The 71,824-nt window shown below is 37.8% G+C and overlaps 5 protein-coding genes across 11 annotated transcripts; all 5 read left to right on the top strand.

Annotated features, from left to right (window-relative positions):
- The first annotated feature begins 7,072 nt into the window (after positions 1 to 7,072).
- LOC126801796 (U-box domain-containing protein 24-like) lies at positions 7,073 to 11,062 on the top strand. Its single transcript, XM_050529258.1, has 3 exons — positions 7,073 to 8,555; positions 8,644 to 8,944; positions 9,441 to 11,062. Exons 1-3 carry the CDS (start codon positions 7,818 to 7,820, stop codon positions 10,892 to 10,894), a joined length of 2,493 nt encoding a protein of 830 aa, XP_050385215.1. The 5' UTR covers positions 7,073 to 7,817; the 3' UTR covers positions 10,895 to 11,062.
- A 24,136-nt stretch (positions 11,063 to 35,198) lies between these two features.
- LOC126803892 (uncharacterized) lies at positions 35,199 to 39,723 on the top strand. Its single transcript, XM_050531615.1, has 9 exons — positions 35,199 to 35,455; positions 35,552 to 35,635; positions 36,347 to 36,456; positions 36,587 to 36,637; positions 37,456 to 37,599; positions 38,265 to 38,354; positions 38,785 to 38,891; positions 39,038 to 39,122; positions 39,510 to 39,723. The coding sequence occupies exons 1-9, from the start codon at positions 35,344 to 35,346 to the stop codon at positions 39,606 to 39,608; spliced, it is 882 nt and encodes a 293-aa protein (XP_050387572.1). The 5' UTR covers positions 35,199 to 35,343; the 3' UTR covers positions 39,609 to 39,723.
- Positions 39,724 to 40,150: 427 nt separating this feature from the next.
- Positions 40,151 to 59,288, top strand: LOC126803890 (uncharacterized). Of its 7 annotated transcripts, none has more exons than XM_050531610.1 (21): positions 40,151 to 40,585; positions 50,150 to 50,282; positions 51,036 to 51,367; positions 51,565 to 51,646; positions 51,727 to 52,045; positions 52,497 to 52,555; positions 53,391 to 53,480; positions 54,106 to 54,197; positions 54,298 to 54,396; positions 54,503 to 54,580; positions 54,799 to 54,883; positions 54,969 to 55,027; positions 55,180 to 55,249; positions 55,431 to 55,522; positions 56,032 to 56,094; positions 56,271 to 56,337; positions 56,627 to 56,857; positions 57,650 to 57,766; positions 58,069 to 58,221; positions 58,360 to 58,505; positions 58,681 to 59,288. In XM_050531610.1, exons 1-20 carry the CDS (start codon positions 40,182 to 40,184, stop codon positions 58,453 to 58,455), a joined length of 2,721 nt encoding a protein of 906 aa, XP_050387567.1. In that variant the 5' UTR covers positions 40,151 to 40,181; the 3' UTR covers positions 58,456 to 58,505; positions 58,681 to 59,288. The 7 variants fall into 7 exon arrangements, with proteins under 7 accessions (XP_050387567.1, XP_050387566.1, XP_050387568.1 ...); XM_050531609.1 differs by lacking the exon at positions 50,150 to 50,282 and adding an exon at positions 40,673 to 40,805; XM_050531611.1 differs by lacking the exons at positions 50,150 to 50,282; positions 51,036 to 51,367 and adding exons at positions 40,673 to 40,805; positions 41,559 to 41,890.
- On the top strand, positions 44,708 to 49,200 carry LOC126803891 (uncharacterized). The gene is made up of 9 exons (XM_050531614.1): positions 44,708 to 44,932; positions 45,029 to 45,112; positions 45,824 to 45,933; positions 46,064 to 46,114; positions 46,933 to 47,076; positions 47,742 to 47,831; positions 48,262 to 48,368; positions 48,515 to 48,599; positions 48,987 to 49,200. The coding sequence occupies exons 1-9, from the start codon at positions 44,821 to 44,823 to the stop codon at positions 49,083 to 49,085; spliced, it is 882 nt and encodes a 293-aa protein (XP_050387571.1). The 5' UTR covers positions 44,708 to 44,820; the 3' UTR covers positions 49,086 to 49,200.
- Positions 59,289 to 60,460: 1,172 nt separating the features above from the next.
- On the top strand, positions 60,461 to 66,200 carry LOC126803059 (putative disease resistance RPP13-like protein 1). Its single transcript, XM_050530807.1, is given in 5 exon segments — positions 60,461 to 61,863; positions 61,866 to 64,612; positions 64,960 to 65,076; positions 65,338 to 65,395; positions 65,541 to 66,200. Coding segments are annotated over 2 exon segments (4,002 nt in total). The 5' UTR covers positions 60,461 to 60,563; the 3' UTR covers positions 64,568 to 64,612; positions 64,960 to 65,076; positions 65,338 to 65,395; positions 65,541 to 66,200.
- Positions 66,201 to 71,824: the final 5,624 nt, after the last annotated feature.

The raw sequence follows: 71,824 nt of genomic DNA, 5'->3' as shown, positions 1-71,824 counted from the left end.
TATCAAACGTTGTCTCAGTTCCTCATCCAAATGTTTACTTATTCCAACCTCCATGGGCTCTTCTGTAGTCCCAAGATTAATCTTTTCCACTGGATCTTTCACTTTAGGTGGAGTGTCATCCAAAGCTGCAGGTACTGGTTGAATGAACTCGTCCTCTCCTTGAATCTTAGTTAAATCATCCTCAATGCATTCTACTAGCGCCACTGCCCCCAAACCTCATGTTCCTCTCTGTAAATAGATAAGCGTTGGAGAAAGGACACATAGGCTTGTTCTTGCTCTTTGGCAAGTAATGTACTCATGGATGATTATTTTTTGTTTTTACGATGAAGCCAGGTCTGTTTATATCTGCTTTACCTGCACTAAACCCCATTGCGTTAATTCTGTAGAAGTCACCCCAACTGGACGACCCTTGGTATCGATTCCAACAACTCCTAAAGGCCTCATGTCACCATAATAGTACTCCGCATCCAAAATGCAGGAAGCGACTGAGTATGGTCGATCATCTTCTTTCACTAGCTCTGCCTTATCAGTTGCGGGATCCCACATCAGCATTTCTTGGTGTAGAGTAGAAGGGGTGCAGTAAGCTCTATGTATCCAATCCCTGCCAAGTATGATGCTATATGGAGTGGTGCAGTCTGTAACGAAGAATGTGTGGAACAGCTCAAAAGGTCCTATCTTGATTTTGAGGATCAACACTCCCAAAGTCTTAGTTAAGTTGCCAGTAAAACTCCTGACCTTAAGATTGCTACTGAGAACCTTCTCCTTTGCAATACTAAGTGCTTCGACTGTCTTTACTGTAATAATGCTAACTCCTGCACCGCCATCGACGAGGATTTTGTTCACTTGCTTACCTTCCATCTGAGCTGATATGTATAAGGGTTTGATGTGCTGAGTCATGGTAGTTGTAGGCTTTGTGAACATCATAAAGAATCTTTGGAGCTCTGTCATCGTGTGAGATTTAGCAGCTCCCTCTTTCCTCGTGTCTTTATCAACAGTTGGCACCTCTGTAGATGACAACTCTGCGACCGTACCCACCTCCTCAGCATGTGTCTCACCTCCGATGAATAGATGAGATGGCATCGGCCTTGGAAAAGCATACTTCAAGGACAAAGTGAACACCATGTTGCAACTAGGAACAGTATTTAGCCCCGGTATTCCTTCCTCGACGTTATCTTCATGACAAAGGTTAAATATGTTCCAGTCTGGGGTAGCTGTTATTTCTTCATCATAACCTTCCTCAAGCTCGTCCTCTGGATCAGAAAGTTCTAACCCCTGCTCATTACAACCTGGTTCTTCCATATTGTCGTCCGAAATTGACCCAGTTGGTGTTCGCGAGGGAAACTTGCTTCTGAGATACTCCGTTAGCGATTGCTCCCGATGGGCCTTTGGAGGAATAACCCCTGCCGCAGCTCACTACCTCTGGAACCACAAGTGTTAGTTCTTTTACTGTTGGAACCACTGGTACTGGCTCTTTGATCTTTAGCTTCCATTCAAACTGTGGCTTGATTTTCTCTAGAACTGGTTCCTGGTGGCCTGGCTTACTTACAGACCTCTTTGGCACCCATTTAGATTACGCAGGTTGTGCAACATTACTTTGCTATTGTTTCTGCTGAATAGAAACACCCTGTACGTGTTGTCAGTTTGTTGCCCTGCCGTCAGTAGATGCGTAAGACAACCTATCATGGATTGAAACTCTTCGTTTAGGAGCAGTTTACATTGGTCGTTCAATTCAATTATGAACGCTTTCCCTGGGGTATGGCTCCTTCTTGTGATTATTATTCCGACGAATGTGCACGTATGGCCTTAGACTAAGTTTTTCAACTGTCTCTCGCAACAGTTAAGGTGGTTGTTCTAGCTGGTTGCGAGAGAGTACTCCTCTGTTATACGCCTCTAACATTCGCTTGGCCCTTTCCCATCTTTTCTGTACGTTCCTCTTCTGAGTTTTTGAAGCTTCCATAGCTCTTCCATGCTCCCGAACATACCAGACATCCAATTTTAATGACCTCGGTGCAGGCGGTATGTATGGCCGTTGTAGCGTCTCGCGCGAAGCTTGAGTTTCCGGCACATTCGCCCCAACTCGCTGCCCTCCAAGAACGTTCACGACCCCACCAAGACCTGAGTGTGGCCTCTTCAACACTTGAGCATAAGTGTCTGTCTGAACTCTAGCTTTCTTGGGGTTCTCCCTCTTGGATAGATTTGTCGGTGAGCGAGGCCTCCGATGTCTTCGCGATTCCTCGTGTCTACCAGCATTGTCACAATTTATGGAACACTCTTTCTTGCATCGATTGCAAAGGACATAAGTTTTTGCCTTTTCCACATTCTGTTCCTTGTTCTGGACAACGCTTTTTTCTTTACCCTGATCAGATTGATTGGCTCTTGCAACCTCTTTCGCCACGGGCATTCCTTTCGCTGCTGTCTTCATACCCGACTCGGGATCTGAAGTAAAAGACAACACTCCCTCATCTAACCACTGTTGTACCTGGTCCTTGAGCTGTATACAAATACGAGTATCATGAGTCCAAACATTATGAAATTTACAATACCGTTTACCTTTAACTTCTTCCACAGTCAGGAACTCAGTCCATGGCACAATGGTTTCACCCTCAGCAATAAGCTTGTCCAAGATCTCATGAGCCAAAGAAGCATCATAAGTATACTCACCAAATTTGAAAGGGCGACGAGTCTTCAAAGGTGTTGTCAATGGTGAAACCTCCGCCACTGACACTGTAGGGAAGGGATCAATATCAACCCAAGCTGCAGTTCTTTCAGTGTCTACCCCAAGCATGCCTTTGTTAATCCAAGTCTGCAATTGATCCTTGAGCTTAACACAATCAGCTGTGTGGTGATTGAACAAGTTGTGGAACTTGCAGTACTTCTTCCCTTCTATCTGCACTGCGGTAGGTATTGCAGTATCATGCTTCACTCTTCCACTCGTGAACAATTCATCCAGAATTTCTGGAGCCTTGTGAGCGTTGTAGGTATACGAGTCGTACTCGGGCTTGGTGAATGCTGCTGTAGAAATCTTGATAGGGTCCCTGGACATCTTCAAAGCTTTACACTTCAATGCTTGTCTTCCGGCTATCTCTACCACAGCCACTTCATCATCTACCTCTTCGACCCACTGCTCTTCGTATGGATACGGTGTGTAGAAAGGATCTACATGCGAGTAGATAGTGGAAACCCTCTTAGTTCCGGATGCAACTGCATAACATGGTTTCAAAGTACAAGGGTGATAGGATACAGGTGGACCTTTTGGAACTGAGGCACTGTCCTCCATCTCCCTGAGGAACACTTGGTAGGAGCCTACCTTGTTCATTAAGTCCGCCATGCTAGAAAAGTACGCATCATGATGTTTGGCGCTCTGACGGGTCTCCAAACCCTTTATAGCAATGCGAATGGCATACTGTTCTGCGGGCGGTGTTCTGCACTTTGCTTGCTGAACCTTGAACCTCTTCATGAACTCCACTGCCGACTCCATTGGTTGTTGATAACTTGGACCAAGCTGTTGATAACATCCACTTCAAGCTCAACACTCCCAAAAGTCGTTTTAAACGTTGTCTCGAGCATGGACCAATCTGAAATGGACCTTGGCGCTAACTTGGAGAACCAAGATAGCGCCGGTCCTGACAGAGATGAACCAAAATCCCTCATCTTGAAGACTAGATCAGATGCATATGGCCCGCAATCGCTATGAAAATGCGAGATGTGCTCTGCTGCATTCTCGAAACCTTCTCCTAAGAATGTCTGGAACTTGATTGGTCGATAACCCGAAGGCCAAGGACATGTTGTCACCCATTCTGGGAATGGACTTGTATAAGATATGTTCGCGGTAGCATGACCATGAATGGTCCTCACACTCTCTTGGATCATCTTCTAAACCTGCTCTTTGGTAAGGGTCTGACCCTCTTCTACCTCTTGCTCAGGCTCTTCTCGATGCTCCTCTCGCCGCTCACAACGGAACTGGTGTTGACGCTCTTGTCTTCCGCCTGGTTGAAGAAGTGCCAATGCCCTTTGAAGTGCCTCAACCTCGGGTGTGTTCGGCCGTCTTGAACTTCCAAACGTGAACTTTCCCTTTTTGGCCTTCGTTTTCTTCTTCCTTGCGAATTTGATAGGCTCTTCATCTGATTTGTCAACCTCATCACCTCTAGCCTCGTCCTCTTCACCGCCGTCGTCGTTACCGGCACTATTTTTCTTGTTGGACCAAGCCTTTTTGGTGGCCTTAGGTTTGTCATGGTTCTGTTTCTCGTAAAGCCCAGCGACAGTCCGTTGGATTCCCAATGCTTCCTCGATCTGCTTGAACCGCTCATCCTGGCCTTCAAACTCTAAGCGAGCATTGTTCGCGTACTCGTTAGCACCCAGAACCAGCTTCTTCAATCTGTCATTGGTCTCAGCCAGACGTTGACCATGTGTCGACTCTAGTTGCGACACATTATCTAACGTTCTCTCGACCGCAGTCATTCGCTCGCCAAATGACTCCTCCAATGACTTGACTACCTTTGTCAACTCCTTGAAAGCTAGTTGCATATCTTCCGGTGTCGCCATCACTCCAAATTTCAGTAATGCCTCAACCGCCGTTAAACCTCTGCAAGTCGCTGTGTTGTGAGGAACACAATGCGACTGCTCTGGTTTCGAGCAAGGGGGATATCCTCGCGAGTAAGGATTCTGGCTTGCTATCTTGAAACAGTCCCACTGGGCGTGCCAAATGTTCGAGCTGGGAAAAAGATCTCCTCATAGAACAATCAGCAAGCCCTGGTGTTGAACCCTAGATGGTTCTAACCTTCGTTCTCTGTTGTTGCTGGCGTGCCAATAATTTTGAGTTAGGTACAACTCTTGCTTTGTTGACGATGATTGCGCTCACATACTGTCTTTTTCTCAAATGATTGCTCCACAGTTGATGATAAACCGCTGAAGTTAGAATGACTTATACACAACCGGAGTTGCTAGGTACCTTTCACTCCACCTCAAGTAGATGGCTGATCTTACTTTAGACCGCTTGGGGAAACGCAGAGCTTATAATGTATCGTTGATAGCGAGACTCTCTCGATGTAGGAAATTGCTGCCTAGTGCATACTTTTGTGTTTGCTAGAAGCTAGGCTAGCGACTCGAGGACTTGACTCTAGTTGCCGAGGTTAATCGGACTTGTTTGCTACATGCAGCGCGAGGCGTACATCTGGGTAGCTCCGCTCCGATGGGAGACTTGGTTGCCAAAGCTAATCGGACTTTTACTCCGTGGGGAGATTTGACTATGCGGTTGCGCGATAGTTTGTTTGACGTTGTGTGTTTTATTCTGCATATTCGACCTCTTTATATTGAGAACACAAATTGTTCTTTCTTGCAGATCAAGTCTTGAGAACCTCCTAGTTGATTTGGATTCACCTTCCTTATTCAACTCAGATTCTATGCAGCATTAGTCCCCGAAATCTATTCCAATACGGCACGTAATCTTGCTCTATGATAGATTTTCCCCAAATAAACGGTCCACGAGCCTAAAGAGTCTAGATAATACCGGAGTATTATTTTAGGCCCAAACAATCTCAGTAGCTTAATATTGTTGAAAATGGTTTACAAGCTTTATTGTTGCCTTGGAATCCAAAGCTTGGTGTTTTATATTCTCCTTGTAATTCTACATTTTGAGAGATTTGGTTAGTATCGGAAACATGAATCTTAATTTTGCTACATTTAATTCTCCTTGTAAGTCTAAATTTTGAGAGAATACAATTATTAACTTTATCTAGTACCAAAATGAGGCTCTAGGTGCTTCAAAAGATGCACGTTGGTCAACAAAACTACAATACTCTGCCCAAGACATATGAGTCATATAGTTCGAATTGTAATGGTTAACATGATAATCATATATCATTTTCGAGTTGTCGATAGTTTCTTTGAAAAAAAGATAGTAAGGAGGAATCTAACTCGATGATTGATCATATACTTCTTCACACTGACCATAATCGTAAATAGAATAACCAGATTGATGTTTGACTTCATATGTTTTGTTTGAGGTCTCACTGTGCTTTGTGCCTAAACTGATAGAATCAAAACTTAAGAAGACTTCAAGGAGACCAGGACTATAATATGATTCATTTTTTCTTACTTTTCCCAATAGTACTCGAGGAGAACACTCCTTTATCTAGATATCATTTGAGGGACATCAAGGAGACAAAGACTGCTACTAATTCTATATCCCTTGAGGAGAACACTTGAAACTGAAATTACTCGAAAGCTCACTCTTCATCTGATTCTGAATATCCATTCATGTGACTACTTTGTTACTCTTTATTTTGGATTCCCTCAACGTCAATAGGAGCACTTGTTATTAATATGGCTTGACTCTTAAGAGTTAAGACTTGAATCTTCAATCCTCATACGAATATCTTTTACGAAAAGTTAAAAATTAGCCGATTGAGGGACTACTCTTCTAGTCTTCTTTTTGATATCCCTCAAGGATCGAGATAATTAATTAATCAAAAACTTCTCTCCGAGAGTCGGAGACATTCTCAAGTTGAGATAAAAAAATTAAGTAAAAATTTTCATATATTTCTCCAAAATATCGAAGATATATCAGATATGTCGTAAATATCGGATAAATATTAGAGATATTTTATATTATCGGAGAAATATCACAGATGCAGGAAAAAATAAGATATTTATTCCTAAGATATATCGATTTTTTGAAAAAATAATAAAAGATATCAGAAGATATATCGGAAATATCGGTAAATTTTTAAACTTTGGTAGTAGCAGTGTTAACCAAGTTCGAGCGTAGTAGGAACCTAGCAGTAGCAGTAGTAGGAACCTAGCAGTAGCAGTAGTAGACGAAACAAATGCATTTATATTTTTTCAATAAAATGAATCTTTTATAAATAAATAAATAATAATCATGAGAACAAGATTAATTTAGTAAAATAACTTGAGGACACAAGACAGATACTAGATATGGAATAGAATGTCCTCATAAGTGGTAAAAATTGTCCTTATTAGCATGGAATCAATTTAGATTGGTGTATTTATAATAAGGATCTGTTTATGTGATTTGCTATAAAAAAGATGCATATTGCAAGATTAGAAAATACAACAAAGATTGTTTATGGAAAAGGCAATGAGAAATGTTTCCCGCAGCTCACCTTCTAGAATGAATGAAAGACACTAAACACCTTTAACTCGCTTGTAGTCCCCAAAATTCTTCAACAACTTGATTTTTGGATCAGCGATCCATTTCCCATTGAAAGAGCTACCAACGCAAACATGTGGAGTTGACCCAGGAAACCCAACTCAAAGTTCCACTTAAGATAATCATCTCCGGCAGATTGAAAATCCATTAAAATAACAATGTTGCAAAGCAAGCAAATGGAAAGCAGACCCAGAATGAAGCCAAAAGCTTGTAGACACAGAGAATCAGTATCCATTCTTTGACTGCTTCAATGGAAGACGAAGACGAAGAAGGAGAAGCAGATATTATTCTTGTGAAAAATGGTAAATTATGACCAAGTCAAAGCAGACTGACACTGACCCTTTTGGTACCTCTTCACAACTATCCAAACGGCAAACTCCCAAGTACAATCCAACCCTTCTTTTTCCTTTCCCTTTTCCTTTCACTTGTTTCATTCTTTTCTCTTCAAGACGGCTAAGAATGATTATCAGTCTAAAGTCGTTTGCTTTCTCTTTGGGTTTGGCCTTCCAATTTCATACGATGCCCAACAGTTTCCGTTAGTTTCTTATTCTTTTCCTTGTTTGTTCCTATCCTCTGTTTCTTGCATATATAAATACACCATATACTTCTCTCTTCTTGGTTTCTTAAGCTTGTGTCTTTGTTTACAATGAAACACATGGAGAAGTTGGCGTTTACAGAGCTGGTGTCTGAGCTAAAAGAGCTGGTTCATGAGGTCGCTTCTCTAGCTCAAAGTTCTGAAACCCAAAGAGAAGTGCTTGATGAAGTTGAAGTCCTAGTTGGGAAGTTTGATCCAATTCTTGATGATTTAAGGGACAACGTTAAGTTCAAGGACCACCCACCATTGAAGAAAGCTGTGGAGTCTCTTGGATTGGAGCTTAAGCGAGCAAAGGCCTTGGTGAACAGCCCTGGGACCAAATCTTTTACTAGACAAATTGAGGAAGTGGTTCATGATCTTGGGAGGTCATTGGGCCTAGTGCTGTTGGCTAGTCTAGAAGTGTCCACAGACTTGAAGGACAAGATTGGTGTGTTGCATAAGGATTTGATGAGTACCAGGTTTGATCTGAGTTCATTTCCAAGTACTAGTTATGATTCTGGGGGTGTGAGTGAGTTGGAAATTGAGGAGGAAATACAAGAGGTGAAAAGGGTTTGTTTTGGTGTTGAGGATGTTGCCTTGCAGCTGAAGTATGGTGATGATGAACAACTTAGATATGCTCTTCTGGAATTGAATGAGTTAATTGGTGATAAAAGCATTAGCAGTGAATGGATTAATGATGAGGGCGTTATTCCGATTCTGTTTAATCGGTTATGTACAAGTAATTCAGACAATCGGTTGAGCATAATTCAGTTATTGAGAACCATTGGTTCAGATAATGCTGATAACAAGGTAATCTTTCTTCTGTTCACATGAATCTTGGTTTTAAAGTTTGGGATTTTAATGTGAATTGGCTCTTACTTTGTAAAGTAGTGTGCAGGAGAAGATGGCAGATGTTGGGCATTTGTCTGTGCTTGTAAAGGCTTTGGTACGAGATGAAGAAGAAAGGAAAGAAGCTGTGGGGCTGTTGCTGGATCTTTCAAGCCTTCAGTCAGTGAGGCGCCGTCTTGGCCGCATTCAAGGGTGTATTGTTATGTTGGTTGCCTTGCTAAATGGGGATGATGCTGTTGCTTCACATCATGCAGGGAAGTTGTTGAAAGCATTGTCTAGTAACAGCCAAAACGCACTTCATATGGCAGAAGCCGGCTACTTCAAGCCACTAGTGCAGTACCTTAAAGAAGGTAAGTCACAGCTTCCTAACTCTCACTTCTGCATTTCTTTGGGTTTGCAAACTTTCATGATTGTTTATGATCTTTCTGATATCTTTTAATACCAAACTTCTGTAATGGCAGCTATTTATCAAACTATTGGAAAATGAGCAATCTTTCTGCAAATGAATTGATTTGCAGCTTATTATAGGGAAAGGAAACATATTATTTTTTTTACGCATTACATCAGTCATGTCAATCATCATGATTCCCCACCAGTTTACATTATAACTTGCAATTGGGTTTATATTTTTAGCATTGAATAAATATGGACAGTTGAACCTGAACTGATGGATTCAATACGGTAGGCTATCATACAGTTAAGCTATTTAGCACATGATATAACCAAGGGTCTTAGCAGATATAGATCAGTTGGTTTTTGGACAATAATGCATTCAAATATTTGAGTATGTGTATCAGAATTTCCAGAACAGGTGATAAACTATACATAACATGCCTTTGCATGCAGGTTCTGATATGAGTAAGATCCTGATGGCGACGGCCCTCTCAAGGATGGAGCTCACAGATCAAAGTAGAGCTTCCCTTGGAGAAGGTGGTGCAATCGAACCCCTTGTCAGCATGTTTAGCACGGGGAAGCTTGAAGCCAAGTTATCTGCTTTAAGTGCCTTACAGAATCTGTCTAACCTGACAGAAAACATCCAACGATTGATCAGTTCAGGTATTGTAGCATCTCTACTGCAGTTACTATTCTCCGTAACGTCTGTGCTTATGACGCTTCGTGAGCCTGCGTCAGCAATTCTTGCAAGGATTGCTCAATCAGAATCTATTCTGGTTAACCAAGATGTGGCTCAGCAGATGCTTTCGCTCTTAAATCTTTCCAGTCCGGTAATACAAAATCACCTCTTGCAAGCCCTAAACAGCATTGCCTCCCATGCTAGAGCATCCAAAGTAAGAAGAAAAATGAAGGAAAACGGTGCTTTTCAGCTTCTCCTGCCTTTCGTGATGGAAACTAACATTAAAATCCGCAGCAGTGCCTTGAATCTACTCTACACTCTCTCTAAAGATCTACCAGAAGAGTTGGCAGACCAACTAGGAGAGACCTATATCAAAATTCTTATCAATATTATATTGTCCTCAACATTGGACAGTGAAAAAGCTGCTGCAGTTGGCATACTTGGCCATCTTCCCATTAGTGATAAAAATGTCACAGATATGTTAAAGAGAGCGAATTTGTTGCCCATTTTGGTATCCATTATGACTTCAAGATCCGAAATTTCAACAGGACCAACTTGCTCGTTGGTAGAAAACATCACAGGGGTATATATCCGGTTCACAAATCCCTCTGATAAGAAATTACAGTTGTATTCAGCAGAACAAGGGGTGATTCCCTTGCTTGTGAAGTCACTCTGCACTGGATCACTGGTTGCCAAGTCCAGGGCTGCAACTTCACTAGCTCAGTTATCGCAAAATTCATCATCTCTAAAGAAGTCGAGGGCATTACGTTGGTCATGTGTTCCTCCTTCAGCAGATGCATTTTGTGAAGTTCATGGAGGCCGCTGCTTGGTGAAAAGCACATTCTGTTTAGTTAAGGCAGGTGCCATCCCTCATATGGTCCAAATATTGGAAGGTAAGGAGAGGGAAGCAGATGAAGCTGTACTCGGTGCTCTTGCAACTCTCATGCAAGATGAAATATGGGAAAATGGAAGCAATTACATTGCCAAAAAGTCGGGCATTCCGGCAATCATAAAAGTCCTGGAATCAGGGAGCATTAAGGCTCAAGAGAAAGCACTGTGGATATTGGAGAAGATATTTGGAGTTGAGGAACACAGGGACAAGTATGGAGAATCAGCTCAGGTGGTGCTCATTGATCTAGCACAGCAGGGTGACTCCAGATTGAAATCAGCAACGGCAAAACTACTGGCACAATTAGAGCTGTTGCAAGTCCAATCTAGTTACTTCTAAGACTAGTGTATGTGCCTTAAAACATTTGTTAAATCCTCGTGACAGTAATATTAAAAATTAATGTCCCAAATCTTATATATATATATATATATATATATATGTGTGTGTGTGTAGATGTAGCCCTCTATATCTTTTCTAAACGCTTTCCATCTACTGCGAATCTAAATTGGCTATCTTCTATAGAGCATCTCAGACTTCTGGACAATCTTTTTTTTGGTATTTAGTTTTATACCCATTTTTGTTACATGCTTTTAGAATAAACCCACATATCATTTAATTATAATTTTTACTAGATTGTCTTTCATTTTAATAAAAATTAAATATAGCCACTATTTAATTATGATTAGCCAATTTTAGTATTAAATTATATTTACCTTAATTATATATTATGGAATCTATGTGATTTTGCAAGTTTCCTTTTAATTCATAATTATTGTTAATATATTAAATTCAAAGTAAGGTAGATAGTGAATGTAAAACTTATATTTTCGTGATTTAAAATTTCTAGCTTGAAGGTAATATTTGTGAACCTTGAAAAATTTTAGGTTGTTATATCATAATCTTTTGCACTAATTCTTTTAAGTTTCATTCATCTTTTTATAACCTAAATTAAAGGTACATAGGAGGTTAAGTGTTTAACTTAGTTAATATGTATATCTCTTTAATTACAACCTAAGGATTAGAAGCATCTATTTACAAGCTTAACTTAGAATTCCTAGTATATATATCTATGATTCTCGTTTATAGAATCTTCCTTTTATTGAGGAAGACATGTATATAAGGGAATTATAATATACCTCTTTATTAGATTTTATAGCGTACGTGTATACCTATGACTTTTTATTAAAACTGTTTTTTAATGAAAATAATACTAATATTATTACAAAAATAAAGATAAGCGCAAAGTGCGATTACATAATGTAGCTTGAATACAAGCTTTCTGAAACACATCTGGATAGTTTGAATGATGTGTTGACAGAGTATGCATAATATTTGCTAGCCTAAGGCCAGAGTGGTTTTCACAAACCCTTCCACGGCCATGTACAAACAGAACAAGAAGTTGTGGTGTAATAACCCGATTTTCCGGAACGATGTTTGGTATGATTTAAATTCTATAAAGTTGTGAAATTCATTTAAAATGAATTTGGTTGTTTGCGACATTACGAAACAAGAACGGAAACGTTCTCGGAACGTTTATTTAGAAAAACGTTACGTTTCCGCGACGTGAATATCGACTTTTATTCCGTCGCGCGTTTGCGAAAACTTCCTTCATGGAAGTTGTAGAGCTTGTCGATACGAGTTTGAGGACATGTCACGCGTTCGAATCGGACGTCGGATGTGAAAGTTATTAACGTCGGGATTTAGTTTCCGATTTTGGAAACGAGTATAAAATTGCATTTTTGAGACTAGGGTTTCCATAATTGGAAAACCCACTCTCTCTCTTTTCTCTCCGCCTCCCTCTCTTCTCTCTCCCCGAAACTCCTCTCTCTCCCTCTCGGCTTCACCGCCGATCTCCCTCCTCCGAGGGACGTGCTCCTCACCGCCGGCACCAGCAGCCACGCAAGCTCGACGCGACTCACCTCCGAGCAAGACGCGACCCACCTCGCCGCCATGAAGCTCCACCAACGACGCCAAGATTCTGCGATTTCTCCGACGGCATCCCAAGCTCTCCGGCGATGATCCGACGGTCCAAAAGCTCGTTTGAGGTGAGGGTTAGCCTAGGTTGGTTGTTGTGATGCTTTGATGTGATTTTTTTGGTTGTTTGATTCGAATTGGGGGAGATACCGCCGCCTTAGGCGGCGCGTGTGGGTGCGTGTGTTAGCTTAGGGGTGGTCTGAGACTGTAGGAGGGTGGAGGAGGAGGAGAGGAAGGTTTTGTGAGCGCCACGCGCGGTCGCCGGCGAGTGGTGTGTGTACCCCACGCGCCGCCACGTGCGGCGGTGCGTGAAAAATGCTTTTGAAACAGTAAATTTGTAAAAATTTATTTTTACGACGGTGAATGTAAAAAGGGATTTACGTACTGTAAATGTAAATTTATTTTAGGTATGGTAAATATAAATCTAAATTACTTTTCAGTAAATGTAAAAAGTAAATTCGGAATGGTAAATCAGTAATTATTATTTACTGAGACAGTATTTACATTTGAATAGTATGTATACGTACAGAAATACGTAAACAGTAGGGCTGGACTTTTTGACGCTGAAAAAACCGAAACCGGCCATAACCGAACCGCACCGAAACTAAGAAACCGGAACCGAACGGAATCATCGCGTCGGTGTCGGAAACCAAACCGAACCGAGTAATTGGTGCCGGTTATCGGTTTCATACTTTCAAAAAACCGGTGGAAACCGAACCGAACCGAGAATTGACATTTAAGGTTATAACTTGTATTTGATGAACATATGTAATCGATTAGGTGCTTATGCAAAACATAGATTTGGTAATAAATATATACATGTATAGATATGTGATTTTGTACAAGGTAATATATGATTTTGATTTTTGTATGTGTACAATTATGCATGCAGAGATCTAATGTAATGTTTTTGGGTTTTGTCAACTAGCCCTCATGTTAAGACAAGTCTGAACATCCGGTGATGAAACTCATGGGGTTTAATGTTTATTTTGGTTAACTTGTTGTGTTTCAGCAAAACACTATTTTTGTTTACTTAATATTTGAGTTCTTGATATTTGGTGAATATAACTTAATTAAAGTATTGAACTTGTAGCTTACTCCTTCACTTTTAATCTTTTTATTTTCACTAGTCAAGTACGAAATGTCAATAAGGATATTAGGTTTTGTAACCGAAACAAAACCGAAACCGAACCGAATTATAGGTTAACCGAAACCGCGGTTTCTATGTATATTTTTCGATTTCGGTTTTGGAAAACATGAAACTGAAAATTCGGTGTCGGTTTTCGGTTAGTGCTCATAAACCGAACCGTTGGCACCGAGTCCAGCCCTAGTAAATAGTATGTACACGTACAGGAATACGTAATTGATGTGTATGTGTACAGAAATACGTGATTAGTAAATAGTGAATAGTAACTTTGTGAACAGTAATTTCATAAAACCAGAAATTGTTAAACAATAACTTATTATTAATGTTTCGGCATTTAAGGTTTACGTAACTATTTTAAATTCTTTTCTTATCCTTTTCAAGGTGATCGATAATTTAATAAAATGAATTACATTTGGAATTGTGCAATTACGCTCGAGATTATAAGGTGAGTAAAATCTCATTTATTTACGAATCTACCCTTGCAGAGATTCAAGATTATGCAGAATTTTAAAGAATGAAATATGACATGTATATGATATAGTGGAGTATACATATATTTGTATAAATGGTAAATAGGTACATATATATATATATATGGTTTGCTATATTATATACGGTTATGATTTCTTTGTGAATGTGTCATTTTGATGACGAGAGTTTATATCGAGCATGTGATTTGATTTGTACAATATGACATGATGATTATTGTATGTGGTTTTAACATGGAGATTGTTAAAACGTTTTTGTCTTCAGACGAGATTTGTCTTCGGACGTGATTTTGTCTACGGACGTGTGATGTCTTCGGACGTGTTTTGTCTTCGGACGCGTTTTGTCTTCGGACGAGTTTATGTCTTCGGACCAGTCTTCAAACGTGTTTTGCATGTCGGAACCTAGCCTTTGGCCGGGCGAAAGTTACGATACAGTTAGAGCTCTAGTCTGTCTGTCGGGGTACTGCATATGAGGTAATAGATGGGTTATCGGCTTATGAGTACCCATATATATTTTTGATATTGGATGACAGATGGTTGTCCAATGTCGGCGGTGTACTAAATGAGGGGTAATAGAGGTGTATCAGCGCTCATGAGTACCCGTATTATAAATGCATTTGGGTAAACAGAGGGAATGAGGGATTGCCCAATTCTCATGAGTTCATATATTTTCACATTATTAGACAACCAGATGGGCCGTCTAATTTGACATGAGTGCATTTTTATTTGTTGATTTGTGGATTTTCGTATATATTGATATGTGATTGATATTTGTTATTTTACTCATACAAGCTCTAAAGCTTATCGGGTTTGTGTTTACAATCCCAGTGCACCTATTTGATGGTGTAGTGAATAATTCCGCAGGTGTCGATTAGTGGAAATCGAATGACAACTCTGAGGATTCGAAGTCGTTCAATTTCCATCTTGTGGTGAGGATTTGTGTGGATTTGTGTGAGAATTTGTGAGGATTATTACATTTCCATTTGATGTAATGTTGATTTATAAATTTGGTTTGTAATAAATGGTTTGTCTGAGTTGTACTGTGAACTCAGTGATGATCCACTGTGACATTAAAACGATTTCGATTTATTGAGATTGTTTTAGAGTTTTTCATGACGTCGAAATTAGAGTTTCACACTCGAAATTTTAGGGTCGTGACATGTGGTAATACCCATGAGAATGGTATGCATTAGTAAAACCACTCATCAGAGGTTTCACAATTCGCTATATAATAACTTGAATCCTCCTTCGGTATTATTTCAGACAATTCAATGGTCCTCTGCATGTGAAGGACATGTGTGAAATCAAAATCCCATGGATCCCAAATGCGAAATCTGAGCAACAGAGTTTGCATCAGATTGGCCCAAAGAAAGGCCCAATTCCATTGCGGAAGCCCAATATGCGGCAAAACTTCTTTTGGGCACTCGTGTTGACGGCAAAAAAAAAAATTCATATCTCATTGGTCTATGTTTGACTTGCCTTGTGATCAACTTTTATGATGAGTATGAGTCCTTGTAGTTTGACGTCTTTACTGGAAGAATGATCAATTAGGGCTCTTATCTACATCCAAGTTTTAATCATCAATTATGGAAGATTATGGAACGTGGAACATGCATGCACGATTTGAATTTCGAAAAATCATTGAAGTTGGTTGCAAACAAGGTCTGGAAGTAAACTTGGTTAAAACATTCAAATTTGAAATCAAGAGACTTGGATACTTATCACGTCCAATTCAAAGGAAGACGAAGTCTAAAATCAAATTCTCAGAAGCTTTCAACGTGGGAGATAGAACCAGTTGGTTGCAACTATAACCTTTTCAAGTCAAATTGATAAAGATCAGAATCTCAATCAGTTCAAATTCAAATGGGAGATATACTCGACTCCACCCCATCCTTACTCCACTATATATACAAGCCACTCGATCAAACAACAGAAAAAGGAGAGAAGTGAGGACACGGTGAAAAAAGGGAAGAAGGTAGATTCATTTTTTATACATTGAAGGAGTGAAAGATTAGAGGGAAGAGTTTTATTCTTACCTAGAAGAATACCAGAGGTTCCAATTTCAGCATCTCGTCTCTCCATGGTATCACGTCGTCATCTCTATTTATCTTTGCTAACTTCTCCATGAGTGCAGTTTATATCAAAATACGGCTCTGCATCCTCTCAAGTTGTATCCCCTCAAGCACTAAGCACCATAAACATATCCTCACCAAATCCCCTCAAGCACAAAAATCCCCTAAAGCCCAAAAATACCACCAACATATCACTAAAGTTCTACCTTTTTCCCACAAAAAATAGAGGAAGCAACCACCACATTTCCCACAATATCATGACAAAAATGATGCAGAGGTGATAAAGATGTGTGTTCAAATTGGTGTATCGGCAAAATTCGGCACAAACAAACTCACCACCATCTATTTGTGTTTCCGAGCAAGATATCGGGTTTCCTAGTTTACTTCACCTACAGTAGAAATATTCACAAAGGGTGGTTCAGCCTGGTGTTCGTAGAAGTAAAGTCAAGGGAAACGGGGTTTATGTCATGTCAAATACCTGAGTGAAGGAAGCTACTCCAAGTTCTAAATGCAAATGTGCCAAGTCCTAAACCAATCAGAGACTACACTTAAAAAAAGTTGGAGCGGTGAAGACAAAGCTGCATGCAAGACCAAGTCAAAGAATCCATGAGTTTAGTTGACGATCAAATCGAGTGCAAGCGGTGGCATGCTCAGGCAAATAGGCAATTGACAGTTAAACTAAGTGGTGGAAGCACAAATATAATCAATGTTTAGCTGCATATCAAGACAAGTGAGAGGACCATAAGATTAATTTGGTGTGTGTATGTCAACAAAGACCAAACGGTGGGATGCTCAGACAAAACAAATATGCTAAATGGTGTGAATCTAAAAGCTAAAGCTTGATTGGGAGTTGAAAGTTTCAAGCGGTGAGGTGGTGGTCAAGATAAGATGAGGATAACATATACCTATTGGGAAGACACGATTCAAATTGATGCTTCTACACACAAAAGGCAGAAGAGTGAATCAAGCGATGGCCATGAGACATCAAGTTCCACAGTGACAGTTGCGATGTTCGCCAAAAGCCACCTCCCCCCCCCCCCCCCCCACAATAGCACAAAGTCTAATTCTCAGCAAAATGGGTAAAAGGCTTGAGTCGGCAAAATTTGATAAATGAAACAACAGAGAATTAGTGAGACAAGCAATTATCAAATTGGAATCAAATGTACTCAGTTGAAGCTTCAGTGCCCAGAAATCAAATGATTTGGAAACAATTGGGAATACGCCTCCATTTATATGGGCGATGAGCTTGAGGACTCCATTTTCTAATCAAAGTCATGCACTGAGTCTCCATCTGCAAAGCTTGATCCTATCCGGGTTCGAACTTATCAAATCAAGAGATCACGTTTTCGGAAATTGTGGAAGAGGAGGTGAAGAAGAAGACGCGACTCAAAATAATTAATGGGCTTTGGGCTCCATCAAGACTATACCTGGTCCACTACTAACTTGGGTGCCCAAATTAATTCAACAGGATACTCTATGATATCGGGGTGTTCACAAAAAAAAACATTATTTGATGAGTTCATGATTTACCCATGTCGGATAAAAGTTGGTACAAAACCAAAATGTATAATGAACTACGGTCAGTTTGATCCCGCAAGGGTGCATAGGTAATCTAGCGACCCACTAGATGCAACCACATGTCCAAACAGAATCATTGACTCCATCAGTCAAATTCGCCTATATGTTCAAGCAGAATCCCTGACCACCAGTCAAATTCAGCCAGTCCCAAATGAATCACTAACTCCAGTCACATTCTCACAAACACCAAAAAATCATTTCCATTCCCAAGCTATAATTAAATTCAAATCAAATCCTGGGCTTTAAACCCACATCCCAAACACAAAAATCCAATCCCTGGTTCACTTACACCAAATTGGTCCCAAACACAAATCTCATTCCAAAATCATAGTCTTTCAATGTGTCATTCACGCATTGGGAATTCTTGAACTACGAGTGGCTTGATCCCTCTCCCAGGGTACGTAGGCAACCCATTCAAATTTCCGAGTGCAGCCGTAAAAACAAATAAACACATATCCCATATATTTAGTTTCTTCATAAATGGAATCAAAGGGTATTTTCCTACAAACAAGGGATTGTAATTAAGAGACACATTTTGTCTTGAATAGGTTGAACCCAAAATAATTAAAAGTTTAAAACTCTATTCACTATATGAATATGAGTGAAATTATGTTGGGTGACATTTTGGTTTACTACATGCACAATTTTACTCAACACCTAGCAAGACTCAACAAGAGAGTTACCGCCGTCACAGAAGAACTCATCTCTTCCGCAAAGCTAGGTTCAACCGCGTACTAGCGCTTTCCATCTCCACCTGTATTATATCTCTTACAATAGATTAATGTCATACTTAACAAGAAGAAAAGAAAAGAAAATTCAACAAGAACAAGATGTATATACCTCACGATAAGAAACACTTACTGAATCAAGATCTTTTAGTACCTTATATACCTTCATATGAATTTCTCATATAATCTTCATATAACTAGCTCCTATTGCTTTAAAATATGAATTGTGTAAAATTTTGCAAATTGAATCAATAGAAGAAGAACAAGAGCTACAAAAAACTTTACAAAATGTGATGAATATATATATATACACATTGATGTTAGCAATATGAATTTAATACAATGAAATAATTTTGGATGGTATTGATTTATTTCACATTAAAAATGGATGCAAAAACCTAAAATTAGGAAAATGATTTAATATAGCTTTTTATATGTTAGAAAGGTAGATTTCTATTATACAAAAATGAGGAAAAATAACAATAAACGATTTGGGTGTAGAATGAAAGAAAAAAATGAGTGTGAGCTTAGATTCAAAAAATGGCTCCTTTATTGGGTTTAAATCTAATTTTCTCTTCTTCTTTTTTAAGCTAATGAAATTTATTGAAAGCAAAAATGATACAAAGAAGAACGAAGAAGGACAAACACAATTATCCATCAACCAATTAAGAAACAATTAACGAAAATGAAAATTAGAAAAACCTAAATGGTCTCTATTACAATGACTCATCAGAATATCTGGAACAGAATCCCACCAGGTAAAACCGTTTGAAGAAGCACCAAAATTAGGAAGAGCATCAGCAACTTGATTATTGGTGAACCTAACCAATTTATGTGGTTATATTGGTGAACCATACATAGTTTTAACTTACGTAGTTCTAACTCGATTTCCACCTCATTTACAACTAAAGACTTGGCTTCATGGCCAAATTATTTTTCACTTAAAGTTTACGCATGTAGGTTTTCAACTTTTTACCGGAGAGGCAAAATATGTGATGTATTTAGAAACAACATTGTTCACTATTGCTCTTTCTCATTAAACCCTGAAGCCGATCAACATAGAGCTAGGTCCCGATTGTAATCCCGAAATAGAATCAGAATAGAGTCAAGCCCCAAGTTTAATCCAAAATATTTTAATATGCACACCCCTAAGTTAGTAAAATGCAAATGTCCACTATTGTGAAATTTTAATTAAAACTCGCAAACACACGAATCGTCGTTAATTAATCTAGGGATTGACAATCAATTTAATCCTAACTTAATTAATCTAAACTAAGAAGACAAAAGCAATTAGAATATGGTTTTTAGATTTTCAAATATCAAGTGAGATAAGATAATAAATAAACAAGATAAAACGTAGGGTATCAAAATCAACCACCAACAATCTTACTTATGTGTCAATGTAACTAATGAATTTTTTCGTCTCTTTAGATGACAATTCTCGTATCTATGTCTTTCTCAGGTACTCTAGACCATATTTTTCCTTAAGTGTATGGTGCTCTTCCTCTCGAGTAAAGGTCGTATATCATAGCTATGCATTCTATCATTCTCAGGTATAAATTTAACATGCAAGACTCATTACGTTCTAGAAAACAAGGAAATCAAGCAAACCATCATTCTCTTTTGAGTAACAATGTAATTCACCACACTTAATCACAAAAAGCTTCATAAATTATATTGCATCTCTGCTTCAAATTTATCTTTAAATTACTATATGCAAAGCCCTAAGGTAATCAATCAGAGAATTTAAACATAAAACATCAATTCAAATAGTGATTAAGCATTCATCATAAAAAAAAACTATAAATCCATCACTAAAACATCAAACTACATAAACAATCATGATATGACATCATCATAATCCTAGAAAAAGGTTTGACAAACTACGACTAAGGAAAACATAACAAAAACAATAAAAGAATGGAATGGGGAAGATGGATGGATGATCTTTGCTTCTTAGGTGTCTACATTGTGCTCTGAAGACATCTTCTCATATGAAATTCATGATCTCTTATTAATAGGAGCACTTTGTGCGACGTTCTTAACATGTTTTTACCTCCAGTTGTACTTTGCTTAGCTCTTATTGTTGTAGTATTGAGTCATTTAGTCGAGTTAGGAGTCTATGGTGGCGTTGGTTGCATTTTTGGTGATAAAATATGTTGAAAACACAAAAATTGTCGAGAGTCCTATTTAGAGTAGGATTCCTTGTGTAACTAGGAAACCTAGTTAAATTAGTAGTCTACATTAATCAGCATTTCTATAACATTTGTGATAATTTAATAATTTTATTTGTATTAGGAGTACTTTTTAGACTAGGAAACGTACTATTTAGAAAAGTCATACTTGAACTGAAACGCTTATTCCGTAACTTTCCTAATCTTATTCTTCTATTCTAGTAACTTATTTGATCTTTTTATATGAATTATCTTGTCTTTATTCTTGTCTTTTATTATTTTCAGATTTTAAAAGATGAGATTGTGTAGCTACAATGAAGGGAAATAAATATAGGAAAATAAAGAAAGAATGAGACACCTAAAGAGGAGAAAAAGAAAGAATTTATCGAAGAAGATTGCACCAACCAATGACAAAAATAAGTGAAAAAAAATAGAAAAAGAAAACGGAAGAAATTAAGAAGAGATAATGCAAGAGAGAAAGAAGTAGACACCTAAAAAGGAGAAAAAAAAGGAATTTATCAAAGGAGATTGCACCCACTAATGACAAAAATAGTGAAAGAAAAAGAGAGAAAGAAAAATAAATAGAATAAAAAGAGATAATACAAGAAAGAAAGAATGAGACACCTAAAAAGGAGAAAAAGAAAGGATTTATCAAAGGAGATTACACCCACATTGACAAAAATAAGTTAAAGAAATTGAGGAGAAAAAGTCCAAGCTATAATATTCAAGGAGCTAAAACTCTTCTATAAATTGCACATTATTCACAAAGAAAAATCTTCACTTCTCATTAGCATTCAAGAGCCAATACTCTACCAAAACACCACCATAAACTTCCCTCACAAATCAGCCAAGCCGTCCATCCCAAAACCATCATCATCTCCACCGAGTTTCACCTATTGCAACTGTACCTCTAAGGTTTCTACAACGTGTCATTCTCGCAACTCATCTCCATGGTTTCGTTTATTTGTGTTGATCTACAATTCTTTGTCTATGAAGATTGTAAGTTGTTGTTTATGTGGAAGTATTGGTTTTATATTTGTTATAAAATTTTCAGATTGTATTTGATATGTTTTTTAGACTATGCTGAATCTATGTTCTTATAATTATTGAAGTTTGTATTTCTATTGTTGTGTTCTACTCTTCTTTTAATTGCTTTTAGATAATTTTCAGATATGTGCATACGAATTTAGTGCTTGAATGCAGTCCTAAGATTGTATTTGAGTGCTATCTTCATCATCCATATTGACACAAATCGAATCATGCCTTAAGTAGGTACGGTTTGTGTTAATTAAAGTGAGAAATTTTGAAAATGTACATGTACCACATGGTGAGTGACGCCACCGTGAAGCATGTCTCAAACAAAAATTTGGTGCTTAAATGTAATCTTGTTTGATTTATACCCTAAGTGTTGTTAAACTTGATTGCATGCAATTTAGGTGAGGCCATAAGTCAACCTAAACGTTAATAGAAATCTTGCATGATTAGATGTTCCCCTAAGGCTCTAATTGTATTGGTGTCTAAAAGTATGTAATCGTATGAATTAGAATGCATGATAGAACCAAACTTGTAATTATGTGGTGCATTGGTGAATTTAGTTTAGTTTGGTAAAGAGAAGTCGATCATGTAAATAGTAATTTAAGTTTTATTTTAGTAGTTAATAATCAATATCAAACCCCCTATTATTTGTTAATACCAAAAGTTTAAGAGTTCCCTTCAATTCACCGGACTTAACGATCTCTGCTTATTCTATACTAACGATGACATTTTACATGGTTAATTGTGAGACACTCACGCATCCCATCACTTATATAGGGAAGATTATTGCTCATCTTTGACTTCAGTTTTCATATAAGGCTTGGTTTAAGACTCCTAACTTGATATGGAATAGGAAAACCTTAAAATATCTTTTGTAAAAGTAGGAATTCTTGTACTCTTTGCATCTTCATCTGAATCATTAACCTTGATGTATTGGAATTGAATGAACTTGGCAACACAACTTGAGTTCTCCATAAATGAAAGCAAACCCGGGCAGGTTTCAGCTCTGACCTCTCGTCACTCAAACAATCATAACTTCCTCTCAGAGTATCGAAATTAAGATCCGTAAAATCCTACAGAAAGTAGACTTCTGTATCTTTCCAATGGTATAAGGCTCAGTAGCTCGGCAAAGTTGGATGTTCTGGCCAGGAAGATTCTGACAATGAAGAATATGATTACCATTTAATATTTGTTAGCTCATTTTAGTTTTTTTTCTTCTCTTTTTGACACAAATCTATAAATACACTAAAATAACATAAATGTAACGACCCCAAAATTTCAAGCTTAAAAACTCAAAATTTTAAAGTCGTTAAACACAAAATAATCTCAATGAAATCGAAATCATTTAAAATGTCACAGCGGATCAATTCTGAGTTCTCAATACAACTCAGACAAACCAATTATTACAAACCAAATTTATAATCCATACATAAAATGGAAATGTAATAATCCTCACAATCACTCACAAATCTCACCAATAAAACCACACCAATTCTCACACACAAATCCTCGCTAGAAACCTCACCACAAGCAGGATACGAACAACTTCGAGCCTCCGAAGTCGTCACTCAATCTCCACTAATCAACACCTGCGGAATTATCCCCTACACCATCGGATTGGTGCACCGGGATTGTAAACACAAACCCGGTAAGCTTATAGCTCGTATGAGTAAAATGAAAATACAATCGCATATCAATATATACGAAAAGTCACAAATCATCAAATATAAATGCTCTCATGAGTCAATGGACGGCCCATCTGGTCGTCCCAAAGAAATATAAAATAAAACGCTCATGAGAAATTAAGTAACCCTTCTGGTTACCCAAATGCATTTATATCACGGGTACCAAGAACGCTGGTACACATCTGTTACCCCTCTCGTAATACACCGCCGATATTGGATAGCCACCCGCTACCCAACATCCAAAACAATCTGCGTACCCATGAGCAGATAACCATCCGTTACCTCATATGCAGTACTACGGTAGACAGACTAGAGCTCTAACTGTATCGTAACTTTCGCCCGGCCAAAGGCTAGGTTCCGACTTGCCAAACACGTACAATAATCTCACATCATATTGTACCAAAAATCAAGTCCGAAGACAAATCACATTTTAACAATCTCCATGTTAAAATCATGACAATAATCACACATCATATTGTACCAAAAATCACATACTCGATAAAATCTTGTCATCAAAATGACATCATCACAATAAAATCATAACAGTATATTATATAGCAAACTATATATATATATGTATTTATTTACCATTTATACAATACATATATATAATCCACTATATCATATACATGTCATAATTTATAAACTCGTCCGAAGACAAAACGTTTAACAAAACTCTATATTAAAATCACATGCTCGTCATCGAAATGACCTATTTCAAATGAATTCATAACAATATATATTATAACAAACTATATATATATGTACTTATTACCATTTATACAATATATATATATATATAATCCACTATATTGTATACATGTCGTATTTCAATATTTAAAACTCTTGCAAAAATCTTAGAATCACCACAAGGGTAGATAAGTAAATATGTGAGATTTTACTCACCTTATCGACTCGAGCGAAACTCCACAATTTCCGATGATAATTCATTTTCTTGATTTATTGATCCCCTTGAAAAGACAAGAAAGAATTTAGAAACGTTTCGAAAACCTTTAAATGCCAAAACAGTAATAAACTGTTACTGTTCAACAATTTTTGGTTTTTACGAAGTTACTGTTAACGGTTACTATTAACGGTTATTGTTCATGTATTACTGTACAAATGCATAAATAATACATATTTCTGTACGTATAATACTGTTTACGTATTTCTGTACGTATACATACTATTTAAATGTAAATACAATCTCAGTAAATAAAATTTACTAAATTACCTTTTACAAATTACTTTTTTACAATTACTAAAAGTAATTTAAATTTACATTTACCGTATGTAAAATTTAATTTACATTTACCGTACGTAAATAAAATTTAAATTTACATTTACCGTACGTAAGTAAATTACCAAAATACCCTTCTGGAATACTGTTCACGCGCTGCCACACGTGGCGGCGCGTGGGGTGCACGCGCCACCTCCGCCAGGCCGCGCGTGGGGCTCACGCGCCACTCACTGTGGCAGCGCGTGGGGCACACGCGCCGAGCCTAGGGACGGCGCGTAGCACGCCACCGCCGCCCCATTTCTCTCCCTTTTTCCCCCCTCTTCTCCGCCACGGCCTCACGCCACCTCCTACTCTCTCCACGCACTCCCACGCCCCGCCTAGAGCGGCGGTATCCCCTCTTCTCCGTTCCACCTCCGATCTCCAACATCTCAACTCCAAATCATCCAAAAATTCACACAAACAACACAACAATCAAGCTATACTAATCTCTCACCTCAATCAAAGCTTGAACTGTCGGATTCGTTGCCGATCGTGTCAATTCCTTGCGGAGGTGTCGTCGTGTCCCCCCCCCTCTCTTCCGTTTGTAGGCGGTGCAGGGCTTGAGGGGTGATGGAGGCGCGCCTGTGTTGCACCCTAGCTTCGTCGAAGGAGAGATTGAACGATGGCAGTGTGTTTTGCAGGAGATGCAGGAGCTCGGTGTGGCTTCTCGGCGACGGTGGCGGTCGCGTCCTGGCCAGGAGGGAGAGAAGTCGAGCTTGCGGTGGTGTTGGTGCCGGCGGTGAGGGACACGTCGCCCGGGAGGCGGCGGATCGAAGGGGGCGATTTCTGAGGAGGGGAGGGTGAGTCGGGGGAGAGAGAGAGAACCGAGAGAGAGAGAGAGAGAGAAGGAGGGAGGCAGATGTTTGGAGAGAGAGAGAGAGAGAGAGGGTTTTCCAATTATGGAAACCCTAATCTCATAAATACTCTATTTATACTAGTTTCCCAATCGGAAACTAACTTCCGACGTTAATAACTTTTACATAAATCGTCCGATTAGAAAGCGTCACATACCCACGAACTCGTATCGACGAGCTCTATAACTTTCGTGAAGGAAGTTTTGACAAACGAGCGACGGAATAAAAGTCGACATATTCGTTCGGAAACGAAACGTTTTTCGAATTAAACGTTCTGAGAACGTTCCCGTTTCTCGTTTCATAACGCCGCAACCACTCACACTCATTCTAATTAAATTTCACAATTTTAAAGAATTCAAATCAAACTAATATCGTTTGAAAATTTAGGGTTATTACAATAAATCAATCATAAATTAGAGAACTAAACATATAAACCAAGGATATGATGCATAGAAAAATAGGATAATATGAGCACATCATCCACCATGTCCATATATGGATAATTTGAAGAGAAACAAAATAGGGACATTTAGGTGAATTGTTAAAATGAATGACGTCATAGTCTAGCAAAAAATCAAATCAATTGAATGTCCAAAAAACAAAAGAAAAAAAAGATTCCAAAAAACTGGTTTTCACCTGCAAGGTATTAGGACTCTCCTCTCATCATCTGCAATTACTCTCTACACCCACGTGTTCTCTCAGCTCATCCATCAAGACTATGCATTAATCCATTTACTCTTCAGCCTAGTTCTCTTATATCTAAGAGTGAAGGCCTAGCTTATGTGGTACTCTGGCAGTTGTCTTTACATGCTTTTGTCCAATACTGTAACCATGAGTATATATGTTGTAGAATCAGGAGTCTTATCTTGAATATGAATGAAGTTTAGTTATTTCCAGTTTTCTCTACTTTCCTTGTTTTCATAATCTGAGCTCCCAACAATTGGTATCATTGTCGGTTTCGATGAGGGGAAACCAAACCCAATTACCCTCCCACCCTCCCAACACTGGCCATGTGCCTTTAGTCTCTGATGGCCAGCGTCGTGTGGCTCTCACTCCGCCGCAACAACCAGCTCTTCCACCAACGCAACCTTCCACCTCCTCTGCCTATACACCATCTCCACCGACCACCTCACCACCTTTCAAGTTGCCATTAACAGCTTGCCAGACAAAAAACGAAGACATTTGTTCCCAAATTGACGACATCCAGTTCGTTTTAGGCTCTCTATCTCACAGCCAAACCCATCTCAACCACCAATTTGCTGTGTTTCAGAACATTGTGGTTAACTGTTGGGGCACTGTTGTCACCGCTGACACTCCCCCGCCACAACATACCCCGGAGCTCACCCCCTCGGCCCAGAATGCGATGCTGTGTCCACCGTAGCATTGACCCATGCTCGACGGTTCTGCCACTCCTACTACCCCCAACACCCAAATCTCTTTTAGGTCGTTCACTCCTCTCACCGCTTCGCATCCCACCTCCACCTGGTTCACACCGCCACCGCCCCAACCCCAGCACTAGATGACATCCCACCCTCACATGAATTCTTACACACCTAATTACTCCACCATCACTTCTACTTTGCTTCAAACCATAGTGTCGTCGCACTCACCCACTTCCACTCCACCGTTTTACATGCCTCCCTACAACACCCTCCCACTTCCAACCATTTCCCAACCACCATATGGAACTTACAACCATTACCAACCAGTTGTTCCCAACTATGACCATCAAGACCACCAGTTTTACCAACCATTCAAAATAAAATTGCTCATATTCTAGGGAGATGATGTCGTGGGCTGGCTTGCCATGTCGGAATGCTACTTGCGCAACCAGGGTATCCCTCACCATGAAAAGGTCTCGACTCTGGCCTCTCACTTTGGTCTTGACGCATCGATTTGGATGTCGTCGATTAAGCAACGCCACCCATACATCACCTGGGAGCAATTTGTATTGGCCTACTTGGTGATAAGAGCACTTTGTGCGACATTTTAAACATGTTTTTACCTCAATTTGTACTTTGTTTAGCCCTTATTGTTGTACTATTGAGTCATTTAGTCGTAGTAAGAGTCTTGGGCGGTATTTGATGCAGTTTTTTGCTTACATGAGTTTAAAACGCATAATTGGTCCAGAGTCCTAGTTTGACTAGGAATCCTTGTTAGGTTTCGAAACTAATTATCTCTTACTTATGATTTTATTTTCTTATTTTCAGATTGGATTGAAGAGATAATTAAAGAAAAAGAGATGGAGTGAAGTCATGCAACAATTAAATAGAAGATGATCATTAAAGGCATAAAACATGGATTGATTTAGAGAATAAAACATGACATGATTTATGGAATAAAACATGTCATGATTTAGAGAATAAAGTATGACATTGATTATAGGAACTTGCTCTCTCTTTCCTCTCAAATAAAATCACTTCTCATTAGCATTCAAGAGCCAAAACTCTACCAAAACACCATCATAAACTTCCCTCACAAATTAGCCAAGCCGTCCACCCCAAAACCATCATCATCTCCACCGAGTTTCACCATTGAAGACACACCTCCAAGGTTCTTACAACGTGTGATTCTCGCAGCTCATCTCCATGGCTTTGTCTATTTGTGTTAATCTACAATTCTTTGTCTATGAAGATTGTAAATTTTTGTTTATGTGGAAATATTGGTTTTGTATTTGTTATAGAATTTTCAGATTGTATTTGATATTTTTTTGAGACTATGCCGAATCTATGTTCTTATAATTTTTGAGTTTGTATTTCTATTGTTGTGTTTTAATCATCTTTCTCATATTTTGAGATAATTTTCAGATATGTGCATATGAATTTAGTGTTTGGATGAAATCCCTAAGATTGTGTTTGAGTTCTAGATTCATCAACCATATTGACACAAATTGAATCATGCCCTAAGTAGGTTCAGTTTGTGTTGATTAAAAGTGGTAAAAATTCTGGAAATTTGCATGTGAAACCATGGTGGGTGACGCCATACATGAAACATATCTCCAACAAAGATTTGATGCTTAAATGTAATCTTGTTTGATTTCTACTCTATGTGTTATTGAATTCGATTGTATGCAAATTTAGATTAGGCCCTAAGTCAATCTAAATGTTAATTGAAATAAGGCTCTAGTTGTATTGGTGTCTAAATAGTATGTAATTGGTCGAATTAGAATGCATGATAGGTTCGAACTTGTAATTATGTGGTGTAATGGTAAATTTGGTTTAAATTTGTTAAAGAGAAGTCGATCATGTAAATAGTAATTTAGGTTTTATTTTAGTAGTTAATAATTAATCTCAAACCCCCCATTATTTGTTAACACTAAAAGTTTAGAGTTCTCTTCAATCCCCGGAAAGAACGATCCCTGCTTATTCTATACTAACGATGATGTTTTACAGGGTTTATTATAAACGTTTAATTAACGCTCTATCACTTGGCTCATTTTGGATTCGAGTCTATTTTCGGACTACAATGTCTAGGTTTCTCACCTCCAACAAACCACCATGGTGGAGGCCTTCATCACTCTCTTCACCAATCTTTCATGCCATGTTCTCAACTGGCATATGATTCATGTATTTCTCAGCGGATTAAAGATGGAAATTTGGCACGATGTTCGGGCATTCAACCCATAAACTCTAGTGGAGACATAACATTTGTCCAGGTTTTATGACGCCAAGTTATCTCATCTCAACTCAACTCTAGAGCAACGCTCCAACAGATTCCCCCACTCCATAATTGGACCACCACCTATAGAGCCCCCAATGGTCCCTAATCCTCTCCCACTACCCCTAACCCACCAAATCCCACTCACACTACCAGTAGATGTCCCTCCTATGACATATCACCAAGGGTGAGGTGGCCCAGAGACTAGCATGAGAGAAGGGCCGAGGGCCTTTGTTTTACTTGTGATGAGCGATACAGCCCCAACCACGTGTGCAAAAATCCATTCATAGCCATCATCGACCATCATATTCCACCAGAAGTGGTACAGGAGGAATTATCGGAATTCCATGATTGCCCAGAAAATTTACCTGAGCCTTTGCCAATTACAGAGGAAGTCCTACCTCTCCTGACCATCAACAATCCCCAGTTGGGTCGGGTCATGCAAATGGAAGGGTCTATAAAGGACCAACCCATCCAAGTCTTTATTGACTACGGCTTTGCATCCAATTTCCTTAATTGGCGATAGTTATCTGCTTGGGTCTTGACATCGACACTTCCCCTACACATACCTTCATCGCCGGCGATGGCCACCATTTGATTCCAATTGGCCTTGCGAAGGACATAGTTCATATTCAGGGCTATACGCTCACTAATGATTTCTTGCTCTTGGCAGTAGCAGATTGCGATTTAGTATTGGGTGCACCATGGTAAGATACCTTGGGCTTTATGGGCTAGCACTTTACTGAGAAAGTGATGGTGTTTTTTATTGAAGGGAAATGCCATTTACTTTGTGGTATCAATCCACCCTCTAGCTTGTTGGACACTTAATCTATATTAGCCTTGCTTTCCCCAGAACAATCTAATGACCCTTCACTCCTACCCAATTTACCCACCTTTGACCACCACCCATCTGTGACCCGATTACTCTCCCGTTTTTCTGACCTTTTTGACCCACCAGTGGGCTTACCACCAAAGAGAAATATTGACCATAAAATACCCCTCAAACCCAACACCGAGCCCATTAATGTGAGGCCTTACCGGTATGCCCACTCACAAAAGAACGAGCTAGAGGCCCAAGTGCGGGGCATGTTACATAAGGGGATCATTTGGCCTAGGCGTAGCACTTATTCATCACATGTTCTATTGGTCAAAAAGAAAGAGGGAACTTGACATTTTTGTGCTGATTACCGTTCTCTCAATGAGGCTACAGTTAAAGACCGTTACCCAAGATCCGTGGTGGATGAGTTACTAGCTTGATGAGTTGCATGGTGCTAGCTATTTCACTAAGCTAAACCTGTGCTCCGAATACCACCAAGTCTGTATGCATGAGGCCGATATTCCCAAAACCGTCTTTCGTACTCATGAAGGGCATTTTGAATTTTTGGTTATGTCATTCGCTGTCTCTAATGCTCCTTCAACATTCCAAGCACTTGTGAATGATCTTTTGTGGCCATTACTTCGCAAATGTGTGCTTGTGTTCTTCAACGATATCCTCATTTATAGTGCCTCATTTGATGCACACTTTAAACACCTTGAGCAAGTGTTTGATATCCCACAAGCTAATGCATTGAAAGTAAAATTAACCAAATGTTCCTTTGCGCAAGCTGAAACAAACTATTTGGGCCATATCAAGTTGTTTGTTAAACATTGTGATCAATGCCAACGGCAGAATTATGAGGCAATTCACCCTCCTGATCTGTTACAACCGATCCCGGTGCCAAAAAGATGTGTGGTCTGATAATTCGATGGACTTTGTGGAAGGCCTTCCCAATTCCAATGGTTTCAATGCTATTATGGTCGTAGTTGATCGCTTGTCCAAATCAGCTCACTTCATACCAGTTTCCTACCCCTTCACTGCAACTCATATTGCAGATACCTTCATGAAACAAGTATTCAAACTACATGGACAACCTCGCTCGATTGTTACGTGATCTGATCTTTGTGAGCAACGTTTGGTCTGCATTTTTCAAGCTCCAAGGCTTCCAACTCTGTTGTAGTTAGAGGTGGCAAACAGGCCGTGCCGGCCCGACCCATTAAGTGCACAAAAACCATGCACGTGCCGTGCTCGGGCCGACCTATTTATTTTTCGTACAGGGTTCGGGCCGGGACATTTGCTTAAATAGTAAGCCATGCCTGGCCCACGGATCCAAGCCCATGTCGAGCCCAGCTTGGGCCCGTGCCGGGCTAAGAAGCGGGCCGACCAGACCCATTAGCATTATAAGACACAATTAACATAAAAAATCGTGTAATTAAAATATTTGTTTTCTATCACTATTTACAATAGTAAAATTAATAAAATACTACAACACATTTGATAATCTTATTTATAAAACGTTACATATGTCCAAATTATGACTTTTTAATCACTATTTTGATGATATTTTTGTGATATAATGTAATTAAAATAATGAAATAATGAAGAGATTTATATGTAGAAGGTCCAATATTCAATTCTCATTATTATAATTATTTAAATATTTATATAAATAATATAAAATTATGTGTTTAACGGCCTGCCTGTGAATTTATCGTGTCCGGCACAATGGACAACGGGCCCGACACAAAATTATGTGTTTAACGGACCGAGGTGGTGAATCGCACTCTTGAGCACTACCTCCGCTATTTCATCTCGGATCAACCGACATAATGGAGCAAACTGTTGCATTGGGCGGAGTATTGGTACAATACCACTTACCATGTTTCTATCAAGATATCTCCATATGAAGCACTTTATGGCAAACCTCCCCCATCCATCTCTAAGTACATCTGAGGCACTACAAAGGTGCATTATGTGGACATTGAGCTTCAACGCCGTGACCAGTGTTTGAAATATCGGATATATCGAACGATATATCACCGATATTTCGAATCCGATACGATAAGGGCATATCGGTCAAATTTATCGGTCAACGTAGAAATGATGGTCAACGGTCAAATATCGGTCAAATTTTAATTTTTTTTTTCAATTTTTGTTTAATTTTTTAATATTTATTTCCTATTTTTTTGAAAATCTTATATATATTTTTTTTATTTTTTCATATATATTTTTAATTTATATATATTTTAAATATATATGATGAATTTCAAGTCTAAATAATCATTCTTAAATACCTATTTTTATTATTAGATGTCGTTCGTGTACTTTAATTGTCCCAAAATCAAGTATTTATTTTCTTTAATTTACTTAGTACCGTTTTTTAGTTTATTTGGTACATATTGAAGTATAATTTTATAAATTTTATTGAAAATAAGCAAATCTGATAAAACCAATATATATCGATATATCCCCGATATATCGTTTTACCCCTCGACCGATACGATACTGATAAGCGATATTTGGACCATTGGCCGTGACACTCTCTTGGCTGCTCTCAAGTCTCATATGATTTTGGATCAGAACACCATGAGGCAACAATCTAACAAAGGTCGCACTGAGCGTGTATTTAAAGTGGGTGATTGGGTATTGGTAAAGCTACACCCTTACCGCAAGAAGTCCTTGATCAAACAGTCCTCTCACAAGATCTCTCCAAGGTACTGCGACCCTTTCCATATCGCAGCCAAGATTGGTTCGGTTGTCTATCGCTTGAAGTTGCCTCCCTCATGCGAGTTGCACCTAGTTTTTCATGTATCCCTCCTTAAGAAACGCCTTAGTGATGGCACTCATGTTTCTTCATCCCTACCTCTATTTGATGCTCAAGTGGAGATTGTGCACAAACCTTTAAGATTACTAGACATGGGGATGCGCCGCAAGAAGAAGTGCTCTATCACTACCTGGCTGATTTAGTGGGTTGGAATGTTGTCTGAGGATGCTACTTGGGAAGACGCTCACTCCATTTGCAGCTAACTTCCCTGAGTTATGTGCCCGAGGACATGCACAATCTTAAAGGGGGGGGGGCACTTGTTAGGACTCTTCTCTCATCATCTGCAATTACTCTCAACACCCACCTGTTCTCTCAGCTCACCCATCAAGACTACAGTGCAATCCATTTACTCTTCAGCCTAGTTCTCTTATATCTAAGAATGAAGGCCCAGCTTATGTGGTCCTCTGGCAGTTGTCTTTAGGTGCTTTTGTCTAATTTTATAACTATGAGCATATATGTTGTAGAATCAAACATTGAGTTTTATCTTGAATATGAATGAAGTTTAGTTATTTCCTAAGTAGCATGCACGGACACGAGTGTCCGTATTAGACACTGACACGATTCGATACGTTGACACGGTATATCAAAATGTTTTTGAACACTGACACGTGATGGACACGTTAATTAAATATTATTTTTAATATATATAGATATTAAAAAAATAAAATATAAGTTATATAGTTTCTTAATTTAAAACATTTAAACAAAGATTCAAACGAAATATTAACTTTTGAGGAAAATCCAACTTTCTAAAAATAGATTTTGATAAACTTTCAAGAAAAAAATTGATTAATATAAATTTTAAACTATTTAGATTGCTATATGTATTAAAATGTGCATTAGTATACACAAAACATTTTCATGAGGAATGATTAAGGAGTTCATATCTCCTTGACCTAACCAAGGTTCGAATCACAACATGTGCAAGCATACATGTGTCTGGCGTAATTGAGCATATTTGGGGTGTATCATGTCCGTGTCGGGCACGCGATACGTGTGGTGTTGCACGTGTTCGTGCTACATAGGTTATTTCTAGTTTTCTCTGCTTTTCTTGTTTTCATAATCTGAGCTCCCAACACAAGGCTACTGGCTACAAATGAATGAGATCTAAGGGACTCTTGTAATCTAGATGAATTTTTATAGAATGGATCACAACATACATCATGAAATTATGAAGCTAAAAAAAAGTATTAATCACAAACTAGCTAAAGACTACTGTTGGCTTCATGAAAAAAAGATTACTGTTTTACCCAAAAGCTAACACGGTAGGTTTTCAACTTTTTACCGGCAAAAATACCGATTTGCACCCTAAATTTGGCTGAAATTGTCAATTTGCATCCTGAATTTGTATTTGAGTCAATTTACCTCCTAAACTTGGTAAAAATTGCCGATTTGCACCCCATCTGTTAAATTTAACTGTTTCTATCTAATTTTGCGTCACATGTCATGCACATGAGGGGTAATGTTGTCATTTTCTATATATATTTTTCTTAAAAACAAATAACAATATTCTTTAAAATGAGGATTATTTTGTTAATCAAATTATTTATTTACATCTTTTTTCTACATACTTAACCCTATTTTGAATTATATATTCAACATATCCACCCATTCAAATATAGTGTGTTGGGTATAAATATATTTTTATATGTACACATTGTTGTAGGAGGAACAAAATGAGAATAATAACGACGTAATAGAACAGAACGTAACCGTTTATTGATTGATAATGAGGCCAATATATAGACATTACATAACCACAATCCCGTAGGATTCGGAGTCCTAATCTATTACAGAGATGCGAATCTATCTCTAACAGGAAACCTAATAAGATTAAGACATAAACAATGGTAGAATAGTAATTCTCTCGGAACACACTTTTATTTTTAATTTTCAATGTATTTATTTATTTATATTTTTCTAATATCTTTTCATACCATATCACATAAAATAATAAATATATAAATCAATAACATGTTTCGAAAAAAAACATTGGAACAAGTGTTCATCTTAAGTAATTTTATTAATTTATTTCATTATTAAATATGAATAAATATATAATGACAATACTGCCCCTTAAATGCATGACATGCGACTTAAAATTGGATTGAAAACATTAAATTTAACTGATAGGGTGCAAATCAGCAATTTTTTACCAAGTTTAGGTGGTAAATTGACTCAAATGTAAGTTCGGGGTGTAAATCGACAATTTTTACCAAGTTTAGGAGATAAATTGACTTAATACAATTTTATGGTGCAAATTGACAATTTCAACCAAATTTGAGTTGCAAATCAGCATTTTTGCCCTTTTTACCCGAGGCCAACGTGTGTAAATGGTAGCTAGGAACGGCGTCGTTCGCCTTTGCTCTTGTCCTAAAACCCTGACGCTGAATCAGAAGAGGAGCCGAAAATCCCTAGGAACCCTAAACCCCAAAACCAGCGAGAGCATCCAAATCGCTGTAATTCCCTTGCAAAAATGTTGAGGAGAAACACGAGGTTAGAGAAGGAGTACTTGTTCCGGAAGAGTAAAGAGACCGTAGAACGCACCCAGTACGAGAAGAAGCGCAAGATTCGAGAAGCCCTACAAGGTAAATTTAGGGTTTCTTCATTTTTTTTTCAGCTCAAAGATTTGATTTTTATTTTGGGGTCGGTCGATTTCTGATTGTTTTGTTCAAATTTTGCAGAGGGAAAACCGATTCCGACTGAGCTTCGAAATGAGGAGGCCAAGCTTCGTCAAGAAATCGATCTCGAAGATGAGAACACTGCTGGTAGTCTAACTGAATGCAATTACTGTTTGAAGCTTGAACCTTTTTTGTTTTTCAGATGGCAGTTAATTGAAATTGTAGTGATTTTAGTTTTTGTTGTTAAATAGAAGCGGTAAATTGCAGTAGTTTTTCAGGTTTTGTTGGTAATATACTAGAGAGATGATCATTTGGGAATTGAATCCGGTACTGGAGATACCTGGGCTGATGTTTTGATGATCTAGTACGAGTTCGATTAATGAGGAAGGAAAATGTTGTGTTTGATGCCTCTGTTCTTCTAGAGAAGTAAATATATAAACAAAGAAAGCTCCAAGGTTGAACCGCAAGGTTTTGATGATTTTGGATGCGTGTTGTAAAATTTAAAGTTGCAGAAAGTAAAGGTTTTAGCTGCTGAGGTTTTAAAGAAATTAAGGAGTAGATTTTAGGGTAGAGAAGACAGAGAATAGGGTAGAAGAGATGCAACTCTCCAAGCCTTCAAGAAAACTCAATTTTATCTCATTCCAAACTGATGGGGATTACAGTTAATATGTAGTTCTGGACTCTGGTTTAACAGAAAGTAGATGGGTTTTCACTCTAGTGTACTTGAAATCTTTTAAGTTGCTCCTTAACATGCAGTTGATAAATATATGATATATAATTTTACGTGTGATTGTTATTTGATTTTTCTTTGTACGATTTATCTCGCTGTTGATTCATCATGCATTTTCTAAACTCTAGTCCCAAGGACACATATTGATGATGAGTATGCCAAAGCATCAGAAAGAGATCCCAAAATTTTGCTAACTACTTCCCGAGATCCGAGTGCTCCACTAATACAGTTCACAAAGGTTGGCCTGGCCTCTTTTTTCTTTGCAGATCATATTAATTAGTCATTTAGATGCACTTTCGGCATCCTTTTCATGTTGAATCATGCATTGTAGTTTTATTAACATTTTTTTATTATAAATGTCGCTGCAGGAACTGAAACTTGTATTTCCTAATGCACAAGTAGTGAATCGTGGTGGTCAGGTTAGCGTGCTGTTTTGCAGATTATCTTTAAAAAAAATTATTTTCCTGATTGTCTTTTAATGTATTGCGGTTTCTTAATATTGCATTTGGACGACAATTTCGAAGTTTACTTGTGTAGCTCTTATGTGGAGATTTAAAATATGAACATGGATTTGAAATATACCAATACACATATTACACCTTGGAATTCTCTTCTTATTCTGTGAAAATATTGGCCTATATTGTTTCTGGTCTTCACTTCCATAATTCTTTTATTTACAACCATAGGACTTGCTAGCTGTCTGCTAGTCATGTCCTTTATGTCCATATGAATTCATCCTTAAGTACTGAAGCTAATTGTCTCAGTGTGATTTGTTTGGAACATCATAATTTTTTTTCTTCCCTGCCTTATTCATAAACGATATTCTACACTTGTATTTCATCTTAGCAAGGTAACTTTGGTAATTACATCACGGACAGTTTTGACTCTTCAATTATGTTGAAATTTGTGGATCATTGAGCTATATTGTTTACTTCTTATCCTGAATTCTTCTTTTAAAACAATAACTGCTCTTTCATAACTTATAAAATCCTCTTAAGAGGTCTCCTTGGGGCATTACTTGAGTCCGCAAGAAGTATAGACAAAATGAAAGATAAGATAAAATAAAGTAAAAAATTGATAACACTGGAGAAATGCAGAGGATAAAATTTGTCCTAGTGTTATCTGAGATAAAAGTTGGGTAGTGTTACCTGGTATGTGGACTATAGGTTATAGAAATACTGTTGGCCATCTTCTATTGTTGAGAACTATAACTTTTTTTTAAATCCAAACTATGCAGGTTATTTCTGAAATTGTTGAAAGTTGTCGTGCACATGACTACTCAGATCTTGTGTTGGTACATGAACATCGTGGTAAACCTGATGGTTTGATTGTATGCCACCTTCCTTTTGGACCAACGGCTTATTTTCAACTATGCAATGTGGTAAGTAGTGTCATTAATCTTCGTGTCATTGCAGGAAATATATTGATATTTTAACTGATGTAAGACAGCTGAAAAATCCAGATGACATCAGGTTTATTGGGACTTAAGCAGTAGATATAGGAAAAAGTAACTCACTGATATAGATTTCAAAGCAATAGGCAGACCGTGTTTCAAAATGGTGATTGACAATTTTTCAGTTATAGCGGGTTTAATTTTGCCACAAGATTTACGGTTTTTGGTCACTGTAAACAGCACATATGGAAGAGATATGTTAGTTATATCAAGGGTTAGTTATACTGGAAAGGTAAATTGTTTATTTGAACCCACCAAAAACGTCAAAGCTTTACAACTACTGGAAGCTGTAGTTTACTGAGTGCAATAATCAAATGACTTGGATCCCAGATTGGAAATCAAGCAAAAAATTTGACCAACCCAAATAAAATCCATGGACCACTATTTTCTGCCCAGTTAATCCAGGAAAATCCATTAATGTAGCAGCTCCTGATGCAAATAACATTTAAAAATATCATAGGGAGAGGTAGTTGTTGATACAGATCAACATTAATGGTGCACCATGCTATTTTGATTGTTTATGTTTAATCTTGCCCTTCTTTTTCTTCATTTGTTTTTTAGCGGGCAGTTTGATACTAATTTTCTACTTATAGGTGTCAAGACATGACATCAAGGACAAGAAAGCCATGGGAACGGTGCCGCAGGCTTATCCACATTTGATAATTAATAATTTCACAACTAAGGTATCATATATCATGTCTTTATGAACAATGAAAATCAAGTTTAGCTGTTAGAAGCACCATTTTTCCTACTTAATTTCATTTTGGTGCTTCAGTCACATATATCATCTAAAGATTTCTACTCTATCTTTATTATTCTCTGCACACTTTACTATACCAAGTATACTGGCAACATAATTGTTTAAAGATAGTAATATGTCTTTAAGAACAATGAAATTCAAGTTTACCTGCTAGAAGTACCATTTTTCCTACTTAATTTCATTTTGGTGCTTCAGTCACATATTTTGATGGTAATATACTGGGACACAGCTTCTCTCTCTCTCTCTCTCTCACACACACACACACACACACAAACACAGTCACATCAATTTTGGCATGCTATTAACTTTTTTGTTATATATTTATCTTTTCTTGATTGTTGATTGTTTGATAGTTGGGAGAGCGGACATCAAATATTCTAAAGCATCTTTTTCCGGTGCCAAAGCCAGATACAAAACGCATAATCACTTTCACAAATGACCAGGACTACATTTCATTCAGGTTTGTTGTCTGATTCACTTTTTAGTATTGATTTAGTAAGTAGTTGTACCTTTGTATCCAGCATATAACTTAGTGATATTTTCTGATCTATTAATCTGCTCTGCCTCAAGTGTGCACACACGTTTTAACAATTTGAGAACTTACAGGCATCATATTTATGACAAGCCTGGAGGTCCTAAATCCATTGAGCTGAAAGAGATTGGTCCCCGGTTTGAATTGAAACTTTTCAAGGTTAGTATTTTACATCCACACCACACGGGGCATCTAATAGACATTGTTTCAACAACAGCTCTCTCTCTCTCTCATCTTTGCTCAACCCAAACACCGCCTAAGACCGGAAATGCGCATGTACCATACCAAGCAATCATTTTCAATGGTTGGAATAATGTTTCACTTTTAAAGTTAAAATCAAAATGAGTACAACCCAAAAAGTCACCTCAGGATCGAAGTGGTGTGTGTAAACAGCTGGCCAGTTTCATCTATTGATGGAGAACGACAGTTTTCTTTGCTTATGAGCCATATTATATCTAGTACCCATATGAGATTTCATTTTTGTGGATGTTCTTCTGGGAAGTTTCATTGATATAACCTTGTTAACTTTCTGGCTTTCTGTTGCAGATTAAGTTGGGGACAGTAGATCAGAATGAAGCGCAGAATGAATGGGTTCTCAAACCTTACATGAACACTGCCAAGAAACAGAAGTTTTTAGGGAACTGATACTTCAAAGTTTTTTACAATTTTGGAAACTAGCCTTTGTTAATCTCCTTTTTGATTTGTTGATACAATCATGTGCTCATTACAATCTATCGGTATAATTTATGCTCTGAAACTAGATTTCATCTTATTTCCATGATCGCAGGTTATTTTTTTTCAACCAACTTGCCCTCATTTTGATGAAAAATAAAAAATAAAAAAAGTAGAGAATGAGAATGAGCTTAGAGCGGTTGATTTCAAAGTACATTTACGAATTGTCACACCAAGTTGTGCTGCAATTTCTAATTTTCCCAACACCATATACTAAGCTCATGAGTTCATATGCCCTAAACCCTGCACTCTGAACTCAAATGCATAGTCTCAACTACCATTTGTAAATGTAGAAACCTCAAACGCTAGACTGCTCTTAACGTTTAGGCGAGATTATACATTACTGAACTGCTTACTGAACCGTGTCAAAAGCAGCCGGCCCGGTCCGGTTCATTTCGGAACACTCTCAATAAATAAAACCCTTTCTTTTTCTAAAACCCTAACCCTCCAAATTCCCTTCCCCCTCTAGTATTAGTTCCTGACAACATGTCTGAATCCTCGCCGGACCTCTCTCTCCTCCGCCGCTACGAGCTTCGCCTCCTCCGCTGCACCCTCCTTTCCCCTCCTCCGCCACCCAATCCCTCACCCTCCGATCAATCCTCACCCCCTCACCCCCTCTCCCCTCTCATTGCCTCCCTCCTCACTTCCATCGAGTCCGGCCGGTACCTCGACGCCCTCACCTCCGCCGATGCCAACCGACTCCTCTTCAAGCTCGCCGACTCCGACTCGCTCTACGGCCCCGACCGAGTCTACTCCGAGTTGCTCCGCCGCGTCGAGTCGTTCATATCCGAAGAAGACGATAATGACAAGGACAAGGCCTATAGAGTCGTCGTCGTCCTCTGCGTCGCCGTCGCCGCCTTGCTCGCTTTCACTCAGTCCAACTTGACCGGGTGAGTGACTCCGAGTTCGATTCAAATTTTGAATGAATTGTTTTTATTTTAATTTCTAATATTAATTGGGGAAATTGGAAACCCTAGACCGTCGGAGGGGTTTCCGAGGTGTCCTTTGCCGGTGGAAGTGGCCTTGTGTGATGATGAGTGGGACAATTGGGCGCGTAATCAGCTCATGGCTGCTGGCTCTGACTTGCTTGGCAAGGTCTATAATGTTCAGGTATTCTCTTCTTTTCATTTTTATTTGTTTATGTATTTATTCATTTAACCTTGCTCTGGTTTCGGAATATGTACATATATCGCCAAATTCGAAATTTCTGAAGCAAATTTTGGAATTGCATTTTAAAGTGGTTTGTTATAAATTAGCCTTAATAGGTAGGAAATGCTATTTCTTTTGTGTTATTTGGAAGCCGTGAAGCTTTAGTTGTTTGCCAGAGAAAAAGTTGTACTTTTTGTGAAGATCAGGGAGTCTTTACTCGTGGAGATGCTGCTCCAAATCTTACCTACCATGTATAACCTACTAGAAAGACCAATTAACCACTGAAGCAGTGGTGAATGTGCTTTTGCATTGCTCTTGGGAAATGGGGGTTCGGTTTGGTTTTCCTATGAGTCATTGTGTAAATGTGTTCAGATCACTACATTTGAACCTGGATGGGATACGCCTAGTGAGTTGGTTTCAGAAAAAGGTGTTTCTAGGTATATTCCGTGTTGGGTAGCTTTTTCTCTGTCAACCAACCATCTGGAAATATATATGGGAGTTTGTGAGCATATGTAGATGAGAATTGGGACATGATAGGGTTGATGTAGGGTTTTTGTTATTTGGCTGTTTCCTGGGAAATTCTTTATCTATGTGTTTTAAATCTCTTCTCAAAGTAAACACCTCGTCTAAACAAATCGTTAGGTTTAGTGCCAAGTATTGTACATTACATGTTTGGCGGTTATTTGACATGTGGACCATTATTCTGTTTTGTAGTATATAATTTATGCAAAGATATTGGTCATGAAGATGAAAGATTTGTTATTTGAAGGAAGTGGGTCTTGTGCATATGGAATTAGGAGCCTTTCATGGTGGCTCGCCAGGGTCACCTTTCTCCATCAGCGCATTCTCGACGATCGGTCTTCATCTCTGTTCGACCTTTTGCATGTCTACACAAGTGAATCTTTGAATCATTTTGGCACCTTGGAGAAAGTAACAAGTTATTGGGGTAGCGATTTGTGTAATGGCGAGGGTGCAACACTTGTCTCAGTGATTCACCTGGAAGCTGGAATGGTAGAGTACATTTATGCACGAGTTGATTCCTGCAGGTGAGATACTGAGTTTTAATGGAGATCTTGCTGGTGATTTTTTGGTTCAAGTGCATGTACTTTCTTGTAACCTACTATGAAAACAGGGCCATCTATTAAAATAATGAGAGGATGATTGTGTTTTTCTTATACTTTCTTGATTCATTTTTTTCTTTAATAATTTTTCCTTTTTTCGGGGGTCAACTGTTCGGTATCAGGTTGCTTTTTGACTCAGCTGAAGCAGCAGCAGGATTAAAGCTTTCAGTTACCGGGGTTCTTGGGTTCCGTACCATACATCAGGTAATGTTGAATGTGTGTAAAACGTTGTATTTACATCTTCAGATTTGCTGCTTACCTTTGCACATCATTTCATTGTAAAGGTTGAACCAAAAGCACAAATGGTTCTTTTAGCGGACACAACTTTGTCCAAGACTGGGCCGCTCTGTCCCTCTGTAAGCCCTAGCTCCCATATATACGATTCTATCAGCAGCAATGATACATCTGATCAGCCATCCCATGAGGCATCTGATATATTATTGACTCCAAGGTTGGTAGAGAATGAGAGCAATTCTGGAATTATATCAGAGGGCATTCAAGTTGGTGGTACTACTACTGACGCTTTGAGTGCGATCCATCAGGCAGTAATCCTGGCTAAATGCCTTTTAATTGAAAAGAGCACGCGACATGATGAGATGCAGAGTAAGTATCCTTTATTAATTGTTATTTATTTCTTTTTAGGGATTTGTATGGTTGAGTCTGTTCATGTAGTAGAAGAGTTCTTAATGGTACATATTCGAGTTTCTACTTCTGATAGAAAATTGAATTTACTTAAAAACCCGAGTCTTAGCCCTTGTTGGTGAAGGGAACCATAGACATTTACAATTGAGAAGGTGACCTTGTATCTTAATATAAGTGAATTTATGATCTTATTGATGTTCATATTTTGAGGACTCTTTCTTTAGAAATTCCATGTATAGCTGGTAATAGTAATCAAAATATGTTGGCCATATTGTTATGACATTCTACATTGAACTTATTCATCATTCAAACTAGTTTTAATGTTTTATTCTTCATGAACATTAGTTTTTCATACTAATATATTTATGTTCCGACTTCTGATTATTCACCAACCCAAACTTTTATTTTTCAGGATGGGAAATGGCTCCATACATTGAGGCAATTGATTCTCAGCTATCATCTAATTTTATTGTAAGTATCGATTTTTTTTTTGTACTAATGACATTTAAATTTCACTATATTTTGTCACTTTTAGGCCATCATTCTTTTGGGCGACGAGTATAAATGTTGTTCCATATTGTGAAAGTTTGATATGGTGTGTAAGACAATGGAACTGAAAGTATCTTTTCTGAGTTGTTTTTAGGTTAGTTTCAGTATGATTTATCTTGCTGTTTAAACTTGATATATCTGGTAGTAATATTACTACTTGGAATGTCATCAAAGCGGTTGTATTGGTTGTAAGAGAGTTCCTGACAATGAAACTCCACTCTAATTCGCTTGACATAAATTTAGGTGTTGACTCACTATAAGGTATAGATCATGTAAGTTTAGTGTTCTACAATTACAAGGCCCAGAAACATGGATAATCTGAAATGAGCATATATCCTATGTAGACTTGATATATCTTGCTGTTTAAACTTGATATATCTGGTAGTAGTATTAGTAGCTATGAAAATACTACTTGGAATGCCATCAAAGCGGTTGTATTGGTTGTAAGAGAGTTCCTGACAATGAAACTCCACTCTAATTCGCTTGACATAAATTTAGGTGTTGACTCACTATAAGGTATAGATCATGTAAGTTTAGTGTTCTACAATTACAAGGCCCAGAAACATGGATAATCTGAAATGAGCATATATCCTATGTAGATCTGCATACTTTTAATGACTGATACTGAAATAAGGTTGCTTCATGAAATCTTTAGTCCTGAACTGCAATGGTGTGTTCCTAGAACTTACCCTTAATTGGTTTATTGTTGATCTTAAATTTTTCTCTTTAAATTATGTAATTCTTTACCTTTCATCAGATACGACGGTGCTTGGGTATAAATTTTTCTCTTTTCCACCCATTCAAATATAGTGTGTTGGGTATAAATATATTTTTATATGTACACATTGTTGTAGGAGGAACAAAATGAGAATAATAACGACGTAATAGAACAGAACGTAACCGTTTATTGATTGATAATGAGGCCAATATATAGACATTACATAACCACAATCCCGTAGGATTCGGAGTCCTAATCTATTACAGAGATGCGAATCTATCTCTAACAGGAAACCTAATAAGATTAAGACATAAACAATGGTAGAATAGTAATTCTCTCGGAACACACTTTTATTTTTAATTTTCAATGTATTTATTTATTTATATTTTTCTAATATCTTTTCATACCATATCACATAAAATAATAAATATATAAATCAATAACATGTTTCGAAAAAAAACATTGGAACAAGTGTTCATCTTAAGTAATTTTATTAATTTATTTCATTATTAAATATGAATAAATATATAATGACAATACTGCCCCTTAAATGCATGACATGCGACTTAAAATTGGATTGAAAACATTAAATTTAACTGATAGGGTGCAAATCAGCAATTTTTTACCAAGTTTAGGTGGTAAATTGACTCAAATGTAAGTTCGGGGTGTAAATCGACAATTTTTACCAAGTTTAGGAGATAAATTGACTTAATACAATTTTATGGTGCAAATTGACAATTTCAACCAAATTTGAGTTGCAAATCAGCATTTTTGCCCTTTTTACCCGAGGCCAACGTGTGTAAATGGTAGCTAGGAACGGCGTCGTTCGCCTTTGCTCTTGTCCTAAAACCCTGACGCTGAATCAGAAGAGGAGCCGAAAATCCCTAGGAACCCTAAACCCCAAAACCAGCGAGAGCATCCAAATCGCTGTAATTCCCTTGCAAAAATGTTGAGGAGAAACACGAGGTTAGAGAAGGAGTACTTGTTCCGGAAGAGTAAAGAGACCGTAGAACGCACCCAGTACGAGAAGAAGCGCAAGATTCGAGAAGCCCTACAAGGTAAATTTAGGGTTTCTTCATTTTTTTTTCAGCTCAAAGATTTGATTTTTATTTTGGGGTCGGTCGATTTCTGATTGTTTTGTTCAAATTTTGCAGAGGGAAAACCGATTCCGACTGAGCTTCGAAATGAGGAGGCCAAGCTTCGTCAAGAAATCGATCTCGAAGATGAGAACACTGCTGGTAGTCTAACTGAATGCAATTACTGTTTGAAGCTTGAACCTTTTTTGTTTTTCAGATGGCAGTTAATTGAAATTGTAGTGATTTTAGTTTTTGTTGTTAAATAGAAGCGGTAAATTGCAGTAGTTTTTCAGGTTTTGTTGGTAATATACTAGAGAGATGATCATTTGGGAATTGAATCCGGTACTGGAGATACCTGGGCTGATGTTTTGATGATCTAGTACGAGTTCGATTAATGAGGAAGGAAAATGTTGTGTTTGATGCCTCTGTTCTTCTAGAGAAGTAAATATATAAACAAAGAAAGCTCCAAGGTTGAACCGCAAGGTTTTGATGATTTTGGATGCGTGTTGTAAAATTTAAAGTTGCAGAAAGTAAAGGTTTTAGCTGCTGAGGTTTTAAAGAAATTAAGGAGTAGATTTTAGGGTAGAGAAGACAGAGAATAGGGTAGAAGAGATGCAACTCTCCAAGCCTTCAAGAAAACTCAATTTTATCTCATTCCAAACTGATGGGGATTACAGTTAATATGTAGTTCTGGACTCTGGTTTAACAGAAAGTAGATGGGTTTTCACTCTAGTGTACTTGAAATCTTTTAAGTTGCTCCTTAACATGCAGTTGATAAATATATGATATATAATTTTACGTGTGATTGTTATTTGATTTTTCTTTGTACGATTTATCTCGCTGTTGATTCATCATGCATTTTCTAAACTCTAGTCCCAAGGACACATATTGATGATGAGTATGCCAAAGCATCAGAAAGAGATCCCAAAATTTTGCTAACTACTTCCCGAGATCCGAGTGCTCCACTAATACAGTTCACAAAGGTTGGCCTGGCCTCTTTTTTCTTTGCAGATCATATTAATTAGTCATTTAGATGCACTTTCGGCATCCTTTTCATGTTGAATCATGCATTGTAGTTTTATTAACATTTTTTTATTATAAATGTCGCTGCAGGAACTGAAACTTGTATTTCCTAATGCACAAGTAGTGAATCGTGGTGGTCAGGTTAGCGTGCTGTTTTGCAGATTATCTTTAAAAAAAATTATTTTCCTGATTGTCTTTTAATGTATTGCGGTTTCTTAATATTGCATTTGGACGACAATTTCGAAGTTTACTTGTGTAGCTCTTATGTGGAGATTTAAAATATGAACATGGATTTGAAATATACCAATACACATATTACACCTTGGAATTCTCTTCTTATTCTGTGAAAATATTGGCCTATATTGTTTCTGGTCTTCACTTCCATAATTCTTTTATTTACAACCATAGGACTTGCTAGCTGTCTGCTAGTCATGTCCTTTATGTCCATATGAATTCATCCTTAAGTACTGAAGCTAATTGTCTCAGTGTGATTTGTTTGGAACATCATAATTTTTTTTCTTCCCTGCCTTATTCATAAACGATATTCTACACTTGTATTTCATCTTAGCAAGGTAACTTTGGTAATTACATCACGGACAGTTTTGACTCTTCAATTATGTTGAAATTTGTGGATCATTGAGCTATATTGTTTACTTCTTATCCTGAATTCTTCTTTTAAAACAATAACTGCTCTTTCATAACTTATAAAATCCTCTTAAGAGGTCTCCTTGGGGCATTACTTGAGTCCGCAAGAAGTATAGACAAAATGAAAGATAAGATAAAATAAAGTAAAAAATTGATAACACTGGAGAAATGCAGAGGATAAAATTTGTCCTAGTGTTATCTGAGATAAAAGTTGGGTAGTGTTACCTGGTATGTGGACTATAGGTTATAGAAATACTGTTGGCCATCTTCTATTGTTGAGAACTATAACTTTTTTTTAAATCCAAACTATGCAGGTTATTTCTGAAATTGTTGAAAGTTGTCGTGCACATGACTACTCAGATCTTGTGTTGGTACATGAACATCGTGGTAAACCTGATGGTTTGATTGTATGCCACCTTCCTTTTGGACCAACGGCTTATTTTCAACTATGCAATGTGGTAAGTAGTGTCATTAATCTTCGTGTCATTGCAGGAAATATATTGATATTTTAACTGATGTAAGACAGCTGAAAAATCCAGATGACATCAGGTTTATTGGGACTTAAGCAGTAGATATAGGAAAAAGTAACTCACTGATATAGATTTCAAAGCAATAGGCAGACCGTGTTTCAAAATGGTGATTGACAATTTTTCAGTTATAGCGGGTTTAATTTTGCCACAAGATTTACGGTTTTTGGTCACTGTAAACAGCACATATGGAAGAGATATGTTAGTTATATCAAGGGTTAGTTATACTGGAAAGGTAAATTGTTTATTTGAACCCACCAAAAACGTCAAAGCTTTACAACTACTGGAAGCTGTAGTTTACTGAGTGCAATAATCAAATGACTTGGATCCCAGATTGGAAATCAAGCAAAAAATTTGACCAACCCAAATAAAATCCATGGACCACTATTTTCTGCCCAGTTAATCCAGGAAAATCCATTAATGTAGCAGCTCCTGATGCAAATAACATTTAAAAATATCATAGGGAGAGGTAGTTGTTGATACAGATCAACATTAATGGTGCACCATGCTATTTTGATTGTTTATGTTTAATCTTGCCCTTCTTTTTCTTCATTTGTTTTTTAGCGGGCAGTTTGATACTAATTTTCTACTTATAGGTGTCAAGACATGACATCAAGGACAAGAAAGCCATGGGAACGGTGCCGCAGGCTTATCCACATTTGATAATTAATAATTTCACAACTAAGGTATCATATATCATGTCTTTATGAACAATGAAAATCAAGTTTAGCTGTTAGAAGCACCATTTTTCCTACTTAATTTCATTTTGGTGCTTCAGTCACATATATCATCTAAAGATTTCTACTCTATCTTTATTATTCTCTGCACACTTTACTATACCAAGTATACTGGCAACATAATTGTTTAAAGATAGTAATATGTCTTTAAGAACAATGAAATTCAAGTTTACCTGCTAGAAGTACCATTTTTCCTACTTAATTTCATTTTGGTGCTTCAGTCACATATTTTGATGGTAATATACTGGGACACAGCTTCTCTCTCTCTCTCTCTCTCACACACACACACACACACACAAACACAGTCACATCAATTTTGGCATGCTATTAACTTTTTTGTTATATATTTATCTTTTCTTGATTGTTGATTGTTTGATAGTTGGGAGAGCGGACATCAAATATTCTAAAGCATCTTTTTCCGGTGCCAAAGCCAGATACAAAACGCATAATCACTTTCACAAATGACCAGGACTACATTTCATTCAGGTTTGTTGTCTGATTCACTTTTTAGTATTGATTTAGTAAGTAGTTGTACCTTTGTATCCAGCATATAACTTAGTGATATTTTCTGATCTATTAATCTGCTCTGCCTCAAGTGTGCACACACGTTTTAACAATTTGAGAACTTACAGGCATCATATTTATGACAAGCCTGGAGGTCCTAAATCCATTGAGCTGAAAGAGATTGGTCCCCGGTTTGAATTGAAACTTTTCAAGGTTAGTATTTTACATCCACACCACACGGGGCATCTAATAGACATTGTTTCAACAACAGCTCTCTCTCTCTCTCATCTTTGCTCAACCCAAACACCGCCTAAGACCGGAAATGCGCATGTACCATACCAAGCAATCATTTTCAATGGTTGGAATAATGTTTCACTTTTAAAGTTAAAATCAAAATGAGTACAACCCAAAAAGTCACCTCAGGATCGAAGTGGTGTGTGTAAACAGCTGGCCAGTTTCATCTATTGATGGAGAACGACAGTTTTCTTTGCTTATGAGCCATATTATATCTAGTACCCATATGAGATTTCATTTTTGTGGATGTTCTTCTGGGAAGTTTCATTGATATAACCTTGTTAACTTTCTGGCTTTCTGTTGCAGATTAAGTTGGGGACAGTAGATCAGAATGAAGCGCAGAATGAATGGGTTCTCAAACCTTACATGAACACTGCCAAGAAACAGAAGTTTTTAGGGAACTGATACTTCAAAGTTTTTTACAATTTTGGAAACTAGCCTTTGTTAATCTCCTTTTTGATTTGTTGATACAATCATGTGCTCATTACAATCTATCGGTATAATTTATGCTCTGAAACTAGATTTCATCTTATTTCCATGATCGCAGGTTATTTTTTTTCAACCAACTTGCCCTCATTTTGATGAAAAATAAAAAATAAAAAAAGTAGAGAATGAGAATGAGCTTAGAGCGGTTGATTTCAAAGTACATTTACGAATTGTCACACCAAGTTGTGCTGCAATTTCTAATTTTCCCAACACCATATACTAAGCTCATGAGTTCATATGCCCTAAACCCTGCACTCTGAACTCAAATGCATAGTCTCAACTACCATTTGTAAATGTAGAAACCTCAAACGCTAGACTGCTCTTAACGTTTAGGCGAGATTATACATTACTGAACTGCTTACTGAACCGTGTCAAAAGCAGCCGGCCCGGTCCGGTTCATTTCGGAACACTCTCAATAAATAAAACCCTTTCTTTTTCTAAAACCCTAACCCTCCAAATTCCCTTCCCCCTCTAGTATTAGTTCCTGACAACATGTCTGAATCCTCGCCGGACCTCTCTCTCCTCCGCCGCTACGAGCTTCGCCTCCTCCGCTGCACCCTCCTTTCCCCTCCTCCGCCACCCAATCCCTCACCCTCCGATCAATCCTCACCCCCTCACCCCCTCTCCCCTCTCATTGCCTCCCTCCTCACTTCCATCGAGTCCGGCCGGTACCTCGACGCCCTCACCTCCGCCGATGCCAACCGACTCCTCTTCAAGCTCGCCGACTCCGACTCGCTCTACGGCCCCGACCGAGTCTACTCCGAGTTGCTCCGCCGCGTCGAGTCGTTCATATCCGAAGAAGACGATAATGACAAGGACAAGGCCTATAGAGTCGTCGTCGTCCTCTGCGTCGCCGTCGCCGCCTTGCTCGCTTTCACTCAGTCCAACTTGACCGGGTGAGTGACTCCGAGTTCGATTCAAATTTTGAATGAATTGTTTTTATTTTAATTTCTAATATTAATTGGGGAAATTGGAAACCCTAGACCGTCGGAGGGGTTTCCGAGGTGTCCTTTGCCGGTGGAAGTGGCCTTGTGTGATGATGAGTGGGACAATTGGGCGCGTAATCAGCTCATGGCTGCTGGCTCTGACTTGCTTGGCAAGGTCTATAATGTTCAGGTATTCTCTTCTTTTCATTTTTATTTGTTTATGTATTTATTCATTTAACCTTGCTCTGGTTTCGGAATATGTACATATATCGCCAAATTCGAAATTTCTGAAGCAAATTTTGGAATTGCATTTTAAAGTGGTTTGTTATAAATTAGCCTTAATAGGTAGGAAATGCTATTTCTTTTGTGTTATTTGGAAGCCGTGAAGCTTTAGTTGTTTGCCAGAGAAAAAGTTGTACTTTTTGTGAAGATCAGGGAGTCTTTACTCGTGGAGATGCTGCTCCAAATCTTACCTACCATGTATAACCTACTAGAAAGACCAATTAACCACTGAAGCAGTGGTGAATGTGCTTTTGCATTGCTCTTGGGAAATGGGGGTTCGGTTTGGTTTTCCTATGAGTCATTGTGTAAATGTGTTCAGATCACTACATTTGAACCTGGATGGGATACGCCTAGTGAGTTGGTTTCAGAAAAAGGTGTTTCTAGGTATATTCCGTGTTGGGTAGCTTTTTCTCTGTCAACCAACCATCTGGAAATATATATGGGAGTTTGTGAGCATATGTAGATGAGAATTGGGACATGATAGGGTTGATGTAGGGTTTTTGTTATTTGGCTGTTTCCTGGGAAATTCTTTATCTATGTGTTTTAAATCTCTTCTCAAAGTAAACACCTCGTCTAAACAAATCGTTAGGTTTAGTGCCAAGTATTGTACATTACATGTTTGGCGGTTATTTGACATGTGGACCATTATTCTGTTTTGTAGTATATAATTTATGCAAAGATATTGGTCATGAAGATGAAAGATTTGTTATTTGAAGGAAGTGGGTCTTGTGCATATGGAATTAGGAGCCTTTCATGGTGGCTCGCCAGGGTCACCTTTCTCCATCAGCGCATTCTCGACGATCGGTCTTCATCTCTGTTCGACCTTTTGCATGTCTACACAAGTGAATCTTTGAATCATTTTGGCACCTTGGAGAAAGTAACAAGTTATTGGGGTAGCGATTTGTGTAATGGCGAGGGTGCAACACTTGTCTCAGTGATTCACCTGGAAGCTGGAATGGTAGAGTACATTTATGCACGAGTTGATTCCTGCAGGTGAGATACTGAGTTTTAATGGAGATCTTGCTGGTGATTTTTTGGTTCAAGTGCATGTACTTTCTTGTAACCTACTATGAAAACAGGGCCATCTATTAAAATAATGAGAGGATGATTGTGTTTTTCTTATACTTTCTTGATTCATTTTTTTCTTTAATAATTTTTCCTTTTTTCGGGGGTCAACTGTTCGGTATCAGGTTGCTTTTTGACTCAGCTGAAGCAGCAGCAGGATTAAAGCTTTCAGTTACCGGGGTTCTTGGGTTCCGTACCATACATCAGGTAATGTTGAATGTGTGTAAAACGTTGTATTTACATCTTCAGATTTGCTGCTTACCTTTGCACATCATTTCATTGTAAAGGTTGAACCAAAAGCACAAATGGTTCTTTTAGCGGACACAACTTTGTCCAAGACTGGGCCGCTCTGTCCCTCTGTAAGCCCTAGCTCCCATATATACGATTCTATCAGCAGCAATGATACATCTGATCAGCCATCCCATGAGGCATCTGATATATTATTGACTCCAAGGTTGGTAGAGAATGAGAGCAATTCTGGAATTATATCAGAGGGCATTCAAGTTGGTGGTACTACTACTGACGCTTTGAGTGCGATCCATCAGGCAGTAATCCTGGCTAAATGCCTTTTAATTGAAAAGAGCACGCGACATGATGAGATGCAGAGTAAGTATCCTTTATTAATTGTTATTTATTTCTTTTTAGGGATTTGTATGGTTGAGTCTGTTCATGTAGTAGAAGAGTTCTTAATGGTACATATTCGAGTTTCTACTTCTGATAGAAAATTGAATTTACTTAAAAACCCGAGTCTTAGCCCTTGTTGGTGAAGGGAACCATAGACATTTACAATTGAGAAGGTGACCTTGTATCTTAATATAAGTGAATTTATGATCTTATTGATGTTCATATTTTGAGGACTCTTTCTTTAGAAATTCCATGTATAGCTGGTAATAGTAATCAAAATATGTTGGCCATATTGTTATGACATTCTACATTGAACTTATTCATCATTCAAACTAGTTTTAATGTTTTATTCTTCATGAACATTAGTTTTTCATACTAATATATTTATGTTCCGACTTCTGATTATTCACCAACCCAAACTTTTATTTTTCAGGATGGGAAATGGCTCCATACATTGAGGCAATTGATTCTCAGCTATCATCTAATTTTATTGTAAGTATCGATTTTTTTTTTGTACTAATGACATTTAAATTTCACTATATTTTGTCACTTTTAGGCCATCATTCTTTTGGGCGACGAGTATAAATGTTGTTCCATATTGTGAAAGTTTGATATGGTGTGTAAGACAATGGAACTGAAAGTATCTTTTCTGAGTTGTTTTTAGGTTAGTTTCAGTATGATTTATCTTGCTGTTTAAACTTGATATATCTGGTAGTAATATTACTACTTGGAATGTCATCAAAGCGGTTGTATTGGTTGTAAGAGAGTTCCTGACAATGAAACTCCACTCTAATTCGCTTGACATAAATTTAGGTGTTGACTCACTATAAGGTATAGATCATGTAAGTTTAGTGTTCTACAATTACAAGGCCCAGAAACATGGATAATCTGAAATGAGCATATATCCTATGTAGACTTGATATATCTTGCTGTTTAAACTTGATATATCTGGTAGTAGTATTAGTAGCTATGAAAATACTACTTGGAATGCCATCAAAGCGGTTGTATTGGTTGTAAGAGAGTTCCTGACAATGAAACTCCACTCTAATTCGCTTGACATAAATTTAGGTGTTGACTCACTATAAGGTATAGATCATGTAAGTTTAGTGTTCTACAATTACAAGGCCCAGAAACATGGATAATCTGAAATGAGCATATATCCTATGTAGATCTGCATACTTTTAATGACTGATACTGAAATAAGGTTGCTTCATGAAATCTTTAGTCCTGAACTGCAATGGTGTGTTCCTAGAACTTACCCTTAATTGGTTTATTGTTGATCTTAAATTTTTCTCTTTAAATTATGTAATTCTTTACCTTTCATCAGATACGACGGTGCTGTGATGCCCTACGTATTCGGTGGGAGTCAACACGCAGTCACACCAAGGAACGTGCTTTGATGATGATGGAATCATTGGTATGGTCTGGCATCTTTATTGAAGATACGAAATGGTACCATGGCTATTATCTGCTTTTCTTATTCAGTGCTCATCTCTATTTTTAAATATATCCAGCTCGAGTGGATTATCCAAATCTACTGTTCCATTTTAATTAGTAGCTCAAAACTGTTAGAAGTGAGGGCCTAATGCAAGCTCTGCGAAGTACTTGAGACATTCTTGTCGGAAAATGTTAAAGAAAATTTGATTTTAAATTTCAAGAATTGTCATTTATAATCACCTACGTAATTTACTTTCTTATAGTATCGCTTATATATGCCAAAATTATGATTACAAGCTGTGCAACTTATTAATGAATGTTGTAGATAAGCATGTAATCATATACTTTATATACATAAATTAAGTATAACTTTAAGACAGTGGTTTTCATTACTTTAAGCTGTTTGGTGGATCAAGCATTTTTCTGATCTCTCCTTCTCTTAACACGTTGACTTTGAACCATCAGTGCCTGGGGTGTTATTGTTTTCTATCTCTAGTACTTCAACATCCCCAGTTAGTGTTGTGGAAAAGGCTTGTTTTATTTTTTATATATTTTTATATTTTCAATTTTTACAGTAGAAACTCAGAAAAAGATTGTTATTTCAGGTTCAGGGTATCAACAAGCTCACTCCAGGAGTGGCAGAAAGGATTCCTTTCTGCTATGGGATATATAACCCTACAATTTCAGCCTTGCGGAAGTATATCCTCTGTCTTTCGTTGACTTCTGATTTCTATTTTTCCTGTCTTGTTGTTTGTTATTAACAATGCTTGCTGTTCCGTGCTCTTGTTCCATTTTAGGGAATACGGTGAACTTTGTATTCGTTGTGGTCTGGTAGGAGAGGCAGTCAAAATTTTCGAGGACCTGGAATTATGGGATAACCTAATATTCTGCTATAGGTATGAAGCAACGCATCAAAAAGCCTTTTTCCTCTTTTATGTATTATTTTTAATTTTCATGCTTCGCTTCCAAACTGAATCATGTGAGATATTATATCGGAAACAGCTTAATGGAGAAAAAAGCAGCGGCTGTTGAACTGATCAAGACACGGCTTTCTGTATCACCTAATGACCCCAGGTTATGGTATGTGTAGGGCTTCCTTTCAATTTTGTTTAGCGAATGAATACAGTTTTGTTTTTAGCATATGTAAGCCCATCATACTTGTATCTATAGACACATCAATGTGTATGAATTTTGATTCTCTTAGTTATTCTTTTCTACGCCCGTTCACCAACAAATCTTAATATGTGCATGACAGTATTTAGACCACATAATTTTGCTTACTTGGAAACGTTTTGTAGGTGCTCACTGGGTGATGTTACTAATGATGATGCCTGTTTCAAAAAGGCCCTTGAAGTTTCAAATGATAGATCAGCCCGGGCTAAGGTGATGCCATCCTACATCATACGCTTCCTCAATCAATTCTATTGACTTTTCCACTTTTCCTAATATTACTTGTTCTGCATTACAGCGGTCTCTTGCACGCAGTGCATACAACAGGGGGGAATATAGAATATCAAAACTTCTGTGGTATTTGATCTTTCAGGCCTTTCTCATCCTCTCTGCTTTCTACATATGAATTTGTTTGGTTGATGATCTTCACAACTCTTGTTTAAATAGTCTTGTTCTCGTTTTCCCATTAACGATATTGATGGCGATGGTATTCTGTATGTCATATCCAGGGAGTCTGCTATGGCCTTGAATTCTCTGTTTCCTGATGGTTGGTTTGCACTGGGGGCTGCTGCATTAAAGGTAGCTTATTTGATCCGTAAAATGTTATGTTACTAGTTTTAGTTATTTTCTAATATTATCATTATACACATGCTATCACGTGTCGCAATGGTAATAGGGATACTACGTCATGCACCTATTTTACCATTTGTCTTTTCTGCAATTGTTGAACTTTTCGCTGAGTGGCTATACAATATTACAGGATAGGGATATTGAGAAGGCACTAGATGGCTTTACTCGGGCTGTTCAGCTTGATCCTGAAAATGGGGAGGCATGGAATAATGTTGCCTGTTTGTATGTCATTTTCCCCTTGCATGTCCATTCCGAGTTTCTTTTTAGTTCTGTCTGGTTATTGTTAATATTTAACAATATATTAGATTCAATATCTGAAGTTAGATGTTCGATAATTAATAGGGTCATCAGCTATGTATAGAAATAGAAAGTATCACCGAAACTTTTTGTTAAATTCTTTTAGCAGGGGTTGTATCCCACTTTTTTTTTTCTTTTTCTTTTTGGAATATACTTGATAAAATTTGTGTTTACACGATGTCGACTACTTTCCACTGGACTCACCTTTTTCCTTTTTAAATGTTCAAGCTCTAAGGTTTAGGGATTTGAACCAGAAATACCTATAGAACTTGTTCTGTGTAGTCCATGCATTATAAGTGATACTTTAATGAATAATGGGTCATTTTGATTATGTTTATTATCTGATTATACATGATGATACTCCACAATTGATAATTTGTATTCTAGCAGCTCTTCTCAACAATATTTTAAGTCTTGCTGTATCAATTATGCAGGCATATGATAAAAGGGAAGAGTAAAGAAGCTTTTATTGCATTTAGAGAGGCGCTAAAGTTCAAGTTGGTTCCTTCTTCTATAATCAAACTGGCACCTCACACACACACACACACACACACACACACACTCTCTCTCTCTCTCTCTCTCTCTCTCTCTCTCTCTCTCTCTCTCCCCATAATTGCATCCCCCCGCCATTATTTCATTTTTATTAATTGACACTTTATATCACTGGTGACAGACGAAACAGCTATCAACTGTGGGAGAACTACAGCCATGTTGCTTTAGATGTTGGAAATATTTCTCAGGCAAGTGCTTTCCTTCAAGAAAGTGTGTGTCTGTGTCTGTGTCTGTGTCTGTCTGTGGTCAGTGCTATAATTAGTTTTTCTGGATGATGGCAGAGATGTATGGAATGAAAAAAAAATTAATAGCAACTTAAAAATAAATAAATATGACATAGTGGTAGTAAGTAATTTGGCAAATCGTCATGTATAAGGTCCATAATTTCTAGATGCTGTTCACTTCTCAATATCATCCTAGGGAGTCCATGTTATTCTATCATCACTTCTAAGCTTTTTTGTTTTTTTTTTCTTATAGGCTCTAGAAGCTACACGGATGGTGTTGGATCTTACTAATAATAAGAGAATTGATACTGAATTATTGGAAAGAATTATGACAGAGGTGGAAAGCATGGCTTCACATAATTCAGCAATGACTGATAACAAGCACAATGTCCTCATTAATGGGACTGCAAATGCGGAATCTGAGGTGGGAAATTCTCGGGAAGCTGAGCACTTAGTTGAATTTCTTGGAAAAGTTCTACAACAGGTGCAATTCACTTTTACTTGTGCTTCCTGAACCCAACTATGTATATAGTTTAAGATGATAAACTATCTGGTACAAGCTGTTGAGATGGTTGCACTAATTTATCATTTGTTGGCCTTAGTACACTGCTGCTTGGTTCATTTATTTTATGATTTACAACTAATTCAGACATGTAGTTGTTATGAGTTCTCTACATAACTAAAGGATCCAACATGAAAAATCAACGAAGATGTTTCAATTAATAAGATTTCAAGACATTCTTGTTCACTTACTACCAGTAAATTCATTTTCTCCTTTACTTTTGTTACAATGAAATGAGGCCGGTATTAAAATCTCTATTACATTATCATCTCTGGTTATATTATATTTATATTCATGGTTTACACGTCGCCATTATATATGTCGGTGTCTGTTGTGCTATTTTTTCTCTCTTCCTCTGTTGAATGAGATGGGGCAATCTAAGGTATTGACATCTCTGCAAGATTTATTTTCACACATGTACAAAAGAAAAAAGTAATAGTTGCATGTTATTGCAATTTTGTCAAAATAAACTTAAAGGTAGCAATTATATGTATTTTATTTTGAAGCAAAGAGGTGCATATATTAAAGCCCTGCTTCAATTTTTCCATCTTTCCCTTCAAATATGTCCTAAATGTCGGGTCCTAAACATAAGCTAGTCTGGACTTACAAAATGATGACCGTTGTAATTTAGCTATGTCAAACTGTTTATCTGAGTAAAGGATTCATGTTTACACTGAAAACGTAGTCATGTTTTTTTTTTTTTGGTGTATGTAGATAGTTCGAAGTGGAAATGGAGCAGACATTTGGGGCTTGTATGCTAGATGGCAAAAAATGAAAGGGGACCTTGCAATGTGCAGAGAAGCTTGGCTAAAGCAAGTCAGATCATACCAGGTCTCTATTGCTGGGTCTCCTCATCCTTATATACTTTTTGCTTGAATGAAGAAAAACTTCAACAATTTATTTATGTACAAATACGACAATCTTGTCAGGAAAGTATTTTCTTTACGTTGGTTATGTAGTTCTTGGGCACTCGACATGTCAGGAAATATAAACAAATTGATTTCTCTACTTGTTATATGGATTTTGTCTTCTTTTGACTGGTTCATGGTTCCTTTTTGTCTTTTAAACCCTTAAAACTTGTCATAATTTGAATCACATTTTCTTTATAATGCTAATCACAAGGATATTTGCAGGGGTCTGATTTGTGGAAAGACAGAGACCGGTTTAAAAAGTTTGCAAAATCGTCTTTGGAACTCTGCAAAGTGCATATGGAGATTTCTTCATCTACTGGTAGCCATGATGAACTTCTCTCAGCTGAAAGGCACCTAAGGAACATAATCAAACAGGTAAGATGCTTGGTCTTTCAGACAGTGTTGAAGTGTATTACTGCCATTGATCTTTTGACATGTGACATACCATAAGATATTTTTGTCACTTAAAAGTTCATTAATACTTTTGAAACTGATACATTTGGGACATTTCAGGCAGGGAACTTCTCAGACATGGAAGAACTTCAACATCTTAAAGTCTGCCTTGATGAAGTGAAGTTAAAAATTGATTCTAAAAACGTGTCTGCTTAGGAGTTTCTTTCGGTATTGCTGAGTAAATTTGATATAAATATAAAGACAAGGTTAGACCTGCTTCTATATCAAATTTATTTTTCCAGCTTTCCATAATCACAAATCAAGCTATCCAATTCAGACCTGTATAACAGATGTCCTGCTTCACAATCATAGTAAGTGGCTTGGGACTGCTTTTGCAACTGTCAACTATAATCTAAAGGTTAATGTGATTGTTTTTGCCAGGATGTCACCTTGGTTGATTGGCTTGTTTGTGCCATTATCCTTCTAATCATTGGAACAGTGGTGGCCTATTACTGGATCTTCATCGAGTTTGTACGGATAGGAAAAACTCACTCTCTACGACTTCTATCTGTCTTCGTGATGGAAAGTAAGAACTCAAATTTCTTCTATCTGGACACTAGGGGAATCGTAGCCGCACTTTAGATTCATCCGAAAACCGTATTTCTGGTTATAGAGCAGATCATCAGTTTTGCCAGATATGATCGAACGGCAATGTTCAAACATCAGGAGTGGGACAGGCCATATAGTATTCTTACTGTAGGTTGGCAGTCATAGATACTAGCAAATCATGAATCAGGTTGATTAGGTGCTTGAGATTGCTTGTACTTCAAATCTTTACCGATGGAACCCCAATGATAGAGTCAGAGACCCAATGTCGAGACATTTCCATGATTATTGTAATTTGAGAAACATAGTTATTTGTCTTGTCAGGACATTGCATTTGCAAATTATGCCTGGTTGGTTTCAAGCGTAACCACTGTTCTTTAAACTTATTTTGTTTTAACTTATACATCTGTGTTGAAGGAAAAACACTGTTTTTGTCGACATAACATACGAGAGGTGATTAAGTGATTAGCATTCAATAGTTATTATGTAACGTTTAGTCATTATTGTCATAATAATGTATGATATAATTACCATTCTCTTTATATATAAAGGGATTATGTAAAAAGATGAGTACTAATTTCAGATTTCCTACGTTATCGGCACTTTGCTCTAATGTTTGAAGATTAATATTCATCCCTCTAATGTTTGAAGATTAATATTCATCCCTGATGGTGTGTGAGGTGACATGTCAGATGAAGTTAACATATATTTATCAGTTTATTTGAAAATTAATAAAAATAATAAATATTTTTTTAATTGAATTTTTTTTCTCTCATATTCTCGATATATCCGGATATTTCCTATTAGAGGTGGCAAATAGGTTGAAAAACGCGAGCCTGTTATTGTAATGGGCTGGGTTAGATCAATGTATTTTAGCCCATGGGCTGGGCTCGGCTCAAGCCCGTTTTGAGCACGGCACAGTTCGGATACGATAAATTCATGGGCTGGTCCGTTAACACATAATTATATATTATTTATATAAATATTTAAACAATTATCATATTATTCTTGAATATTAGAACTTTTAAATTAAAATCTCTTTTTAATTTCATTATTTTAACTATAATATTTCACAAATATTATCAAAGTAGTGAACAAAACGTCAGTGTTTTGACATACGTAACGTTTTAGAAATAAGATTATAAAATATGTTGTAGTATTTTATTTATTTTACCATTCTAAATAGTTATATAAAACAAATATTCTAATTACATAATATTTTTTATTCGAATTGTGTCTTATAATGCTAATGGGCCGTGTCGCCCTGCTTTTTGTCCCGGCACGGACCCGAGCATGGGCCGATATAAACTTAGGCCATAAATTAGGTCGGGCTTAATGTTTAAATAAATGAGTCGGCTTGAGTCAAACACGATAAATAAACGGGCCGGACGTATTTGTCACCTCTATTTTCCATTTTGAAAAGTCTGTTATATCTATCTATCTATATAGATATTTTAAACCTTGGGTATATCAAACAACGTTGGCTGCTTTCCTTTCAATTTACCTTAATTAAGCTCCACTTGGATTCCGAGGATTTAATGCCGCAAGTGTGTGTATACGCACGTCATCCGAGACCACCCTGGCACCCTTTGGTTCACTCATGCAGTCATTCCTCCAAGTCTTGACTCCACCGCGCTGCACTTCTTTGACTTTTGAACTTTCTTTCTTGCTAATAACAGCAACAGTAGGACTGGATTTCATTTGGGAGTTTTGCAGAAATGGTGGTGGAGGTGCTTCTGGGCGCTTTTGTTCAGTTGCTGTTGGAGAGGTTAACCTCGCACAACTTGCTCAGTTTCGGTCAATTCCACGGGGTTGGGAGGAAGCTCAAGAAATGGGGTACAACTCTGTCTGCAATTGGAGCTGTGCTGCAGGATGCTGAGAAGAAGCAACTCACAAGCGAGGCGGTGAAGCTGTGGCTGGATGAGCTCATGCATTTGGCTTTTGACATTGATGACATCTTGGACGCCTTTTCCACCCAGCTCTTGGTGATCAGTCACCAAAATGGGGCTGGCACAAACAAGGTACAATGCCTCTTTTCGAGTGTTAAGTTCAACTTTAACATGAATTCTGAAATAAAGGACGTTGCTGATAGATTAAAAGTAATATCTGAAAGAAAAGATAAGCTGGGTTTAGTGTATAGTGATGATCCATGTTACCCTCGGGCATCACAAAGGTTGCTGAGTTCATATGTGTTGGATGGACCTGTGGTTGGAAGGGAGGATGACAAGAGAGTGATAGTTGACTTGTTAAAAGATCATGAGCCTAGTTTAACCACCAATTTCCAAGTCTTGGCCATTGTTGGTATGCCGGGGCTTGGCAAGACCACACTTGCAGGGCATGTGTTTAATGATAAGGAAATGGGGCAGTTCAATCCAAAGGTGTGGGTATCTGTTTCTGATGGCTTCAGTCTTGAGAGAGTTACGAAAACGATTTTCAAGTTAGTAACATCCCGGGATTCTGATGATTTAGATGAATTCAGTAAAGTGCAGGATCTTCTTAGCGAGGCATTGACAGGCAAAAAGTTTCTGATTGTTCTGGATGACGTTTGGAGTACTTGTGATTATGACTCATGGACAAAGCTCCAGTCTCCCTTTCGTGTTGGAGCACCAGGAAGTCAGATACTGGTGACTACTCGAGAAGAAAAAGTTGCGAAATTGATAGGAGCAACTCATGTTTATAATTTGAAGACACTCTCGGATGAGGATTGTTTGGAAGTATTTCAGCAACATATTAACAGCAATAGACCACCGAATTTTACTCTGCTTTGCAAGAAGATTGTTGACAAGTGTAATGGATTGCCATTGGCTGCAAAGACTCTTGGTGGTATTTTACGCTGTAAAGAGGCTGGTAGTTGGGAAGACGTATTGGATGATAAATTGTGGAGTACATCAAATCACGAGAGCAACATTCTGACAGTACTGAAATTGAGCTATCATTATCTTCCTTCGAACTTGAAGAGGTGCTTTGCATATTGCTCCATACTTCCAATCAATATGAATTTGGGAAAAAACAGTTGATACTCTTGTGGATGGCAGAGGGTTTCCTTCATCAAACAGGAAGTAAGGAGATGGAAGATATTGGTGGTGACTATTTTGAGGAGCTATTGTCTCGGTCATTGTTTCAGAAGTCAAGCAAGAATAATTCCAGATATGAAATGCATGACCTTGTTGGTGATTTGGCACGGTGGGCTGCAGGAGATATTTGTTTCAGATTGGAGGATAATCTGGATGGAAGATGCTCTCCAAAGACTCGTCATGCAACTTATATATCTGGCAAGTTTGATGGGGTAAAAAAATTTGAAACCTTCTCTAAAGCCAAACGTTTGCGGACTTTCCTACCAATTTCAATTTCACATGGTCGTGAGAATCATCAGACTCGTAAGGTTGCTTCTCATTTACTGCCAAATATGAAGTACTTAAGGGTGCTATCGTTTAATGGCTATCAAATGACTGAACTGCCGGATTCAATTGGTAGACTGAAGCATCTGAGGTACCTTGATCTTTCTCACACATTATTACTGAGTTTGCCTGATTCAATATGCTCTCTTTACAACTTGCAGACGTTACTATTGGATAATTGTTCCAAATTGAAGGCTTTACCTTCAAACATTAGCCATTTATCTAAGCTACGTCATCTCAACAATTCTAGCATGCTTTCTTTGGAAGGAATGCCTCCCCAGTTAGGTAAATTGAGCAACCTGCAAACATTATCCTGTTTTGTGGTGGGCAAAGCTAGGGAGTCAGGTGTGAAGGAGATAGGCCCTCTTCATCTTCTTCGTGGGACATTGTGCCTCTCAAAATTAGAAAATGTCAGTGATGTGGATGATGCAAGAAGGGCTGACTTAATATGCAAGGAAGGGATTGATAAATTGCAACTAGAATGGAGTGGCAGAGAAGAAAAGGATTCAGATGTGCTGGACATGTTAAAGCCTCACAGAAACCTCAAAGAGCTTACTATAAAAGGCTATGGTGGTTTGGAATTGCCATTATGGATACGTAATCCTTTGTTCTCTGATCTGGTGCTTTTGAGGTTAGAGAATTCTAATAATTGTCGATTCTTGCCACAACTTGGCCAACTACCTTCTCTCAAGGAACTCTTCATTAGAGGAATGTCTCAAGTGGAAAGTGTTGGTGTTGAGTTCTATGGAGAGGGTACCTTATCTTTTCCAGTACTGGAGAATCTTGTGTTTGAGGATATGCAACACTGGAAGGGATGGTTCCCTCGTGAAGAAGATCGAATTGGAGTTTTTCCTTCCTTGAAAATGCTTTCTGTCATTAGGTGTCCCCAATTGGTTGTTTCTGTTTCAAACTATACACAACTCTGTGCATTACAAGTCCATGACTGCTACGGGGTGGTATTTAGAGGTGCTGTTGACTTTGAGTTACTTGAACATATGTATCTTTCAAATTTGTCAGTGTTGAGACTTGAAACTGAAAAATCTGCGGAATGCATGAGGGGCTTAAGAAATGTTAAAGGTTTGGGAATTACTAATAGTGAGGAATCATCATCTTCCTGGAAGAATGAGGATATAATACTGCAGCACCTGAGTTCTCTTCGTAGTTTGTTTATTGAAAGAAACTCCAAACTTATTGAATTACGTCACCTGACATCACTTCAAGCGCTTCGCTTATATAGGTGTGAAAGTCTAGTTTCTATTTCCGAAGAATGTTTGCCAGCTTCGCTTAAAGATCTGTGGATTGAAAGGTGTGATTCTCTTAGGTGTTTTGCAAAGTACCAGATACCTCCAAGTCTAAGGAGAGTAGGAATAAGAGAATGCAGAAGGTTGAACTTACTCGTTGGGGAGAATGTGGAGGGTTCCTCATCCTCTTCTTCTTCTTCTCACTGTTTGATGCAAGATGATACATCTTGTCTTGAGTATTTGGAGGTATGGGAGTGCCCATCTCTTACATGCTTATCATCCAAGGGCCAACTTCCCAGGGCACTTAAACACCTTCACATAAGGGATTGTGAACGACTGGAGTCGATAACAGATATGTTCAACAGTGAAACTTGTCTTGAGTATATTGTCATACAGAGTTGTGCAAATCTTAAATCCTTACCAAACCGCCTATACAACCTCAGCCATCTTCAACAGTTAATTCTTATGGATTGTGGAAGTCTGCTTTCCTTCCCAAGTGGAGGGTTGCCAACAGGAGACTCCACCCTGACAAGCATCTTTATCTACAATTGTGATAGCTTGGAAGCTTTCCCCAGAGGAATGAACAAGCACACCTCTCTTCAGACATTGTGGATTGGTTACTGTGAAGGTTTGGCATCCATTCTACAAGAGGGGTTTCCCCCAAACCTTGTTGAGCTTTACATTGTGAACCCCTTACGTTGCAAGCCACTCTCTGAGTGGGGATTGCAGTTGCACAGACTCAATTCCCTGAAAGAGTTGTGGATCCAGGGTGTAGATCCAAAAATGGTGTCATTTCCACCAGAGGAGATGGAGATGCTGCTCCCTAAATCTCTCATTAAAATCAGAATTGGAGACTTCTCAAAGCTAAGGCGCCTATCCAGCAAGGCCATTCAGTCTCTCACCTCTCTTGAATCTCTTAGAATTGAAGATTGTCCAAAGCTAGCGTCCATTCCAGAGGAGGATCTGCCTATTTCACTGACACAACTGCATATCTCCAATTGTCCTCTGCTAAAGAAGAGATACGGACCAGGGAAAGCACCACACTGGCCCAAAATATGCCACATTCCTTATATACAGATTTAATAGTACACACCAAAACGCTTGTAACAGGAAGGCCTTTGTCCCCATGTAAGCACGTAGGTCCAATATTTTTGTTATCCATACTAATTTACTTATGACTGATATTCTAATGCATTTATCTAGTTCAGCTCTCTCAACTTACACGTTCCTTAACATCTTTTTTAATGAGCATTTGTACAAAAAAATAAAATGTAATAGTTGTCTAGTTACATGTTATCGCAGTTTGTCAAAATGAGCTTAGAGGAAGTAAAGATATATGTATTTGATTTTGAAGCAAAGCGGTGCAAATATAAACCTGATCTGGACCTATAACTAATCGATCAGGTCCTGGTAGTATAGTTATTTTAAACGGTTTATTTGGGTTAACACATTCATGTTTTTCTTTGTAAATGTAGATAATTCGAAGTGGAGATGGAGCAGATATTTGGGGCTTGTATTCTAGGTGGTAGAATATTAAAGGAGACCTTGCAATGAGCAGGGGAGCTTGGCTAAAGCAAGTCAGATCATACTAGGTATATATCTATTATCTAATGCTGGATCACCTAATCTTCTATTTATTCTTTACTTAAATTTGTCTTCAAATTAAAAAATTATTCTTGCACAAGTAGGACAATCTTGTCAATAAAAGTGATCTTACTGCTTTGGTGGGAAGTTCTTATGCACTCAGCTCCCAACTGGATTATAATTTCTATTATGAAACTAATTGGAATTTCTGTTTGCAAAATCATCATTGGAACTCCGCAAAGTGCTTATGAAGATTTCTTTATCTACAGGCGGCAGTGATGAACTTCTCTCAGCTGAAAGGCACCTATGGAACATAATTACAAAACAGTAAGATACTTTGGCTTTTTCATAAAGTTAATGTTGGAGCATTTTACTGCCGTTGATATATTGAAATGTGATATACTATAAACAAACTTTCATCATTTGAAAACTCGTTAATACCTTGAAAGTGATACATTTTGGGACATTTCAGGCGTTGAATTTCTCAGACATGGAAGAACTTCAAGGCTGCCTTGATGAAGTGAAGTTAAAAAATTTGATCCCCAAAGCGTGTTTAGCTACTTAAAAGTTTATTTTGGTAGTGCCTTCCTGGAAATTTGATGTGCGTAAAATGACAAGGTCAGACCTGCTGCTACAGCATCGGATCTGATTTCACTTATTTTTTGTTAGCTTAACATAATCACAAATTAAGCTATACAGTTTGGACCTGTATAACAGATGTCATGCTTCACAAAGTAGCTGGCTTGGGAGTGGTTTTTGCAACTGTAACTATGGTCTAACTGTACGTTATTGTCAGGAAGTTTGTTCCACCTTTGGTTGATTTGACAAGTTTGCGCTGCTATTTTCATCTCTACAATTTTTATCTGTCATCAACTCATCATGCTGGAAAGTGAGAAGAACTCATTTCTGGACTCTGGAGGAATGGTAACTAGCTGCGGTTTGGGTTCATCGGATGAAAGTTTTCTTGTCATAAAGAAAATCATCAAATTTGTCAAATATGCGCAAAAGGAAAATGTTCAAACAACATGTTGGACAGTCAATATAGTTGGGATCTATATTCTAATTTCTTACCATATGCAGATACCTAGGAGTGAACAAACAACTCTTATGCAGCACAAACAGATTATTGATTTGTAAAACACAGTGTTGGAATTTTATTCACAGTGAAAAAAACCTCATTGAGGAAAAACAGCACCATGATTAACTGAAATTAATCTCAATGATTTACAAACAATCAAGTTGATCTCTTGTCCTATCCATAAGAGTTCATTTAGCAAAAATACATCACTGTTGCAGTTCTAGACATCTTAGTTCTATATCACAACTAAGTCTAAGAACAACCTACTCTATACACAGCTGATTTTTCTCTAAAACAACTCTATATCACAGTTGCAACCTCTTTAGGAGAACAAGAACTCTTTGTCACAGTCTTGATCTCCACACAGGTTTTTCCTTTTTGATTTTGACTGATGATCAATTATTCCATACTATCTACTCAGCTGTTGTGTTCTTCACATATCACTCCTGCATACCACAATGCAGTATGATCTGGTTTTTACACACTTGGCTGTCTATGACCCCTGCAACAAGAGAATAGCAATTAGTCATTTTATAAGCATGATCATGAGAATGAAATAAAACACCTTAGCAGGGAGACATGTATCTGTTACTGAGGTTGTGGCAGAATAGCAGGGAACATGTTCCCAGAAAAGCAGGAACAATTTTTCTACAGTAGTGGAAGAACATGCTTCATGTTCTCATAAAGTAAATTTTTAGCACACCGATCCTTCCTTGAAAGATTAAAACTCCCCCATAATTGATGACTTCTAGATAAACATTTTAACCATGAATGATTCTTGTTAAAAAAGAGACAGAAGGATCTCACAGTGTTTGAGTTGTGCATATTTCCTAAGTTGACTAGGAAAGCCAATATCTTCATTCTCCCCCATTGGCATTCATATTCAACTTTATTGAAGCATAACCTGCAAAACTCAACTGAACACAACCCAACCATATATGCACATATAAGAATAATGAAGTTCGAAAATGTAGGGATCAGTTTCCATCCTTTCCCTTCTCTAAATAACTGAACAAAATTTAAATTCTTAGACCAAGGTACTTTTGTGCTTAAGCACTTACAAACTGAAAACCAGGAGAGTAAACGAAACCATACAATAAGCAAAGATGTTCAAAATAAAGTTTAAATTAAACTGAATCAGCAAGCATCTCACTCTACTGCTTTAACAAATTCTCCCCCATTGAATATGACTGCCTATGAGTTCCAACGTGGCCAGCCTTTGGATGGTGCAATAGGAGAGGTGGCAGCAGCCTCCCATGGATCAATAGCTGAGGCAGTAGGAGTAGTAGGAGCAGGATTAGAGGGATCAACGGCCCATGGAGGAAGCACCAAGAGAAGAAGAGCTTGAACGATGAGCATTTGTTCTTGCAGTTGCACATGAACTTGAGTGAAGGTGTCAAGACGATCCAGAATAGAGGTGACAGAGGTGCGCATGTTTTCCTCCAAAATCATGAGGTATGTCCCAAAAGCTTCCATGGTGTTTTCTTTAGGAGGGATTTGAGGGCGCCAGGGTTCTCCTTCAAATCTGCAGGGAGGGATCATGCCAGTGTATCCTTCCATGTTTGGAGGAGGAGGAAGACGAGGCTCTACAGGGGGAATCCGGATGCCAGGAGGAAAGATGGGGAGAGAATATGTCCCATCAGGATGAGATGGTGGAGAGGAGGAACGGGGATGCTTTGAGCGGCCAGAGGATTCACTAGGAGATAGTCGAGTATTTTTCTGTTCTTTCATTCTTGAGAAACCTGCACAAACATAGCCAAGACCGATAAGGGAGTTAGGGTTAGTAAATGCAAATGAAAGAGATAGAGTCCCTTTTTAAACTGAAGAGGAGGGTAACTGTAGCGCCAAAGTGGGGTGTGGACTGAGAATTGAAAACGTCCAGAACAATAGTCCACCAACTGTAACCTGCACTATTTGAATCAATCACAAGTACCAGTACAACAAGACTTTGAGAAACGAAGCGTCCCTTGATAAAAAAAATGCCAGTCATAACTAAACCATTTTATCAAGTTGAATACTTTAAGAATGGCACTGATCCTTTAACAAGATTCTGGATGGATATGATGAGATGGATGCATGTCAATTAAGGGGCATGTGAAAGATCACTGGCAAAGCACATTAACAAGGGATGGCCATGCAAATATTTCTCATACCATACCATAGAGTCTTTTTGATATAACTGAAAATATGGATTTTATCAACTGAACCAGTCAAGGCATCACCACGAATTCAAGAGTATCAGTAGAGCAAAAACTGTTCATTTGATAATATGGAGAGTAGAACAAGCTGAGTGGTTAACATAATGTAGCTTCTCAATATACACAACACTCCCCCTTATTCCATCCTATAACAATCTTTTGTGGTCTGACTTCTCAACCTTTGTAGCAAGCGGCAGGGAACACTCCCAAGTTAGATGACTTTAGGGTGCTAGGTTTAACAAGGATACCATGAACCCCGAGACTCAAGTTGGAAATCGTTACCTGCATCCTCCAGTGGACTAAGTCATTCATGTTTCTGTCCCACCATCCCGATTAGGGGTTAACCAAGATAGTGGTTACTTTGGGAATAACCTGGCCAAATGACAGTACCAAATGACAGTACTTTGAGAATTTTTTTTATTTTTTTATTTTTTTTATTGTCCTTATATCTCCTGTATATATATTTTTATAAATGACCAGCTTTTCTTTTCTCCACAAAAATCACATTGTAGTTCATCCTACTGATACACAAGATACAAGAGAGATGCACCAATGGTGCAGTCCAAAATCAAGGAAAAATTATTTCTAGAGAAAAAATGGTAGAGAAAAAAATGAGCCAAGTACCAAGTCAAGCTAAGTTCCAGTAATTCAACATCACATATAATCATTTAATGGAACATGAAGTGCAATTATGTGATGGAAACAAATTTAGTCAAGGTTCAGTGCAAATGCCAAGAGCATTTCTTAAGTACTCAAAACGAGCTGTATCAAGTGGTTTAGTTAAGATATTAGCAAGTTGTTTTTCTGTTTCAATGAAGCACAGTTCAAGGATATCTTTTTCAACTAAGTCTCGAATGTAGTGATACCTGAGATCGATGTGTTTGGTTCGAGAGTGTTGTACATGATTTTTGGCAATGCTGATGGCACTTATGTTGTCACAGAATATTGTTAACTTCCCTTGTTGCAGACCATAATCTTTGAGCATTTGCTTCATCCACACCATTTGTGTGCAACAACTACCAGCTGCAACATATTCAGATTCAGCTGTAGATAGTGAAATGCAATTTTGTTTTTTGTTGTGCCAAGCCACAAGATTAGTTCCCAAAAAGAAACAGCCACCCGAGGTGCTTTTCCCATCCTTCATACTTCCTCCCCAGTCTGCATCTGAATATCCTGCAATCTCTGCATTAGATTCATGAGTGTAAAAGATGCCACAATTTGTTGTACCTGATACATATCGAATTACCCTTTTTACAGCTTCAAGATGTGACTCTTTGGGGTTGGCTTGAAATCTTGCGCACACACCAACACTGAATGAGATGTCTGGCCTGCTGGCAGTGAGATAGAGCAAGCTTCCTATCATGCTCTGATAGAGAGTCTGATCTACTGATTTTTCTTCTTTGTCTTCATGTAACTTGGTAGTAGTGCTCATTGGATTATTAACCACTTTCTTACTGGTCAAGCCGAATTTTTTAACCAAATTTTATGCATAATTTGTTTGAGAAAGAAACATCCCAGAGTTCATCTATTTTACTTGTAGACCAAGAAATAAGGTGAGTTCTCCAAGATTACTCATCTCAAATTCACTAGTCATGACAGAAGCAAATTCTTTGACTAGTTTGTTTGAGGTAGAGCCAAAAACAATGTCATCTACATAGACCTGTGCTACAATAAATTCATTTTTTAAGACTTTAACAAACAAGGTTTTGTCAATTGAGCCTCTGACATAACCTTGATTAATTAAATGACAAGAGAGACGATCATACCATGCCCTAGGAGCCTGCTTGAGTCCATAAAGTGCTTTGTGTAGTTTGTAGACATAATCTGGATGGTGAGGATCAACAAAGCCTTTAGGTTGTTCCACGAATACTTCTTTATCAATGAATCCATTCAGAAATGCTGTCTTGACGTCCATCTGATAGAGCTTGAACTTCAAATAGCATGCAACTGCCATTAACAACCTAACAGATTCCATTCTAGTAACATGAGCAAATGTTTCTTCATAGTCCAATCCTTCTTTCTGTGAATATCCTTGAGCTACAAGCCTAGCTTTGTTTCTTATTACTGCTCCATGCTTGTCTGATTTGTTTCAAAAAAATCCATTTTGTTCCAATCACATTTAGATTTCTAGGTCTAGGTACAAGTTCCCATACCTGATTTTTAGCAAATTGATTGAGTTCCTCTTGCATGGCTAAAATCCTGTCTAACAATGTTTCTTTGACAGTTGCAGGCTCTATTAATGATACAAAACCAAAGCACTTGATTATGCCTGAATCCTTGACATGACTGCTGATAAAACAGGTTAGAGCCTTCTCTATTTGATCACTTTGAGTGACTTTATTCTTGTTTCTTGTCTGAATTCCTTCATCCAGGTTTCCTATCACATCATCTTTGTTGTGATCTTTTTTTACTTATTTGAATCCAGTTCTTTTCTGTGGAATTTGTTTGAGATTCTCATCTTCTTCATCAGCCCTTGATTTATTGTCATGTTCATCATTTTGTGCATCCTTTCCTTTTGAGTCACTCATGCCTTCATCAATATATCTATAAAACAGATCATCAATTGACACATTAACAGTAACTATGACCTTTTTTGAGACTTTATTGTATATTCGATATGCTGCATTATTTAGATCATAACCAACAAAGATACCTGGATCAGTTCTAGACGCAAATTTGTTTAGGGTCTCACCTTCTCTAAGGATGTAGCTTGGACTTCCAAATACATGAAAATGACCAACACTTGGTTTTTTACCTTTCCAAATTTCATATGCAGTCTTATCACTTCCAGCTCTAATGAAAACTCTATTAGACACATAGCAGGCAGTGTTCATAGCTTCAGCCCAAAATTTTTCACTGAGTTTGGCTGAATGCAGCATTACTCTTCCCATACCAAGTAATGATCTGTTTTTCCTTTCTACAATTCCATTTTGCTGAGGAGTTCTTGGAGCTGAAAATTCATGAAAAACTCCATTCTCATGGCAAAAGTTAGTAAAAGACACATTCTTAAATTCAGTTCCATTATCTGACCGGATTCTGGCCAACTTCAATTTTGAATGTTGTTTTTGTCTGGTTAATTGTCTACTTAATCCAAGAAAGGAATCAAATGTTTCAGTTTTGTCAACAAGAAAATGAACCCAGGTAAATCTTGAAAAATCATCAACAACCACTAGAATGTAAAATTTACCTGACATGCTTGGTGATTGAGTGGGTCCCATTAGGTCCAAATGCAGTAGTTCCAAGCAGTGAGTGGTTGCAGTGGAGTTTAAAACCCTATGTGATGCCTTAGTTTGTTTACCGGATTTGCAATGACCACACATTTTATCTGTTCTTCCACTTAATTTTGGCATTCCTCTAAGACACTGCTGATTTGATAAATTCTGAAGATCCTGGTAATTTACATGACCTAGTCTCCTGTGCCACAGCTCAAAAGTTTCATCAGTAGTAATAGTTTTAAGACATTGTTAGAGAATAAAACAG

The sequence above is a fragment of the Argentina anserina genome, chromosome 7 (genome assembly GCF_933775445.1).
Source record: "Argentina anserina chromosome 7, drPotAnse1.1, whole genome shotgun sequence".
NCBI classification, from domain to species: Eukaryota; Viridiplantae; Streptophyta; class Magnoliopsida; order Rosales; family Rosaceae; genus Argentina; species Argentina anserina.
Note: the sequence above shows the minus strand (reverse complement) of the source record. Positions and strands in the feature narration are given on the sequence as shown.

Bases quoted from the DNA above. Each gene is read 5' to 3' on its own strand.
- LOC126803890 (XM_050531610.1), top strand. From the start codon at position 40,182: ATGTCTGAATCCTCGCCGGACCTCTCTCTCCTCCGCCGCTACGAGCTT. The intron at 55,523-56,031 runs GTATGTCATTTT...TCAATTATGCAG, and splicing joins TGGAATAATGTTGCCTGTTT to GCATATGATAAAAGGGAAGA. The intron at 57,767-58,068 runs GTCTCTATTGCT...GGATATTTGCAG, and splicing joins AGCAAGTCAGATCATACCAG to GGGTCTGATTTGTGGAAAGA.
- LOC126801796 (XM_050529258.1), top strand. From the start codon at position 7,818: ATGAAACACATGGAGAAGTTGGCGTTTACAGAGCTGGTGTCTGAGCTA. The intron at 8,556-8,643 runs GTAATCTTTCTT...AGTAGTGTGCAG, and splicing joins CAGATAATGCTGATAACAAG to GAGAAGATGGCAGATGTTGG. The intron at 8,945-9,440 runs GTAAGTCACAGC...CTTTGCATGCAG, and splicing joins AGTGCAGTACCTTAAAGAAG to GTTCTGATATGAGTAAGATC.
- LOC126803891 (XM_050531614.1), top strand. From the start codon at position 44,821: ATGTTGAGGAGAAACACGAGGTTAGAGAAGGAGTACTTGTTCCGGAAG. The intron at 46,115-46,932 runs GTTAGCGTGCTG...CAAACTATGCAG, and splicing joins TAGTGAATCGTGGTGGTCAG to GTTATTTCTGAAATTGTTGA. The intron at 47,077-47,741 runs GTAAGTAGTGTC...TTCTACTTATAG, and splicing joins ATTTTCAACTATGCAATGTG to GTGTCAAGACATGACATCAA.
- LOC126803892 (XM_050531615.1), top strand. From the start codon at position 35,344: ATGTTGAGGAGAAACACGAGGTTAGAGAAGGAGTACTTGTTCCGGAAG. The intron at 38,355-38,784 runs GTATCATATATC...ATTGTTTGATAG, and splicing joins TTAATAATTTCACAACTAAG to TTGGGAGAGCGGACATCAAA. The intron at 39,123-39,509 runs GTTAGTATTTTA...TTTCTGTTGCAG, and splicing joins TTGAATTGAAACTTTTCAAG to ATTAAGTTGGGGACAGTAGA.